The following is a 72089-nucleotide window of genomic DNA, read 5'->3' as shown; positions in this document are numbered from 1 at the left end:
ATAATGACATTTAAAAGTCATTTGGGCAGGAATGGTTAGAGAAATATGGGCTAAATGCAGGCAAATGGGACTAACTCAACTTGAGCAAGATGGGCTGAAATGACATATTTCCAGGAGCATTGTATCAGAGTAAGGAGCCATTCATTTAAAAGAGAGTTGAGGATTTTCTTTTTTTTCTGAATGATCTGTGATGCTTTAAAGTTTCAACTCCAGAGAGCTGTGGAGGTATATTTGTTCAATATATTCCAACCAGAGATTCGCAAGTACTTAAGCTACTTGATTGTAGGGGGATAGAGAAGGAAATTGGTGCTTAGGTCAAGATTAGATCAGCTACGATCTTATTGAATGGTGGAGCAGGCCTGAAGGGCAGTCCGATCTTCGCCAGCATCTAACTAGGGATGTGAAGTCTGTTGTCTTCTTGGAACATTTGGCAAGCTAGAAGGATAGGAAGGGTAAAGTCTGACCAGGATTTTAAGAAAAAGCATGAAAATTTTATATTAAATTGAAGTAAGTAGTTTTTATTTAAAGATATACAGGAAATTTGCCGAACTTGAGCAACCAAAAGTATCAAAAGATGATTAGATACGGCAGAATTTTTAGCCCTTTTGTTCCAACAGTAGCCCAGGATTCGACTACAGGAATAGACATATCCCTCTAAGCTGCTCCTATTCACAGACCTGTTCAAATGTCTTTCAAGTATTGCAATGGCACTCACCTCTACCACTTCCTCTGGCTGCTTGTGCATATGCCCACCACCATCTGTTTAATGACCTTGTCCTTTGACTCACTTGTACATTCTTCCCCACTCACCTTAAACCAATACTGTCAAGTTTTAGACTCCCCCACCCTGGGACCATCCACATTAATTATGTCCCTTATGATTTTGTAAACCTCTGTACGGTCATCCCTCAGACTCTTCTGTTCCAGGGAAAGAAGTCCCAGTCTATTGATATGAATGATTATCATTTAATGTTGATATTATTATGGTTATTATGATAAAATGGGTGACTGTCAAGAGAGTGAAGGGGAGATGGTGGAGAGCACCCCTGTGGCCATCCCTCTTCATTTTGAGTCCTAGAAAGAGAGCTGGAAAGGGCATGTAATAAGGTAATGTCTCAATTGCAATGGAGGACCAATATGCAAGGGGATTGGGAAAATCAAATTGGTGTCAGATTGCAAGAGAGGGAATTTGTTGAATGCCTACAAGATGGCTTTTTAAATAGCTTGTGCCTGCGCCTATTTGGGGAAAAACTATCTTAGATTGGGTGTTATGTAAGAATCCAGATTTTATTAGGGAGCTTAAGGTAAAAGAACCCTGAGGAGACAGTGATCACAATATGGTTGAGGTCGTACTGTAATTGGAGAGACAGTAGCACAAGTCAGATGTATCAGTATGACAATGGAATAAAGGGAATTGCAGAGGCATGAGGTAGGAGTTTGCCCTGGTGTACTGGAGGGGGATACTGACGGGGCTGACAGCAGAGTGAGGTGGCTGAAGTTTCTGGGAATAGTTCACAAGGGGGAGGACAGATATGTCTCAGAGAATAAGTTCTCAAATGGGAGGGGTGGGCAACGTGGCTGACAAGGGAAGTTATGGACTACATAAAAACCAAGGAAAGATGATATAAGGTGGCGAAAGTGAGCGGGAAGTATTAAGTTCAACTGCCATTTCTCTGTCCCCCATTTTAAAATCCAGCAAAAGGCAACTAAAAAAGCCAATAGAAGGGAAAAGACATAAGGCGATAAGACATAGGAGCAGAATTAGGCCATTTGGCCCATTGAGTTTGCTCCACCATTCAATCATGGCTGATCCTTTTTTCATCCTCATCCCTGCTCCCTGGCCTTATCCCCGTAACCTTTGATGCAGTGGACAATCAAGAACCTATCGAACTCTGCCTTAAATGCACCCAATGACCTGGCCCCCCCATCTGCCTGTAATAACAAATTCCACAAATTCACCACCCTCTGGCTAAAGAACTTTCTCCGCATCTCTGTTTTAAATGGACGCCCCTCTATCCTGAGGCCTCTACTTTCCTACCATGGGAAACATCCTTACCACATCTACTCTGTCTAGGCCTTTGAAAGGTTTCAATGAGATCCTCCCTCATCCTTCCAAAGTCCAACGAGTACAAACCCAGAGCTATCAAATGTTCCTCATATGATAACTCTTTCATTATTGGAATCATCCTTGTAAATCTCCTCTGAAACCTTTCCCATGCCAGCACATCTTTTCTTAGATGAGGAGCCCAAAACGGTTCACAGTACTCAAGGTGAGGCCTCACCACTGCCTTATAATTGCCACATCATTGCTCTTGTATTATAGACCTCTTGAAATGAATGCTAACATTGCATTTGCTTTTCTCACCACCAAATCTACCAGCAAGTTGACCTTCAGGGTGTTCTGCACAGGGACTCTCGTTCTTTTGCATCTCAGATTTTTAGATTTTCTCCCGTTTATAAATACTCTGCACATTTATTTCTACTGCCAAAGTGCATTTTCCAACACTCTATTTCATTTTCCACTTTCTTGCTCATTCTGCTAATCTAAGTCCTTTCTGCGGCCTTCCTTCTTCCTCAACACTATCTGCCCCTCCACTAATCTTTGTATCATCTGTAAACTTGTCAACAAAGTCATCTAAATCACTGATATACAGCATAAAAAGAATCAGTGCCAGCAATGACCCCTGCAGAACACCAGTAGGCACAGTGGATGTAAACATGCTACAGCAGATTAATAAAGGTCAATCCCGCTAATGTGGGACTGAAGTCACACACAGGTTAAAAACCTTAGGTTTCCTTTATCAGCACAGTGGCTATTTTACTGAGCTGGTAAGGCAGTAGTCGAGACTGATAATTTGGAGAAATTAATTAAACAGTTTCAAGACCTTTTGCATTGAAAACACCACATTGCTTGGATTGAATTCAAATTCCCAAATTGTTGGAATATTAATTAAATTACTCCAACTTGTTAGTCTAGACTTCTACATCAATGACTCTGTAAAATAGTCACTGCTGATGTGCTGTAACCTACTATTAAAAATAATGTTTTCTCTTTCACAAACAAGAGAAAATCTGTAGATGCTGGAAATCCAAGCTACACTCAAAAAATTCTGGAGGAACTCAGCAGGCTGGAAAAGAGCACAGTCAATGTTTCAGGCCAACCCTTCAGCAGGACTGGAGAAAAAAAAGATCAGGAGTAGTTTTTAAAGGTAGGGGATAGGAGAGAGAAACGCAGGGTGCTAGCTGAAACTGTGAGGGGAGGGATGAAGAAAAGAGCTGGGACGTTGATTGGTAAAATAGATACAGGGCTGGAGAAGGGGAGGTCTGATAGGAGGGAACAGAAGGCCATAGGAGAAAGACGTGGAGGAGCACCAGAGGGAGGTGATGGGTGGGCAAGGAGAGAGGGTAAGGGGGATGGGGAATGGTGAAGGAGTTACAGAGGAGGTGAATTACTGCAAGTTCAAGAAATCAATGTTCATGTTGGAGGCTACCCAGGTGTTTTTTCTCCAACCTGAGTGTGGCCTCATTGTGACCATAAAACCATAAGATGTATGAGCAGAACTAGGCCATCTGGCCCATCGAGTCTGCTTTACCATTCAATCATGGCTGATCCTTCTTTTCATCTCCTCCTCAACCCTAGTTCCCAGCCTTCTCTTCATAACTTTTGATGCCATGTCCAATCAAGAACCCATCAATCTCTGACTTAACTACAGCCAGTGACCTGGCCTCCACAGCAGCAAGTGGCAACAAATTCCACAAATTCACCACCCTTTGGCTAAAAAAATTTCCCCGCATCTCTGTTTTGAAAGGGCGCCCCTTTATCCTGAGGCTGTGCCCTCGTGTCTTAGACTCTTCCACCATGGGAAACATCCTTTCTACACCTACTCTGTCTAGACCTTTCAACATTTGAAAGATTTCGATGAGATTCCCCCTCATCCTTCTGAATTCCAGCGAGTATGGACCCAGAGCATTTTCCTTGTATTTCACTTGCCACTTTCTTGCCCATTCTCCTAATCTCTCTAAGTGCTTCTGCATCCTACCTGTTTCCTCAACACTACCTGCCCCTCTACCAATCCTTGTATTATCTTAAAACCTCGCAACAAAGCCATCTATTCCATCATCTAAATCATTTATATACAGTATAAAAAGAAATGATCACAACACTGACCCCTGCGGAACACCACTTGCCACTGGCAGCCAACCAGAAAAGGATCCTTTTATTCCCACTCGCTGCCTCCTACCAATCAGTCAATGTTCTAACCATGTTAGTAACTACCCTGTAATAGCAGGTTCACGATGATGATTCTGGAAATAACATTTGAAGAACATATGAAGAGCATTTTGTAGCTTTGGGCCTGTACTCACTGGAATTTAGAAGAATGCATGAGGATCTCATTGAAACCTACTGAAAGTTGAAAGGACTAGATAGGGTGGATGTTGTGAGGATGTTTCCTATGGTGGGGTAGTCTAGAACTAGAGGACATAGCCTCAAAATTGATGGGCGACCTTTTAGAACAGAGGTAGGGAGATATTTTTTAGCCAGAGAGTAGTGAATCTGTGGAATGCTCTGCCACAAATAGCTGTGGAGGCCAAGGCTGTGGGTATATTTAAAGCGAAAATTGATAGTTTCCTGAATGGTCAAGGCATCAAATGCTATGGCGAGAAGGCAGGTGTATGGGGTTGAGTGGGCTCCAGGATCAGCCCTGATGAAATGGACTGAATGGCCTGATTCTGCGTCTATGTCTACGGTCTTATGTATTGTTGTTATGAGTTCTCTCAGCTTATACTCACAGAATGAATAACAATATATTCTGGCCACAGCCTTATCAGAAGGAAACACATTGCTCGTTCAATTATGTTCAATTTCTATTACTTACGTTAAGCTGATATGACCAATTTAAAACTATTGGCATGGTCAATTACAGTACGATTTAAGTAATTATAAACTCATTTGATACTTTTAATCAATACTATCTTATATTTGTTTGCAGTTTCCTGACAGACATGAACAAAGTCTCATTAAGAAAATCACCTTCCTTTGATGCATTATATCTAACGTGTGGAGCATAAGTGCAGAGTTTATTTTAGAAAAATGCCAATTCCTGATTCATTTCTGGGAAAAACTACTTCTGTGAAGAGACTGATAAATAGAATATTATTTCCCAAATAGTGGCATTGACACTGAGGACAGGAGAGTTTTCCATGGTCAACAGCTGAGAAAAACAGCATTTGTAAGTTTATAGATCTGTTCTGTTTTATTAGTGTAATGCCTTGGTTAAAATTTTTACTGCTGTGCTGTAGGTATTTCATTTTAGCACTTCTGTAAGAGTGGTCTTTTCTGCTTGTTTGGGTTTGGGCTAAGATAAGAGGCTTGTTATTCAACTTTGGATTGTGCTGTCAGCCAATTGGGAAAGTGGAATTGGGAGAAGGTTCTAGAGAACACTGGGTCTTTGTCTGTGTTGGCGGGAGCTGGAAGAAGAGAGGAGGATGCTGTCCCTATTGTACAAAGTGCTGTGTACTGAATGGCTTCAAGAAGGAAGAACCAATACTCCTGTGGGAGACCTGTTTGTTGGAGATGGATTTCGAGCGACATTCAGAAGGTGGTGTGTGCTTTCACGTTGACTAAGGGTTCAGAGTGTGAATGACAGATGTTCCAGAGAGCTCCAACTTAAGTGCACATTTGACTGTTTAAGAGTTGTGCGTCCTTTTTGAGATTTCTTTCTTTCATTTAATAACTGTTTGTTTAAACTAACATTCTTAAATATACTACTTTATAAACTGTATGCTGTGTATGATCTGATTTTTCTTGCCGGGGGTGGTAAATCGCAACATAATTTTGTATATTTCTATCAAATCTCCCCTCAATTTTCCTTGTTCTAGGGCATGAAATCCTAACTTAGTCAAGCTTTCCCTATAACTGGTCCTCTAGACTTGCCAACACCCTTGGAAATTTTTTCCCTAACATCTTCCCTGTAGGTAAGTGACCAAAGCTGGATACGATTCTCCAAAACTAGGCCTCATCATGTCCAATACAATTTCAACATATCCCAACACTTGTACTTAATACATTGATTTATGAAGGCCAAATGTGCCGAATGCTTTCTTTACAACTCTATAACACCACTTTCAGGAATTATGGATATGTATTCTGAGATCTCTCTGTTCTACCGCACTCCTCAGTGCCCTATTGCTCTCTCTCTGTAAGACCTATCCTGGTTACTCCCCCGAAAGTGCAACACCTCACATTTGTCTGCATTAAGTTCGATCTGCTAAAGGCTTTGATAAGTCTTCCTTGCTACCCAATAAACCCCCATCCACAAACTCTGCAAGACCCTGCAGCGGATAATGAGGTCCGCTGAGAAGATCATTAGGGTCTCTCTTCCCGCCATTACAGACATTTACACCACATGCTGCACCCGCAAAGCTAACAGTATTGTGAAGGACCCCACGCACCCCTCATACAAACTCTTCTCCCTCCTGCCATCTGGCAAAAGGTACCAAAGCATTCCGGCTCATGACCAGACTGTGTAACAGTTTCTTCCCCCAAGACATCAGACTCCTTAATACCCAGAGTCTAGACTGATATTTACATCACTTATTATTATATTGAAATTTGTCTTTTATTGTGCCTATTGTCTTGTTTATTAATTAATTATAGTACTGCCCTGCACTGTTTTGTGAACTTTATGTAGTCCTGTGTAGGTCTGTAGTCTAGTGTAGTTTTTGTGTTGTTTTACGTAATCTAGTGTCTCACATAGTCTAGAGTAGCTTTGTGTTGTATCATGTAGCACCATGGTCCTGGAGGAACATTGTTTCATTTTTACTGTGTACTGTACCAGCAGTTTATGGTCGAAATGACAATAAAAAGCGACTTGACTTGTAATTTGTTGATTCAGTTTTTTTGTTGATCCAGATAATTGACATATATAATAAACAGCAGCAGACCCACATTGATCCCTTCCACACACCACTAGTCACAGGCCTCCAGTCAGAAAGGCAACCATCTACAATTAATCCCTGGCTTCTACCTCAAAGCCAATGTCTAATTCAATATACTACCTCATTTTGAAAACCAAGCAACTAAACTTTCTTGACCAATCTCCGCACGTAGAAACTGCTTGTCCAAACCCCCCACCCCCATTGAAGGCCTTGCAAAACTTCATGTAAACAACATCCATTGCCTTCCCTTCATCAACCTTCCTGGTAACTTCCTCAAAAAACTCTCGAAGATTGGTTAGACTCAACTTATCATGCACAAAGCCATGTTTACTGTCTCTAACAACTCTCTGTCTATACAAACACATATATATATATATATATATATATATATATAGGATCCCTTAGAATACCTTACAATAACGTTCGCACTACTGACATCAGGCTCACTGGCCTATAATTTCCTTGCTTCTGCCTGTCTCCATTCTTGAAGAGGGGAGTGACATTTGCAATTTTCTAGTCCTCCATAACCATTCCAGAATCTAGTGATTCTTGAAAGATCTTTACCAGTGCCTACCTAATCTTTTCAGCCACCTCTTTCAGAACCCCGGGATGTAGACCATCTAGTCCTGTCATGGAAACACTAACTAAGAACACCAGAGTGATTTCAAGTTTCTTTTTAAGAGTTTATTAACATGATGTCATGGAGAGTCTGCAGCAGTCTCTACTGCCACCAGAACTCTGATTTTAGGTTGTACAAAGCTCATGTTTATACAGCAAGACAAACAAATTCACATAATTTTTTTTGGCATCCCACAGTCAGTAAATGATCAATCATTTAAAAGACACATCAGTTATCTCTCAGCATGACTCTAACAGTTCTTCCTGCTTCATGTTATCAGGACTCATAATTTACCCGCAAAGGCACCCTCCCTTCTGATTCCAGGGGTCTATTATCTTATTTCTTGGAGTTCTGTGCTTATCATCCAAGGTTATTCTCAACACACATCAGCTGTCTTAAGCCCAGCTGTTCCAGAATGGTCAAGTAGCCCATCATACACTAGTTTTAACCATTTCTACCACAAGTTCAGGTGATTTATCTACCTTCAGACTTTCAATTTCCCTATAGTATTGGCAACTTCATTCACTTATGCCCCTGACACTTCTGAACCTCTGGCATATGCTTGTGTCTTCCACAGTGAAGACTGATGCAAAATACTTAATTAGCTCATCTACCATTTCCTTGTCCTCCATTACTACCTTTTCAGCAGTCCAATATCTACTCTCACCTCTCTTTAACCCTTTATATATCTGAAAAAACTTCTGGTATCCTCTTTAATATTACTGGCTAGCTTACCTTCATATTCCATCTTTTACCTCTTTATGAGCTTTTAGTAGCCTTCCATTGTTTTTTAAAAGCTTCCTAAACTTCTAATTTCCCACTAATTTTTGCTCTATTATATGCCCTCTCTGGGTTTTATGTTGGCTCTGACCTACTTTGTCAATCATGGTTGTATTATCCTGGCATTTGAATACTTCTTCTTTGGGATCTATCATTCCTGTGCCTTCCGAATTGCTCCTAGCAACTCTACCCATTGCTGCTCTGCCATCATCCCTGCTAGTATCCCCTTCCAATCAACTTTAGCCAGTTCCCCTCTCATACCTCTGTAATTCCTTTACTCCACTGTAATACTGATACTTCTGACTGTAGCTTTTCCCTTTCAAATTGCAGGCTGAATCCTATCATTATTATCACTGTTTTCTAAGGGTTCCTTTACCTTAAGCTCTCTAATCAATTCCAGTTCATTGCACAAAAACCAATCAAGAGTTGTTAATCCCCTACTGAGCTCAACTATGAGTGGCTCTAAAAGGCTATCATGTAGGCATTCTACAAATTTCTCCTTTTGGGACCCAGCAGCAACCGGATTTTTCCAATCTACCTACATATTGAAAACCCCCATGACTATGATAACATTGCTCTTTTGACATCCATTTACTATCTCCTATTGTAACTTGTAGCTCATATCTTTGCTACTTTGCTACTGTTCGAAGGTTAATATATAACTTCCATCAGGGTCTTTTCACCCTTGCAGTTTCTTAGCGCTACCCACAAGGATTCTACAACTTCTGATCCGATGTCACCTTTTTCTAAGCATCTGATTTCATTTTTTTACCAGCAGAGCCACCCAGTCCCCTCTACCTAACAACCTATCCTTTCAATATGATGTGTATCCTTGGAAGTTTAGCTCCCAGCTATAAACTTCTTTCAGCCACAATTCAGGAATGCCCACAATGTCATACATGCTAATCTCCAACTGTGCCACTGGTTTGTCTACCTTATTTCATATACTGTGTGATTCAAATATAACACCTTCAGTCCTGTATTCATTACCCTTTTCATTTTCATTTCCATTTTACACAGTAACTTATCCCATTGACTGCAGTTTTGCCCTAACATTAGCCTGTCCTTGCTAGCAGTCTCACTGTACACAGCTACAGTTTATAAACCAACAGCCCCACTCTCAGCCCTATCACTCCAGTTTTCATCCTCCTGCCAAATTAGTTTAAACCCTCTCAAACAGCTCTGGCAAACCTGCTCAAGAAAAATAAGGGAAGTGGAAGACAGATATATTACAAATAAGAAGAAATTTTTGAATGGAAGAAGGACACTACCATGGCTGACAGGTGAAGTCAGAGCCAAAATTAAAGCAAAAGAGAGGGCAGACAAGGAAGCCAAATCTAGTGGGAAGATAGAGGATTGTGAAGCTTTTAAAAACTTGCATTAGGTAGGAAAAGATGAATTATGAAAGAAAGCTGGCGACTAATATCAAAGAAGATAACTAAAGCTTTTTTAAGTATATAAAGGGTAAAACAGCATTGAGGGTAGATATAGGACCAAAAGAAAATGATGCTGGAGATATTGTAATGAGAGACGCAGAGATGGCAGAGGAAATGAATGCGTATTTTCCATCACTCTCCACAATGGAAGACATCTGTAGTATACCGGACATTCAAGAGTGATGTGCAGTGAAAATTACGACTGAGAAGGTGCTCAGGAAGCTTAATGGTCTGAGGGTGGATAAATCTCCTGGACCTGATGGAATGCACTCCCGGGTTCTGAAGGAGGTAGCTATAAAGGCATTAACAATGATCTTTTAAGAATCAATAGACTCTGGCATTGTACTGGATGACTGGAAAATTGCACAAGTTACTCCGCTATTTAAGAAAGGTGGGAGGCAGCAGAAAGGAAACTATAGACCTGTTAGCCTGACATCAGTGGTTGGGAAGTTGTTGAAATCCATTGTTAGGGATGAGATTATGGAACACATGGAGACACATGACAAGACATGACATGACATGACATGACAAAGCCAGCATGGTTTCCTGTAAGGAAAATCCTGCTTGACTAACATACTGTAATTTTTTGAGGAAAATACAAGCAGGGTAGACAAAGGAGATGCAGTGGATGTGGTGTACTTGGATTTTCAGAAAGCCCTTGTCAAGGTACTGCACATGAGGCTGCTTGGCAAGATAAGAGCCCATGGAATTACAAGGAAGTTACTGGTATGGGTGGAGCATTGGCCGATTGGCAGAAAACAGAGTGGGATTAAAGGGATCCTATTCTGGCTGGCTGTCGGTTACCAGTGGAGTTCCACAGGGGTCGGTGTTGGGACCACTGCTTTTTACAATGTATGTCGATGATTTGGACTATGGGAACTATGGATTTGTTGCTAAATTTGCTGATGATACAAAGATAGGTGGAGGAGCGGGTAGTTTTGAGGAAACAGAGAGACTGCAGAGAGACTTATGTAGTTCAGGGGAATGGGCGAAGAAGTGGCAAATAAAATACAATGTTGGAAAGTGTATGGTCATGCACTTTGGTGGAAGAAATAAAGAAGCAGACTACATTTTAGATGGGGAGAGAATTCAAAATGCAGAGATGCAAAGGTACTTGGGAGTCCTTGTGCAGGATACCCTAAAGGTTAACCTCCAGGTTGAGTCGATGGTGAAGAAGGCTAATGCAATGTTGGCAATCATTTCTAGAAGTATAGAATATAAGAGCAAGCATGTGATGTTGAGGCTCCATATGGCACTTGTGAGACTACACTTGTGGTATTGTGTGCAGTTTTGGGCTCCTTATTTTAGAAAGGATCATACTGATATTGGAAAGAGAAGATTCATGAGAATGATTCCAGGAATGAAAAGGTTACTGTATGAGAAACATCTGGCAGCTCTTGGGCTATATTCCCTGGAGTTCAGGAGATTGGAGGGAGGGAGGGATCTCATATTAAAAGGCCTGAACAGATTCAAAATGAGGGCATAACTTCAGGATTGAAGGATGTCCATTTAGAACAGAGATGTGGAGAAATTACTTTAGTCAGAGGGTGGTAAATCTGTGGAATTTTTTGCCACAAGTGGTCGTGGAGGCCAAGTCATTGGGTATATTTAAGGCAGAGTTAGATAGGTTCTTGATTAACCAGGGCATCAAATGGTATGGGGAGAAGGCAGGAGAGTGGGGATGACTGGAAGAATTGGATCAGCCTATGATTGAATGATGGAGTAGACTCGATGAACCAAATGACCTAATTCTGCCCTATATGTTATACTGTTAAGGTCTTGTGATATTATTTCCCCCCCCCCCCGCCCCCGGGTTCAGGTGAAACCCACCCCTTTTGTACCTTCTCCAGAAAAGATCTCAATGATCCAGAAATCTGAACACCTGCTCCTTGCACCAGTTTCTCAGCCTTGTAATCATCTGCCAAATGCTCTTAATCTTACCCTCTCTGGTGTGTGGCTCAGCCAGAAATCCAGAGATTACTACCCTGGCAGCACCCAGGGTAGTAATTACTACCCAGTATTACTACCCAGATTTTCAGCTTTCTACCTAGCTCCCTAAAATCTCTCTTCAGAACTTCACCTTTCCCACCTATGTCATTGGTGACAATACATACCAAGACCTCTGGCTGCTCACCATCCTTCTGTAGAATGCCATGGACCTGATCTGAGACATCTCTAACCCTGGCAACTGGGTTTCTCTTTCACATCCACAGAATCTCATCCCTATTGAATGTCCTATCACTACTGCAGTCCTCTTCACCTCTTCTCTCTCTGAGGCACAACGTCAAACTCAGTGTAGGAGACCCCGTCGCCATGGTTCCCCTATTGGGAACATTTGATTGCAGCAGTGAGAGATTGAAGTTGTCCTTGAACACTCCCACCAGTTGTTTGGCACAGGTTTTCAGTGCCCTACCTGGTACATCATCAGAGCCTGATACCTTGTGAGGGTTCATGCTCTTGAAAGATGTTTTGATGTTGGTCTCTGTGACGGAAATCACAGGTTCACCAGATGCTACAGGGATTCGCACTGGTATAGGTTATTCTCCCTTTCAAAGCAGGTCTAAAAGGTGTTTTGCTCATCTGTGAGTGAGAGATCACAGCCATTCATGATGTTAGGTTTCATCTTGTAGGAAGTAATGGCCTGCAATCCCTGTCAGAGCTGACATGCATCCGATTCCATCTCTAAATTCAATTGACTTTGTTTTCTTGCTTGTAAAATAGTCTTCCCTTGGTTGTACATGGACTTCTTGTATTGCTCTGCATTACTGGCCTTGACTGAACAGAACTAGGCCTCAGCAGACTATGAATCTCCTGGTTCATCTATGGCTTTTGGTTTGGGTATGTCCGGTATGTCTCAATGGCACACACTCATCCACACAGGTCTTGATGACGACGGTGACAACTGTGGTGTCTTCATTCAGATTCAAAGATTCCACCAGCTCAAAGCAGTCCTCTGCCTCCCTTGGTCCTCACTACTGGTGCTGAGGTCTTTCGTCTCTGCTTGTACACTGGCAGTAGAAGTGCAGCCAGGGGATCAGACTTTCCAACGTGCAGGCATGGGATTGCACAGTAAGCATTTTTCATGGTGGTATAACAGTGGTCAAGTGTGTTGGCTCCTCTGGTTCCACAGGTGATGGATGTTCAGAGACTTCTTCATGCCGGCCTGTCTGAAATCCCCGGCAGTTATGGAGAGGGCAACAGGGTGTGTCATGGTGCTCAGCTCCTCCGGTGCCTGCCTGATGTTGGCTTGGGATAGAATGTACTCCGCTACCGGGATGGTGGCGAAACAATGGATGACACTTGACTAATAGATGTTCCATGTCAGGGAGTGGGATTGAGACAGAACCATCATGTCTGTACACCATGATGAGGTAAACGTGCAGCATACTCCACCTCTTCTTTCTTTAAAAGTCTCAGTTATCCTGACTTTGCAGTGTTTGGCTACAGTGCTGCAACCAGAATGGTAGGGGTAAGCCATCTTTTTGTGAAGCAAAGTACACAGCAGTCCCTAATGTCCCTCTGGTACTGCAATCCTGCTCTGAGTCTTCAATTTTATTTTCCAGAGACTTCTAAACTTCTGGCCCATATCCTTCTAAACCTTTCTTGTTCATATACTGTACCTTGCCAAGTGCTTTTAAAATATTTTTAATGCACCTGCCTCAACTACTCCCCCTGGCAGATCATTCCATATATTGCATTTATTTCAGATTTCCAGCATCCATTATCTTTTGTTTTTCAGTTTGACATAATTACGATCTTATCAGTGTGAACTTATAAATCTTGTAAGCTTAACATGTAAATCTTTACATTCTATTTATAAGGTAACTTTTTTAATTCTTTCTTACTTCTCTTCTAATATTATATCTTTGCATATTCTAATATGCATGTTTGACTGTGAGCTTCTCCGTCTCTATCCAGCTGTTTGCATTTTTGTTTTCTTGTGTAGGGGTGGTATTTCACAGCATTTGCTGGCCACAAACCCCTTGTGCATGTAAAGCCCAAAATTTTAGACCTTTGGTCTGCATGGCAGCAACGCTATCTGGTCTACATATCTGAGTTCACAGTCAATATACAGCATATCTAGGGGAAAAATAATGCTGGGGCTGATTGCCTCTCATGGCCAGCCATTGAAGACGTACGCATAGGGGTTGGCTATGCCAGCATGACAGCCAACCCAGAGGTCTAGGCTTACTGAACAGCAGTAATGGGTTGGCTGACATTAAGTTTGGGAAAGCTGGGGGTTTCACCCCGTGCGATTTTTGAACTGGTTGCCCATGCCCCATTGTGCTCACAAACTGGAGATGGGCTGTTTTCGCCTCTCGCATCTGAGCTGGAATGCCTCACAGAAATTGGTTGCACCAAAGTTTGTTTGGCATGTCCTTAGAAAGGATAAGCGTGATTGGACTGGAGCCTATGTGGAGTGCCAGCGGGCAAAAATTAACCATCATGTTCAGGAGCCATTGGTGCCTTTTGAGGTCCCTGAGTGACAGTTTGACCACCTCAATGTGGACTTTGTTAGTCCTTTCTCCTCTCTGGGGTTTCACACACCTTCTTACCATGGTGGACCAACCCACCAGGTGGCCAGAGGTCGTCCCTCCAGCATCAACAATGGCCACAGTCGTGGCTCGTGCGTTCATCAGCAACCTGGGATGCTCGGTTTGGCACCCCATCTGATATTTCCTCTGACTGTGGTCCCCATTTCATTTCTGAACTCTGGGCTGCGATGGCCCAGAACCTTGGTATTAGGCTACATCACACCACACCATATCATCGATCATCCAGTGGCATATACAAGCGGTTTCACCATTCCTTAAAAAACTGCTCTGCAGGCTTCCCTGATGGATGAATGTTAGCACGATTGGCGCCCGTGGGTCCTGCTGGAGCTCAGAACTGCTCTAAAAGAGTACCTGCAGTTGTCTGCGGCTGTTGGTATATGGACAGCCTTACAAATGCCAGGTGATTTCATTCCTGATGCCACACCCACCTGGTCAGCTTCTCAACAGTATTTCACCATTCTCACTAAATTCAATTCCTTTTCACCTACTCCTACCTCACATCATGGTGTACAGCACTTGGGGTTCCTGTTGACCTACATTCTGCCTTGTTTGTTCCGTCCACCGTGGTGTACACCAACATCCCCTTCGGCCCTCTTACAATGACCTGTTCCATGTTTTGGAATGGGGAGAAAAGACTTTTATCACAGATAAGAGGAGTAAACCTGAATGTATTTTGGTAGATTGTCTTAAACTGGCCCATCAAGATTTGGGCATCACAATGTGACAATGAGCATATCAACACCCCTCTGGATGGGCCTGATGCAGCTGTGATTCGTTCACTCCTGGAACACAGGACCCAAGCCTGGCAGATCACCTCAGGTCCAGACAGGCTCACAATGCCAGCTTTAATGAATTCTGAGGGGGTCTGTGTAGGGTAACATAATTGGGAGAAATGTACAAAATTTACAATCATTGACATTGAGTTGGGATTTCGCCAGTCTGATGTGATGACATTGTTACATAAGGGTTTTTAGTGCACTTTTGTGTTTAGGCTTTGGAGTTCAGTAAGGTGTATTATGGGTTTCATTTAACATAAAATGCCCCATTTCATTTATATTTGTGAAAACCTACATATACAGTGTGTTTGATTCTTTCATCATTGCTGAGTCGAAGCAAGAGTACTTTTATCAGAAGGACTGCAGCAGATCAAGAAAATGGTTATCATCACCTTTGCAGGATAATTGGGGAAGAGTAATTTGCTGATCTTGCTGGCAATGTTCATTTCTGAAAAATAAATGAAAAGAAGAATTAGACTAAAGGATTTAAGAGAAATAAGTACGTGGGAGAAAGGATAAATATGATGTACTCATTTAGTGAGATTAAATTAGATGGGGAGGAGGCTTATGTAAAGCACAAATATCCATTTAATTCAATGAACTGTATGTTTTTGTTCTGTAAGTGGGATAATTTATGAAACTAGACCTTTGACAGCAATGTTACCCACCCTTTTATACAATTTTGGATTATATTGCCAATAAATCTTGCAGATTCTCAATTCTATGTAAATGTTTTCATAATTGTAATGCTTCTGATATGAATGTTTTTCAAAACATCCTTTGATTTAAAGGAATCATACTTCCTGCAGCTTTCCATGTTTTCTTTATTAGGATGCACATTTTCCAGTTGCTAATTCCCAAAGCCCCCGAAGACATTGTTGCCATTGTTCGTCATCCGTGGAGAGAATTGGTGGGAGGAGCTACCATCCTGCTTGCATGTTGTTGCTCCCCTGACAGTTATGATTTATATTTTCTTCATCATTAAAAAACCCTGAGTTCACAAAATTTGAAATCACTGAATGCAGTTTAAAAGAAATGATGCGTAAGTATCAATATGTTTTGAGTAGGTGGAGTGAGCCTTGATCTTAAATCATGCACTGGAATTGGTCACAGTATCTTTCCAGGCATTCAGTGGCATTGATCCAGTAACAATGAAGGAACAGTGAATGTATGGTACAGACGCAGGAACAAGCGATTCACTGTTTAATAAAATTGTGGTTGATCTTTTACTTCAGTGCTCTTCAGAACATTCAGGAATGAGGTCCACCAGTTAGTTGCATGGTGATACAGCAACAACATTGCCTTCAATGTCAGTAAGACCAAAGAAATGATTTTGGATATTAGCAAGGGTAAGATGAGGGAAGACACATCAGATCTTATAGAGGGATGAGGAGTGGAAACAGTGAGCAATTTCAAGTTCCTGGGTGTCAACATGTCTGAGGATCTAAGCTGGATCCAACATATCAATACAACTATAAAGGAGACATGACAGTGGCTATATTTTATTAGAAGTTTGAGGAGATTTGGTGCGCCACCAAAAGCACTCAACAATTTCTACAGATGTACTGTGCAAAGCCTTCTAACTGGCTACATCACCATCTGTGATAAGGGTGGGGGCCACGGCACAGGATCGAAGTAAGCTACAGAGAGTTATAAAATTAGTCAGCTCCTACATGGGCACTAGCCTCTATAGTATCCAATACATCTTCAAGGAGCATTGTTACCGAAAGGCAGCATCCTTTGTTAAGGGCCCCCATCACCCAGGACACGCCCTCTCCTTATTGTTATCATCAGGTAGGAGGTTGAGAAGCCTGAAGGCACACACTCAACAATTCACGAACAGCTTCTTCCCCTTTACCATCCAATTTCTAAATGGATATTGAACCTATGAATATTACCTCACTTTTTAAAAATATATATATATATTATGTCTGTTTTTGCACAATGGGATCCATTGAATCACTGTGGCTTTAATTTGTCTTTTCTTGATACTGATCATCAGAAAAAGACTACTTTGTGTCAAAGTGAAAACAGATCTCTACAAAGTGATCTAAATTAATTATGAATATAAAACTCAAAATATTGCAAAAGTATTCACCCCCTTTAATATGACACACCAAATCATCACTGGTGCAGCTAATTGGTTTTAGAAGTCACATAATTAGTTAAATGGAGATCACCTGTGTGTACTTAAGGTGTTTCAATTGATTGAAATAAAAATACATCTGTGTTTGGAATGTCCAACTGCTGGTGAATAAGTATCCTAGCAAAAATTACAGTATGAAGACAAAAGAACACTCCAATCAACTCCACAAAAGAGTTATTGAAAAGCATGAGATGGATACAAGAACATTTCTAAGACACTGAAAATCCCTTGGAGTACAATTAAGTCAATCTGTAAATCTGTCAAGAGCAGGCTGTCCTCAAAAACTGAGTGACTGTGCAAGAAGGTGACTAGTGAGGGAGGCCACCATGAGACCTGACAATTCTGGAAGAGTTACAAGCCTCAATAGCTGAGATGGGAGAGACTGGACATACAACAACCATTGTCTGGATATTTCACCAGTCACAGCTTTATGGGAGAGTGGCAAAGAGAAAGCCACTTTTGAAAAAATGTCATATGAAATCACAGCTAGAGTTTGGTAGAAGGTGTGTGGAGACTCTGAAGTCAGCTGGAAGAAGGTTCTATGGTCTGATGAAATGAAAACTGAGCTTTTTGGCCACACCAAACGCTATCTTTGGCATTAGCCAAGCATCACACATCATCAAAAACACACCATCCCTACCATGAAGCATGGTGGTGGCTGCATTATGCTGTGGGGATGCTTCACTGTAGCAGACCCTGGAAGGTTTGTGAAGGTAGAGGGTAAAATGAATGCAGCAAAATACAGGGAAATCCTGGAGGAAAACTTGATGCAGTCTGGAAAAGAACCTCAACTTGGAACAAGATTTATCTTCCAGTAAGATGAGGAATGGCTTGAAATCAACAAAGTTGATGTCCTGGAGTGACCAAGTCAGAATCCAGACCTCAATCCAATTGAGAATTTGTGGTATGGCTGGACTTGAAAAGGGCTGTTCACTTATAATCCCCATAGAATCTGACAGGGCTTGAGCAGATTTGTAAAGAAGAAGGGGAAGAATTGCAGTGTCCAGATGTGCATAGCTCATAGAGACCTCTCCACACAGACTCCAGGCTGTAATTGCTGCCAAAGGTGTGTCTAATAAATTATTTTGTGTTTTATATTTTTGTAATTAACTTAAATCATTTTGAAGAGATCTGTCTTCGCTTTGACATAAAAGAATATTTTTCTGCTGATCATTATCATAAAAAGCCAAATTAAATCCACTGATTCAGTGTTGTAAAAGAATAAAACATGAGAACATCCTGGGGGTGAATACTCAATTTGGCTCAAGGCACTTCTCTGAAGTTTGTGCATCTTAGGAAATCTCAGCAGAGGGCAGAGATGGGTCATTAATTTCCCATTTTTTGGTTGTATATTGTTCAAATTACTTATCTTTTGCACTCACATGCTGTTGCTATTGAAAATGGGAATGTTCATGGAACTTTTCCTCCTGTTAGTATTTGGCACTGTTCAAAACTGAATGCAGAAGGACTGCTGAACTTTGTTTGATCTTATTGGTTGGTGATCAGTTCATTTGCTGTTTCGTGTTACTTCCTCATGTCTGTTGCCTATTGTTGTAGATTCATTGGGGTGGCATGTTCTTTTGATGTGTACTTAGAGACCCTTCTGCATACCTTAAGTTCCTTATTGAAACACAACCCTTCATGTGTCATCACGTTACGGGTAAAGACTGTAAGACCATTAGGCATAGAAGCAGAATTGGGCCATTCAGCCCATTGAGTCTGCTCCACCATTCCATTATGGCTGATCCTGATCCCACTCAACCCCATAAACCTGCCTTCTCACTATAACCTTTGATGCCCTGACTAATTAGGAAACTAGCAATTTTCCCTTTAAATATACCCACAGTCTTGGCCTCCACAGCTGTCTGTGGCAGAGCATTCCACAGATTTACTACTCTCTGGCTAAAAAAATTCTCCTTACTTATGTTTTAAAGGGTCGCCCCTCAGTTTTGAGGCTGTGCCCTCTAGTTCTGGACACACCCACCATAGGAAACATCCTTACAAAATCAACCTTATCTAGTCCTTTCAACATTCTGTAGGTTTCAATGGGATCCACCCACATCCTTCTAAATTCAAGTTGGTACAGCCAAAAGCTGCCAAATGCTCTTCATATGTTAACCCCTTTATTCTCAGAATCATCCTCATGAACCTCCTCTGGACTCTCTCCGATAACAACACATCCTTTCTGAGATAAGAGGCCCAAAACAGTTGACAAAACTGCAAGTACAGCCTGACTATTGTCTCAGCACCGGAAATGAATGCCAACATTGTATTTGCCTTCCAGACTCAAACTGTAAATTAACTTATTGGGAGTCTTGCTTGAGGACTCCTAAATCCCATTGCACCTCCAATGTTTGAATTTTCAGATAATGGTCTGCAATTTTGTTCCTTTTATCTAAATGCATTATCATACATTTCCCAACCCTGTATTCCATCTGCCAGTTTTTAGCCCATACTTCCAAATTGTCTCAGTACTCCTTCAATCGTATTGCTTCCTCGGCACCACCTTTCCCTCCACACATCTTCGTGTCATCCACAAATTTTGTCACAAAGCCATCAATTCCATTATCTAAATCATTGACAAACAATGTCAAAAGTAGCAGTACCACTAGTCACCAGCAGCCAACCAGAAAGGCCCCCTTTATTCCCACTCACTGCCTCCTGCCTGCCAGCTATTCCTCTATCCATGCCAGTATCTTCTCTGCAATTCCATGGGATTTTATCTTGTTCAGAAGCCTCATGTGTCGCACCTTATCAAACACCTTCTGAAAATCCAAGTAAATGACATCTGTTGCCTCTCCTTTGTCCACCCTGCTCGTTATTTCCTCGAAGAACTCTAACAGATTTGTTCGGCAAGATTTCCCTTCACAGAAACCATGCTGACTTTGACCTTATTTTGTCTTTAGTCTCCAAGTACCCTGAACCCTCATCCTTGATAATGGACTCCACCCAGTGAGTTTAGACTAACTAGCCTATAATTCCCTTTCTTTTGCCTTCCTCCCTTCTTAAAGAGTGGAGTGACATTTGCAATTTTCCAGTTCTCCAAAACCATGCCAGAATCAAGTGATTCGAAAATGATCATAACCAATGCACCTGCTTTCTCTTCAGCAATCTCTTTCAAAACTCTGGGATGTAGTCCATCTGGTCCAAGTGACTTATCCACCTTAAGGCCTAACACTTTTTCCTTTGTAATAACAATGGCACTCACTCCTGCTCCCAGACATTCATGGACCTCTGATACTCTACTAGTGTCTTTCACAGTGAAGACTGATGCAAAGTACTCATTAAGTTCATCTGCTATTTCTTATCCCCCCACCCCATTAGTACCTCACTAGCATAATTTCAGTGGTCCAATATCAGCGCCCTTTTACTCTTTATATAATTGAAAAAATTATTTGGTGTCCTGCTTTATATTATTGGCTAGTTTGCCCTTGTATTTCATCTTTTCCCATTCTATGGCTTTTTTAGTTGCCCTTTGTTTGATTTTAAAAACTTCTCAATCATCCACTCACTTTCACTACATTATATGCCATTTCCTTGGCTTTTATGCATCCCTTAACTTCCCTTGCTAGCCACAGTTGCCATTTGAGAATATCTTCTGTGAAACATATCTATCCTGCGCCTTGTGAATTATTCCCAGAAATGTCAGCCACCCCTGCTCTGGCATCAACCTGCCAATATCCCTCTCCAATCCACTAAGACAAGTTCCTTTCTCATGCCTCTGTAATTCCCTTTATTCCAGTGCAATACTAAAACATCTGACTTGTGCATCTCTCTCAAGTCGTAGTATGAATTCAAGCATATTATAATCACTGCCTCCTCAGGATTCCTTTACCTTAAGTTCCCCTAATAGAATCTGGATTATTACACAACACCCAATCTAGGATAGCCTTTCCCCGAATAGGCTCAAGCACAAGCTGGTCTAAAAAGCCACCACTTAGGCATTCAACAAATTCTCTCTCTTGTGATCTGACACCAGCCTGATTTCCCCCTTGCACATTGAAGTCCCCAATTGCAATTGTTACATTACCTTATTGCATTCCCTTTCCAGCTCTCTTTGCAATCACAACCCCACATCTTGGATACTATTTGGATGCCTAAATTGATTCCTATAATGGTTTTTCTTACGCTTGCAGTTTTTTTAACTCCACCCACGAAGATTTAACATTCTTTGATTCTATGTCACCTCCTTCTAATGATGTAATTTCACCACTTACCAACAGAGCCACACCACTACCTATGGCTTCCTGCCTGTCCTTTCAATACAAAGTATATCCTTTGATTTTAAGCTCCCGACTATGGCCATCTTTCAGCCACGTCTCAGTCATGCCATGACATCATATCAATCAATCTATAATTGTGCCACGTCTTCATCCACTTTATTCCAAATACCATGTGCATTTATATACAGCACCTTCAGTCTTGCATTCTTTGTGCTTTCGAATTTTGCCTCTGTGGTGCAATTTAACTTTTTGCATTGCTTGCATTTGTACCCAATCATTGGCTTGTTCTTCCTTACATTCATATTAAACCCATCATCCTCAGCTCTATCATACTGGTTTCCATTCCCCTGCCATATTAGTTTAAACCATTCCCAAAAGTTCTAGTAAACCTTCCCACAAGGATATTGGTTCCCCTCAGATTCAAGGGCAACTCATCCTTTTGTTTGGGTCACATCTGCCCCAGAAGAGGTCCCAATGATCCAGAAATCTGAATCTCTCCCTTGCTCCATTCCTCAGCCACAAATTTGCCTGCCACCTCATTCTATTCCTATCCTTATTGTCACATGGCACAGGCAGCAATCCTGAGATTACTATCTGCTTCTCAGCTTCCTTCCTAACTTTCTGTATTCTGTTTTCAGGAGTTTCTTCCTTTTTCTACCTATGTCATTGGTACCAATATGTACCACAACTTCTGGCTGCTCACAATCCCTTTTCAGGATATTGTGGATGCTTTCAGAAACATTAAAGTCCCTGGCACCTGGGAGGCAAACTACCATTCATTCTCTTGTTTGCATCCACAGAATCGCCTCTTTGTACCCCTAACTATAGCGTCTCCAGTTACTGCTGCCACCCTCTTCTCTTTCCTACCCTTCTGAGCCACAGGGCCAGACTCAGTTCCAGAGCCATGGCTGCTATTGCTTCCCCCAGCAGTACTCAAAATGGAGTATTTATTGTTAAGGAGGAAGGCCACAGGGGGTGCTCTCCACTATCTGATGTTTTCCCTTCCCCCTCTCGACAGTCACCCATTTATCTATGTCCTGTAGCCTTGTGGTGACTATCTCCCTGTAGTTCCTGTCTATCATCTCCTTACTTTCCCTAACAAGCCGAAGGTCATTGAGCTGCAGCTCTAGTTCCCTAACATGGTCTCTAAGGAGCTGCATGTCAATGTAACTCGTGCAGATGTAGCCCTCAAGGAAGCTGGAAGTCTCCTGGAAATCCCAGATCTGATACTCAGATCAGAACACTAGCCCTGCAGATATACCATCTATTCTTTCAAGAGTTAGATTAGAAAAAGAAATAAGAAATAAACTTACCTACTTACCTCGCTGAAGTGTGTTAAGCCAAAGCCTTACCACTCTGACTCAGACCACTCAGATGACGACCACTCCACTAGATGGTACCTCTTTTTTATGGAGTCTGGACCAGCACAGGGTACGCTTTTATTGTGTCGGCGCTGCTGTCCAATCAAAGGCTCCTGCTGCAAACTGTTTGCTTTTTCAAGCTCTGCTCCAGACCTGAGTTACTATTTAGGGTGAATACATTTCTGTTACTGCTGATGGTTTAATAAAGTCTTGGATACCTTGATCTGAGGCTTTAGAAGTACGTCTGTCCCATTTAACCCAAAGATGGTGTCACAAGTTGTTTTAAAGGGCATTCACAATATTTCATCTTCATTTCAGTTCCACCAGCATTGTTGAGTTTCACTCCTGCCAATATCATCATAAACCTGTGTGCTTATAAAGGTAGATCATTGAGTTCAGGGGCAGGTCCTTGTTTTATCAGTTCACTTATTATCTGCCAAAACCCCATTTTGGTGGTTGTACTTTAGGTTCAGTCTTTGGCGGTGCCACCAAGTTATTCTTGGTCACTGAAGAATACAACTCAATGCATTTTCGGTGCCTGTCCTCTTCTCTAATCGATGTTTACATGCAGGGCTACTGATTCACCAGAAGTGTTAAATGTAATCAGGTGATGGTTTCCTTGAATTTGCTTGATCTGTTGCCATATCAATTTTGATTATTCCCAGGGGCATTTCTGTCTGGCTGCCTATAAGACTCCCACACCCTGTGGTCTAGGCTAGGCACACTCAGCAGGAATGTAATAAAGTTCAAATTTCTATTTTTAGTGACATATTCCACAAATAGTTATTTATAGAATATAATATAATTGGGCTTAATGTGTCTAAAATTTATATGAGAGTTTCCATTCTAAATATTAATGGCTAGTTATAGTGATCTTGTAAGGTTAAATGGTATTAATAGAAAAACACATTAATTAAATGAATGTCTTACATGATTGTGCTTTTCCTAAACTACTCTAGTTGCTCTGTTACTTTACTGTAAGTGATGCTGAGGTATTGCTGTGTCATAGTTGTTTTCTTTCTTGTAAGTTAGAGGCATTGGCCACCCTCTGATTACAACTGAGGGAAGTGTTAAGAGAGGCAGGATGTTACACCCCAGCGTATTGCTATTTCTCTGTGATCTGTACCTCAAGGAGAGCTCAAGGGTAACTGGCGATATCCAGAAAGTCTGCTTTTACTTGTTCGGAACTTCTAATTTCTTTTGAAATTCATGAAAACTTAACTTACATTTGCACAGCTTGTTTGATAATTTATCTTCGTTCTGACAATGGCCAAACAAGGAACTGGCAAGAAAGCCCCAAACATTGAACTCTTCATTAAGGTAAATAGCCGATGATTCTATTTTCCACAAAGTTATTCAAGATCTTTGACTGTTGGTTGAATCAAAAGTGGATTCATTTTTCTTAGTTTATGCATTTAGTTTTTGTTTCATTTTAATGTTATTTATTCAGATTACGTTTGTATTAATATATTGTTTTTTTACTTTTATTGCCCCTAAATTTTAATGAATTTAGACTGATATATAACAATATATTTAAAAGGTTCTGCCTAATAATCAATAAAGAGAAATGCCATATTTACATTTTGGATCTGTACAGTGCCAAGCTTTAGATTTCTTTCACGTTCTGTATGGACTGGGAAGCTGATACGGAGAGTGAAGTTTTGCATGATTAATGCAGTGATATTACATGAATATATGATTGCAGTGCAATATGATCGCTCGTCCCTATTTTCTTGTTGAATCAGAAGTCTTAAAGGCAGTGCAGACTGGCAGAAATTGTTGAAAAACTGAAGTAAGTGATCGGGCAGGGTGAAAGCTGGGTTGACTCTGTGAACCAGCCCATAACTAACAGAAAGTCTCATTGTGATTCATTACCACCATCGTGAATAAATTAGCTAAGCCAGGATTTTCCCATTTCCTGTTTTAATTTCGGCAGTCATTGACCACACCCTGTTTTTTCCGTACATTCCATACCAGTTTCCTGAAGTTTTGAGTGCATAGCTTTTTATACGCAGGTTCCAACAGAACTAATCAGGTTCCTGATATTATTATTGATCTTTCCTGACTGTAAATAATAGGAGATTTAAAAAGCATCACCGCTGAGGCCAGCGCTTCAAATGATTCAATTACTCATGTCATCACAAAGATGTTAACTGAATGCTGAATGTTGTAGCTCCTGGATGTAGTATTAAACAATATTGCAAAGTTGTAGTGGATTTTAAAGCAGATTCCAGAAAACGCTCTTCCTGTAGGAATCTGAACAAATAAACTCCGAGAAGGTTTCTTGTCATTTTCTTCTGGTAAAGTCTGCAAGTGCCCATGCTTATGCTAAGTTACTTATGAATAACTCAACTATTCTATTTTATATTTACTTAATGTGGACCTCCATTTAATGGTGATCATATCCTGATCAAGCTCAATGTAATGTTTTAAAGCAGTAAGTGTCAACATGCTGTGAACACTTTAGATACAACTAAGGCTGAGATTGTGAAAATCTGCTCATGAATTAAGTAGCAATGAGACCCTGAGAGGAGTTCAATAAAAAAAGACTTACAATTACATAGTACACCTTCAAAGGGCATGAGCTTTACTTGCCAAATCAACTGCCTTGGTCAGAGAAGGGGATAAAAGACAACATAAAAAGAAATTTCAAAAAGACAAAACTATTGCGCTTCTTTATGAATGAGGGATAGAGAACAAAAAAGCAGCAGAGTAAGTTACCAAGAGGGATATTCAAACAAAGCTCACAACTTAGTGTTTTAAATTACTTTAGAAGGACAATATTAGTCAGCAACATGGACTTCTAAATATGGGCAATGGCGACATTGGAAATGAAGGGACGAACATACGAACAGTAACAATCATAGAATACATTGCATCGATATTCACAATTGAGAAGACAGGATAACATTCCTGACATTAAAACTAATGCTTCAAAACAGACTTCCATACCAATTAATGTAATTAAATTAAGGGTGATCTTGAAAAAATTACACCACCTCCTCAGGATTCTATAGTTTAAGGAAGTAGATAAAAGCAATGAAATTGTTCAAGTAATAATTTTCTAGTGTTCTCAATTCTCTCTTAGTTTAGAAAATAGTGAAAACTAAGAGGGGGTAAAAGGGGTGTGCTTACTTAACACTTGCCTTCAGTATTATTGGAAGCCATACATAAGTTTAGATTGAATAAATGCTTTGAAAGTTTTCAGTATAAAATTGTTTAGTGTAAAATGTTGCATTTATAAATTTGATGTCATGTTCAACAAGTCTTTTTTGAAAACAAAGTGGTAGAATTTTGGGCAACAAAACATAAATACATGTCTTCTATATGCACTTCCAGAATGGATCTTTTGAGGAGCCCTCTGAAAGACTGAGCGAAAGTTGAAACTTAAGCAAATGAAGGCAAATATTTTAATGAGTTAAAGAGTTGGCTGAGGTTGATGAGACAGAAAACAGAGTATCTTTAATACTAATCCAGTGTCTTTAATAATAATTTATGTGCTCTAAAATCCTTGTTTTACCAGGATGATATTTGTACTCTGGAGGAGAGATTACACAAAAATAATAATAATAGGTTCTACTCACTGGCACTGAAAAAAGTGCAAGGATGACTTAACTGAAATTCCCAATGCAAACCGATTTGATAGGGTAGATTGGAATAAATTAGTTCTGATGGAGGAGGGACATAGTCGAGCATACATGATCCGAACTTGGAGCCAAGCCTTTCAGTGCAGTGGGGTAATACTTTTGCATAAAAAAGGAGCAGGGACTTTGGAATCCTATTTCAGAATGGAAACCAATAGTAGATCAATTGTTCCATTTTAACCTCAGACACAAAGTTAAGGTGTTGAAGAGTATAGCAAAACAATGAATGCAGAGAACTTGCTTACATATCAGCCACAATCCCATTGAGTAAAGGACTGATGTGACAGGCTAAGTAATCTATTTTTCAAATATATTTCTGTATTCTTAGATTTTTTTGCCCATTCTCTTAAAATTCCTGTTCTGTTTTCCAATGATCCATCGGAGAAAAATGGTTTTTACTCTTCACTGAGTGCAAAGTTAGACAACTTGATGTGTACATTATGAGGGTGAGTACCACTTTGGCCTAAATGACAGTCAAGCAGCAGGATGCTCTATCCGACATGGAATTAATCAATAAATGTACTATCATTGTTCTTTGGAGTGCTGGCAACAAAATAGCTTAACCTTGCCCCCACTGGATACGTGGCTTCCCATACTTTGAAAAGTCATTAGTGAATTTTATCAACCTCTTCCTGATGGTCATTTGGCAGTTCCTCTATGACATATATAGCATCTTATCTTGAAAGACAGAGTGTCAGAATGTAGAACTCCAAGACCTTGTTATTTCAGATATACGTTCTCATGCCAAATGATAAAAAAATTAATTCCAGCTGTAAATTCTAGAATATGGATAATTATTTTTACTGTGTTAAGAAAAAGACTTAAAATAACTGGTCTGTTGCGAGCCTTGACATCATTAATACAGTTGGATCACCAGAAATAATTTCTACCTCTTTTGATTGGAATATTACTAGATGATTTTTATGTTAATTAATTAGAAATTCATATTAGGCCAAGCATTGTAAAAGAATGAAGTTTTTACATATCTTTGCAATTTGGTGAAGTTTCATGTATGTCATCTTCGGGCCTGGTCCTTTGAATGAAGGCAATTTGGAACCATTTTTATACCTTCCGCAGTCTGGCCAATTGACTCATTTAAGTAACTAATTTCTTTTAAGAAACAATAAGATTTCATGCTCTTGCAAATTTACCTTATATAGAGAACATTTCACTGTCACAAACACTGAAATGCTATTTGTGTTTCATTGTGAAACACTTTAAGATATCTGAATGTAATGGAAATTGCCAGTTCATCATCCTTTCCTGTTAGACTTGTTGGTAACTACAAAGGAAGTTTGGCTGTTCCTGATGTTGAGTGATCAGCACAGTTTTCACTCCAGTGAATGGAGTACTACTGAGCATATTGTATTAACTGCTGAATTATAATACAGTGTATACTTTACTGAGAACTTGGGCTTCATGTTTTCTTTTTCTCTTTCCGCTAGGCTAGTTTTGATGGAGAGAACATTGGAAACTGTCCATTTTGCCAACGCTTATTCATGGTTTTGTGGCTGAAAGGGGTTAAATTCAATGTAACAACAGTGGATATGAAAAAGTAAGTGCAGGATAGGAGTGATTCAGAAATTTACTATACAGAAGAAGACTATGCAACGTGACCGTTGATGGCATTCTGTTACATCCTGGTTAAGACAGCACAATTTAAACTCACTTCCTTGGTCTTGGCCTTTTGGTTTTTAGACTATGACTCTTTAAGTGGTCATATGAATGCATTTAATGCATTAGGGCTTTCTGCTTCCATTAGAATTTCAGATGGTGAGTTTCAGTCTGCCATTCATTGCTTTGGATGGTGTTTCTTCTATTCCCTTCTTATTCTTTCATTAATTAAGATAGATTTATTACTCCTAATTATTTATCTGTCTGTGAAAGAAATAGGACTGTCCCTCTTTTTCATCCAGTCTAGGCTTCTTAAGATTTTAAATGATTTCATCAAACCTCCCGCAAGCTTCCTCATTTCAAAGAAAACACCCTCAGCTTCCAGTCTCTCCTCAGAACCAGGATTCTCCAACATCCTCACAAATCTCATTTCCTCTCCGCATTCTTGCATGGAATAACTGTGTGCAGAAATGTAGTCATGGCCTCAAATTCCAGCATCAAAGAGACACTGAAATCTGGAGCCTAAAAGGAAACTGCTGGAGGAATTCAACAGGTCAGGAAGCATCAGTGATAGTAGACAGGGTTATAACACTGCATCAGGACCACGAGTGCGGAGGCAAGATCGTCAGTATAAAGAGGTGAAAGGGTGAGGTCAGGCATGAGATGGTAGCTGATAGGAGGAGCCTGGTAAGGAGGCAGTTGATAAGAAGATGGAGTCTGTGGAAGGAGGAGGAATGTGAAAGTTAAAACAGAGGCCTTTAGCGAATAACTAGAAACATATAATAATAAAAACATAGGTCAGATGAAGCCAGGTGGAGAGAGGGAAGGGAAAGACAGACGTAGGCTGGAAGGTAATGTCAAAGTAGACAAGGGAAGGATGGTGGGCAGATGGAATCATGTGGCTGAGGGGATAGACGGTGTAAGTAAGGGAAAGAAATTCAGATGGATACATGTGCCAGTGATGGAAAGATGGAAAATAAAAAGGCAAATAAAGAGAGAGAGAATTGAGATGGAATTGTAAGGAACACAGGAGGTCGGTGTTACTTGAGAATGGAAAATTAAATGTTCGTATCACTTGGCATGGGTTACTCAAGCAGAATAATGAGGTATTGTTCTTCTAGTTTGTGTTTGGCCTCACCGTGACAATGGAGAAAGTCAAGAACATACAGGATGGTGTAAGAATGGAAACGAGTTCAAGCTCAAGATGGCTCTTGTGGACGGAGCGGTTGCTGTGTCTGTGCTTGGTCCTGTTGATGGAGAGAAAACTGCCCTGAGAAGAGTTGTTTTGACCCCTGAAGGGTGTTGAGGGATGTGGTGTAGGAGTAAGTGCCAGGGGATGGGTAGGGATGTATTAGAGGTTGAGAGGACCAACGAATTATGGGAAGAGTGGTCACCATGGAAAGCAGAGGTGGAGTTGCCGAGGAGAAGACATAACGGGTGATGGGATCACATTGTGCTAACATCATCACCTGCCTTTTAATGTTTCAGTCAGTACAGACAAATTACCTTGTATCGGTTCTTAGTCACATTATCTACCTGTTCTAGTGATCTATGGATCTGCATTCTAAGATTCTCTGCTTCTCTGTAGTTGTGAATCACCCACCTTTTTTGTGTACTCCTTTGTCTTATTTCGTCTCCTTAAGTGTATTTCACACGTCTTCAAATAAAGTGTACTAGCTACTTTTATGCCACCATGCATAGTTTCAATGACCAGTAATAACAATTGATTATGCTTTAAGTCAAATACATTTTACTTTCATGTCTTCAAAGACATCTATTGACCCCTGGAGATTGTGGGCAAATAACAGCAGATTAACATTGACAGGTTGTGCTGTTCCACTCTGTAAATGATTAGCAGATGTCACGTTCTTTGTAAAGTTGCTCAGCGCTGATAAAAGGCTGAGCAACTTTTCAAAGAACTCAGGCACTAAAACGCATTTACTTTTGGCAGCCCGGCAAACTACAGTTAAAATAAATGTCTTTGAATTCCCACCAAATTCCTGCTTGTTTACCTCCAGAGCTGATGTGTACTGAGTATACTGAGATATGCAGCTCCTTAGTATATGTACTGTATGTGTGACTGAGTGAGGCATTAGCCGATGACTCCCTGTTGAGTAGAAGTAGTCAGAGCAAAGCATAAGCTTCAAAACATAATTATAAAATGCCCTTGTGTTTCCAACTGGAAATCTGAAACAGAAACATCTGGAAACGCTCAACAAATTAGGCTGCACTTGAGTAAGAGTCAAAAAATTTTAGTTCAGTGTTTACAGTTTATTATTTTGATAAATAAAACTCATTGTTACTTAACAAATACTTAAATCTGAATACAAACTTGCAAACTGTCCCATTGGAATCAAAACTCACCGGTGGATAATTTGTACATTACATAGTATTGTTGATTGAATAGCAAACATCAATTGATTCATAATTTTCAAATTTTGTGAGTTCTCTATCCAGTTTCTCATGTTTATCGTATATCCAGTGCTGGATGAGCAGCAACTTCCTCTAACTGGGTATTGGAAAGATCAAGGCCACCACCTATGCTCCCTGTCAGAAATAGTGTTGCCAAGCCATTGACTCCATCTCTTTCCCTGTCAATCTCTGAAAGTGATCCGAACTTGACAGCTTTGGTACCATATCTGAGATGAGCTTTGAAATTCATTTTCTTGCCATGACTAAGTCTGCCAGTTTCCACTCCGACATAATAGTCTGGTGCTGTCTCATTATGAGACAGGGACCTACTTGTTTATAGGAGCAGAAATCAGAAACAGTAGACTGACCTTTCAGTGGGAAAACTGTTAAGGATCTGAGATCATAACTCCTTAAGTTTTAGATAAGGATGAGTTTGCTGGAGAATATTAAGTTGGAGCAGGGCAATTATGAGAATTATTAGAGAAGAATTAGGGATTGTTAATAGGAAACAGCTATTTTTGAGGAAGTCCACATCTGATATGTGTGGAGCGTTTAAATGTACACAGTGCAGGACAGGCATGTTTCAGATCCATGTACACAGTGCAGGACAAGCATGATTCAGACCCATATACACAGTGCAGGACAAGCATGTTTCAGATCCATGTACACAGTGCAGGACAGGCATGTTTCAGATCCATGTACACAGTGCAGGACAAGCATGATTCAGACCCATGTACACAGTACAGGACAAGCATGATTCAGACCCATGTACACAGTGCAGGACAAGCATGTTTCAGACCCATGTACACAGTGCAGGACAAGCATGTTTCAGTGAGAAGGAAGGACAAAGGTGGCAGCTGAAGGAAACCTGGATGTTGAGAGGTGATGAATTTAATCAAGAAGAGAAAGGATTTTAGAGACCTAAAATCAAACAGAGCTCTTGAGGATTATAAAGAAGCCAATAAAGAGAATTAGGAAAAACAGGAGGGGCCATGAAAAGTCCTTGCAAGTAGGATTAAAGAGAATCCCAAGGCATTCAACAAGTACATCTAGAGCAACAGGTAACACAGGAGTGAGTGAAACCACTCAAGATAAAGGAGGGAACAAGTGCTTGGTGGTGGAGGATGTGGGTGAAGTTCTAAATGAATACTTTGCATCTACATTCACCAAGGAGAAAGATGTGTAAATAGGGAGATTAGTGTGGACCGTGCTAATTTTGAGTTAAAGAAAAAGGTAGTGTTGGATCACTTAAAGAACATTAAGGTGGATAAGACCTCAGGGCTGATCAGATATATGCCAGGTTATTTAGAGTGGCAAGAAATGAGATCGCTTGTGCCATAACAATTATCTCCATGTCCTGTGAAGCCACAGATGAGGTCCTTCAGGACTGGTGAGTAGTCAGTGTTGTTGTGTTGTCTAGCTGCCCTGTTATCAGAAGGATGTCAAGACTTTAGAGGGGGCATAGAAAAGGTTTACCAGAGGCTGCTTGGATTACAGGGCATGTACTATGTGTATGTAGGCCTACATTAGTCTCAATAGACCATGGATTTGCACCTTGAAAAGTTTCCAGGGTACAAGCCTGGGCAATGCTTTTTTTTTAATGGAAGACCAGCAGTTGCCCATGCTGCAAGCCTCCCCTCTCCACGCCACCGATGTTGTCCAAGGGAAGCCTCACATGCAGCCTCAGCCAAGGCTTGAACTAGCGACCTTCAGATCACTAGATGAACACCTTAACCACTTGGCCACGCGCCAAAACGTATGTACTATAAGGGGAGACTGGACATTTTTTGGTTGTTTTCTCTAGACTGGTGGAGGAAGAGCAGAGATCTGATAGAGGTTTAAAACTTCAAAATAAATTTTTAACAAAATTCAGAAACAGTATGTCACCATATACAACCCTGAGATTCAATAAATACTGAATAAATCCAATAACCATAACAGAATCAATGAAAGACTGCACCAGCAGGATGGACAATCAGTGTGCAAAAGACAACCAATTACGTTATATGCTGCAGGTTGTTCTGAGACTAATTCAAAAGAGGTACATTTAGAAATGCAGAACATTGCTTTGGTTCACTGGTGCCATCTTGGAAGCAACTGATACAATGACAAGAGTCACAGATAAGGTAGACAGCCAGTATCTTTTTCCCATGGTTGAATTGTCTAATACCAGAGGACATGTATTTAAAGTCAGATGGGGTAGGCTCAAAAGAGATCTGTGGGGCAAGTTTTTTTACACAGAGTTGTGGGTGTCTGGAATGTGCTGCCTTGATGATGGTGGATGCAAATAGAGACATTCAAGAGGCTCTGGGAGAGGCACATGTGCTGTACATGCAGCAAATAGAGAGATATGAACATTGTGCAGGCAGGATGGCTTAGTTTAATTGGGCATTGACTACTTATGTTATTAGTTTGGCATAACATTGTGGGCTGATGGGTCTATCCCTGTGCTGTATTTTTCTACCTTAACATCGTCTGAGGAGGGCTGCTGTCAATCTTACTTTGAAACATAGAAAACCTACAGCCCACAAAGTTCTGCTGAACATGTCCCTACCTTAGAGATAACTTGATTACTAGACTTACCCATAGCCCTCTATTTTTCTAAGCTTCACGTACCTATCCAAAAGTCTCTTAAAAGACCCTATCGTATCTGCCTCCACCACCATTGCCGGCATCCACACACTCACAACTCTCTGAGTAAAAACACTTACCCCTGCCATCTCCTCTGTACCTATTCCCCAGCATCTGAAACCTGTGTCCTCTTGTGGCAACCATTTCTACCCTGGGAAAAAGCCTCTGACTATCCACACGATCAATGCCTCTCATCATCTTGTTCATCTCTATCAGGTCACCTCTCATCCTCTGCCACCCCAAAGAGAAAAGGCTGAGTTCTCTCAACCTATTCTCATAAGGCATGCTCCCCAATCCAGGCACCATTCTTGTAAATCTCCTCTGCACCATTTCTATGGCTTCCACATCCTTCCTGTAGTGAGGCGACCAGAACTAGGCACAGTACTCCAAGTGGGGTTTAACCAAGGTCCTATATAGCTGCAACATTACCTCTTGGCTCCTAAATTCAGTTCCACGAGTGATAAAGTGATAAGCCTTCTTAACCACCTGGTCAACCTGCACAGCTGTTTTGAGCGTCCTATGGACTCAGACCCCTAGATCCCTCTGATCCTTCACGTTGCCAAGAGTTTTGCCATTAATACAATATCCTGCCATCATATTTGACCTACCAAAATGAACTACTTCACACTTATTGGGTTTGAACTCCATATGCCACTTCTCAGGCTATTTTTACATCCTTTCAATGTCCCGCTGTAACCTTTGACAGCCTCCCACACTATCCACAACACCTCCAACCTTTGTGTCATCAGCAAACTTACTAACCCATCCCTCCTACTCCCCAGCCCTCATACAGGTCATTTATAAAAATCATAAAGAGTAGAGGTTCCAGAACAGATCCCTGAGGCACTCCACTGGTGACGACCTCCATGCAGAATATGACCTGTCCACAACCACTCTTGGCCTTCTGTGGGCAAGCCAATTCTGGACCCACAAAGCAATGTCCCCTTGGATCCTATGCCTCCTTACTTTCTCAAAAGCCTTGCATGGAGTACCTTATCAAATGCCTTGCTGAAATCCATATACACTACGTCTACTGCTCTTTCTTCATCAATGTGTTTAGTGACATCCTCAAAAAATTCTATCAGGCTCGTAAGGCACGACCTGCCTTTGACAAAGCCACATTGACTATTCCTAGTCATATTATACTTCTCCAAATGTTCATAAATCCTGCCTCTCAGGATCTTCTCCATCAACTTACCAACCACTGAGGTAAGACTCACTGGAATATCATTTCCTGGGCTATCTCTACTCCCTTTCTTGAATAAAGGAATAACATCTACAACCCTTCAATCCTCCGGAACCTCTCCTGTCCCCATTGATGATGCAAATACCATCGTCAATCTCCTCCCTTGCTTCCCACAGTAGCCTGGGGTACATCTCATCCAGTTCCGGCGACTTATCCAACTTGATGTTTTCCAAAAGCTCCAGCACATCCTTTTTCTTAATATCTACGCGCTCAAGCTTTTCAGTCTGCTGCAAGTCATCACTACAATCACCAAGATTCTTTTCCATAGTGAATACTGAAGTAAAGTATTCATTAAGTACCTCTGCTATTTCCTCCCGATCCATACACTCTTTCCTACTGTCATACTTGATAGGCCCTATTCTTAATGGTTAAGATTAACCAGCTAGAAAAGTTTTATTCCCCCCACCCCCCACCAAATAATACTTCATTAACCTGTATAAATCAACAATCATCTGATGAGCTGCTGTGCTCAGATACAGACACACACAGCAGAATGTGTATATTCTTTACTGGCTGTGAAGAAGTCAGTCAGAACTGTTTTGTTAAAAAATACAGAATTCCATAAACTAGTTAAATGTTAAAGTAATTAGAATGGGGTCTCAGTGCATTGACATCCATTGGTTACCATTTCCCCTCTACCCCCAGCCCATTCACTAACACTCACTGCTGACGAATGATTTAAGTTATAGAGCTGGTTACAATCACACAATGTTATAAGACCCATTTTAAAGAGTAAGACTCTTAAACCTCACATGTATCATGATAAGCTAAGTCTGCCATTGATTTCAAGGAATAAAACCAGGAAACACTGGAGGTAAAACAGGCAGAACTTTAAAATGTTTAATAAAAACCCAAAGATAGGTCATTGACCTGAACAATTTTTTTCTTGTCTATAATGTCTGCAATACTGAGCATTCCTAGGATTTTCTATTTTCCTTTAGATTTTCAGTGAAAAAACTGTTTTTCTTCTGTATGGGTCTCCCAGTTCTGCACTCAAGAGAAACCATGCGTTTTATATTTTAGGCTGCATTGAGGCTTGCAACCAGAAAGGTTAGCAACAATTGTCAGAACATGACACTTAGCATCCACTTGTCAGTTGCTCTTGAGTCAAGTGAAACTCAGGTGATCACTTCATTAAGTTGTTGGCAATGAAGGATAATCTCAGAGAGCGGTCCTGAAACCATCCTTCTACGTAGTCTTTAACTAATTTTACATCAAAAAATACTGGCCTTCATAATATTCCTGGTGGGAATCAGCAAGAAATGCTGGGTCAATTAATGACGGGGAGAGGATGAGCTGATTAGATTGTGGCATGATCAGCCAGGTTGTGATAAGCAAGAACACATTTCCATTGTCTCCTCTGGGTTCATCGCTTGGTGTGTTGAATCCTATTATATACATAAACATAGTTTCATTAAATATATAATTGAACACAGCCTTACTATTGGTTTTAAAAAAAACTTGATCTCATTTATTTCTGTGTCCAGCTCTTCAGTTATCATCTCTTTCATCTCAATTACTAGAACAGCAGCATAGAGTTCAAGAATTGATATTTTGAGATCTAGTTTGGGAACAAGCTTTGCCTTGCCCAGGATGAATCCAACTTCACTTTCTCCAGCAGTATAATTTTCTGTGTGATCTTCAGGTATCCAACCGCAACAACTTTAGTTGATGCATCCAAGAAGTTGCAGACCTCTTTCTTTCGGGCTGCAGGTAACAGAATTGTTGTATAGGTTCTTGGAATCTTCAAGTCTTTAAGATCCTGAAGGGAAGAACATCACTGCTGGCACTTTTCATGTTTCTCTGTAGGGAATGAAACATCCCATCCACAAGTGGCTGAGGTCAACTCTCTTAACACGAAGTGTCTTTGAATACTGACTGGAGCAGCAAATCCAAGAAAGTGAAATAGGGTGTGGGTAGCTGATACCACACCATGGCACCTAAAGGGTCTTTCGGCATCAGCAGCTTGGAAATTAAGGGTGTCGGTAACAAGTTCCACCCAAGGCCCAGACTGTGCTGCATAGGAGGGAGGTCCTGTCCAAGGTTCTGTAGACTGAGGGATGAGTTGATTCAGGGCCTACTCTCTGTTATTTGGTAGCAGTTGTCATGGAGAGCAGAAAGGAAAGAGAGCTACCCAACAGTTTGACTCATCTTTGCTTAATGCTTTCTTCATGATTTAAAGGAAGATCTGAGCTTCGCTGGAAGGTACTAGCTTATAATCATCTTCTGAGTGACAGAAGTCCAGGTTGCCTTAATCTGGTTGAGAAGAAGTATGTATGTCTGGACACTTGGTTTGCTTGTCTACAATCTTTTCTTTCCTACATATTCTGCTCTCACAGGGTCTGAAATGGTTTGGGCATCATTCTCCAGGATATTAGTCTTAAATGTGCTGATAGTGGGCCGATGAGCACCATTGAGTCAGACTTCATCCACTATGACCCAACCCAGGTCCAATCATCGGGCATAAGATGCATTGTGCCAACCATTGTCCATCCTGATCTGGACTGACCACAATGTCCATTCAGCAGACCCATGTCAGGCTTGCTAGGCCCTCTGCTTCTGGCAAATCATCTTCAGCATCTCTTACCAACCCAGCTCCTGGAACACTAAGATGGACACCTTGTTATGACAGTTCAACCCAGCTGAAGTGGTGATGGACCCTAGGCGCATCATTCCATCCTTGCAGATTCTCGTTCTGATCGTCTGGGATCTTGAGAAACAGATCCGCCAGTCCTTACAGCATGAGCCTGTTCCAACTGCCACAGCTGAGAACTGCACATACATACTACCAGCCATGTATTCCAGGGCACTGCAGTGGGGTTGACTCTTCACCCTTCTCTGGACATTTAGAAACATCACTCTAGATGTTCTGCGATGCTAGTTTTAGCAGCCCAATATGATTGCTGATGTTCGTCACTTTGTTGCTATGTGCCCTCAATGTGCCCAGTCCAGTTCCTCCAACCATCTGTCTTGGGTTTCTGTGGCCTCTACTGGTCCCTCAATGCCTATAGTCCCATATTGTCATGGATATCATCATTAGTTTCCCTCCTTCCGATAGGGTCATTATTATCATGACAGTAGTGGACCAGTTCTGCAAGGCAACCTATTTCATTGCCCTCCCCAAATGTCTGTCAGCTGCTGAGACAGCAGAACAGTTCTCCAATATGTAGTTCACCTCCACGGTTTTCCTCAAGACATTGTGCCAAACTGCAGCCCACAATTCGGCACTCGCTTTTTCTCCCTTCTCCATGTCTCAGTGAGTTTGTTCTCTATGATATGCAAACCTATGGTCTGTCAGAAAAAAGACACGTTGAGAAGTTTCTGCAATGCTTTGTTACCAATAACCTTTTGATATGGAAGAAGTATTTTCTCTGGGCCAAACTGCCTCACAATTTATACACTTCCTCTGCCATGATATGTAACCCTTTGAAGTGCTTCATGGCTACCAATCCCTATTGTTCTCCATGGAGGAAACAGCGATGGAGGTCCCATCACCAGGGCTTGGTTTGCCACTGCTGCAATGCCTAGAAGAAGGCACTGAGGGCCATCCTAGTTACCAACTGCACATACTGCCACCAGGCCAACTGCTGGTAGTGCCCAGCCAGATTACTTCCACCTGGGGACTGAGATCTGCAACTGCACATCGACCCTGGCAAGCTCTTGCCCTGGTTCATTGATCACATCAAGATCACCGATCGCATCAGTCCTGTCAGTTACCATCTCCATATGTCACCATCCCTCAGGATCACACCTCCCTTCCATGTAACCCATCTCAAGCCTGTTATTCACAGAGCTGCTAACCCACCTGAGCCTGCACCTTTGGTACCTTGGATGGCAGAAGGTGGTCCGGTGTGCAAGATTCGCTGGGTGATGGATTTCTGTTGTCCTGGATGGGGCGTGCAGTATCTGGTTGACTGGGAAGGATGTGGCCTGAAGAGAGATCTTGCGTGCCATCCAGTTTGGATCCATCACTCATCAAGAGTTCCATCAGACCCACCTAGATCGTCCTGGGCCATCAAGTGTCAGTCATAGGAGGGGGTTTCCTGTCAGACCTGTACATGTGTCACCTGTAGCTTATTTAAACTCAGCTCTCATCCACATCACCCATCAAACCAGCCAGCCTCAACCAGTTGCTCCTAGCCTTCTGATATCTTGTTGTCTTGTCATGTTAAGTATCCATTCTCTCCTGTTTTGTGACTCTTCATGGCTTGTTGTTTTGCAGTTTGTTATTAAAGTTATTGCTCGCCACTAAATCATCTCCACTGCTCTGCATCTGGGTCAAGCCACCTCAGCAGTTCCTGACAGGATAGGGGACATAATGCTTTATTTAATATTTAAAACCTTCAGTTATCCACTGTTTGTGCATATTGGTCAGTAGTTTCTCCACTACGGGGTTTATTCCTCTTGCTGTGTCCAAGGAACTCTGTCCTTGTAGGTAACCTATGCTTTTGTGGCTTGTTCTTCTGCAACAGATCTGTGAGCTTTTCTAACTTCTACGGTTTCTTGTGTGAGAGCTTTGGAAAATTATCGAGTCTACTGAAGAGAGACTCTTTTATTGCCTGTGAAGAGCTGCAGCATTTGTCCAGTCTCTGCCACAGCATTTGTAAACCTGCAGCTGGATTATTAATGTGAACTGCCCTAACCCTTCCAGCATGTTGCAGTGACTCCCCATCAAGCCACCTACAGAGAAGATCTCGCTCTGCACTAGGTTTGATACTTGGTCCTTGGGCAGCATTGCAAAAACTTGACTTCCAGGACAGATTACTGGCAGACTGATTGATGAACACTTTCACTTCTCCTGTGACTAGGTCTCAACGAGCCAGATACCAAGCCAAATCTAATGCACCTGCAGCTCCTGCATGAGAGCATTGTGGAGACTGGCTTGCCAAATGTGTGTCCTCGGATGGATAAAAGTTCAGTCTGTCCCTGTCTGTTTGGCTGAGGTTGGCATCAGTAGTAACTCTTGTCTGAGGTCTTTGTTGTGGTGGAACTCCAGATGGGGATGTTGTGGCCTTTGGCGCTGTAGGCCTTGTTTGTCAATACCTGGCCTATGTGAAAGGCATATTGGCCTCCTACTGTAGACAGCTACTCCATGCAAAAGCTAGAGCACTTTTTTCTAGCCAAAAAGCATTTGAACATATTCTTTAGTAAGATGATTTGGCTGCTGTGATGGCAAAGCATAAATGATTCCAGTTACAGTTTCACAGTGGTCTAAATCAGCAGCTGCTCTTAATACACTTTTGCTTTTGCTGAGGTGGCCACAACTTATGCTCTTCCTTCAGCACAGTTAACATAACCTCTCCACTTGCCCTGTCTCCATGTCTATACATGCTTTCTCCATGTCTAATTGAACTTGCTCCATTTCTATATGAGCTTTCTCTGTTTGCATCTCAACTCTGCGCTGAGCACACGCTGCTTTCATTCTAGCTGCTTCAGCTTTGGTGTGAGCTTCTGTTGCAATTATACAAATTGTGGTTCAAAGGTCAAGTTTAATGTCAGAGCAGTGTATACAACATACATCCTGAAATGCTTTTTCTTCGCAAAACATCCACAAAAACAGAAGTGCTCCAAAGATTGAATGACAGTTAAATGTGAGAACACCAAAGCTCCCCCAGCTCCCCTCTTTCATGTGTATGCGGCAGCAAGCAATGATCCCTCTCCCCCCCACCAGCAAAAATAAACGTGCATCAGTACAGTCACCAAGCCCAAGCATGTGCTAAGCAATAGCAAAGACACAGACCAAAGTTACCCCAAAAGCTTCGCATTTCATCCAAAATTTGACAACCCACATGTTCTCTCTCTCCCTGGCAATGGCGAGGGAGGTGTCCCCCATTTTCACAGCGAGTGGGAAACATAACAACAACCTAACACACACAAAATGCTGGTGGAACACTGCAGGCCAGGCAGCATCTATAAGGAGAAGCACTGTCGACGTTTCGGGCCGAGACCCTTCGTCAGGACTGAAACAGGGCTTCTTGGCCCGAAACGTCGACAGTGCTTCTCCTTATAGATGCTGCCTGGCCTGCTGTGTTCCACCAGCATTTTGTATGTGTTTGTTTGAATTTCCAGTATCTGCAGATTTCCTCGTGTTTGCTCTTTAAATAAAAACAACCTGCTGGTTTACAATCTTAAAAGTCCGTTTCGTTGCTTTTTTCGAACACTGTGTCCGAAGATCGCAAAGACCTCAGGTCTTTGGGCCCTCAGTGAAAGATTTTCTGGCCTCCCTGATGACACACGAGTTTCCAGCCACGACACTAACCCTCGATCCGCCCGTCTGCAGACCCCCGAAATCTTAGGCTTCCAAACACGATCAAGACTCTCAGGCCAAACCCTTAGCATGTCAAATAACGGCCAGTCATGGAACCTCAAGATCGGGTCCCATTCCCGCAAAGAACCAAAGCCTGTGTGTAACTCCAGGTCAGGGTCTTCAAAAGAACCCTGAAAAACAAAAATAAAGATATTGAAGGTAGAAATAGAGCTGTTTTGGAAGATACAAGCAAAGGAGCTGCCATTAGGCGCCATCATCCCTCCTAAGATCAAGCTTTGTTCAAGCTTTCCAAATGAGCCACATTGTCACCTGATTTCCGGATCTTGGTGATCAATATTGATTGGGAAGATAGCTGACATTATCACCTGTGACATTCAGACGCATCTCCAGTCCATGGGTGACATCTTTGAAGATGAGTTATCTTTTCAGTCTACCGCCCTTACATGTATGTACAGAACGATGCCGAGAGAGAAGTTTTCTTCAGGGTTTTCAATGAGACTTTTTACTTGTGAAAAGATCTTGCTGTTCCAAGGGCATATAAAGTGGATGGAGATGAATGTCTTCCCAATGTGTGGCTTCAAGTCAAATCAACAGGAAATTATATCAAAAACTGTTTATAAACAGGAAGTGATGCTCATATATAATGAGCTGTCCAACTGAAGGCTAGAACAACCTATGATTAACAGTGTTAATTTAAAGCTGACCTGACATATGGACTTCTCTCTCTATTGTTGCCACTTCTCTGTTTCAAGTTACCATATTAGTTTAAGGGTGTCTATAGCTAAGCACTTCTCGCTCCTCAGGAGAGAAATTAACATTGAATATTAACTCTAGTGTTGGCTCTCGTGCTTATATGACATTTGGAACCACATGGATTGAGTATAAGTTGTATAATGTATTGCAGCATTTTGAAACACGGCATTTCAGAATATTCAGCAGAATTTGTCACTGGCGATTAGCAATGAGTAGGGTCTTTTATTTGTATCTGAGATATTTTGCATTCTTACCTCCACTCCTTACTGGAGTCACATATTTCAATCAACTTACACCTCTTCCAATTCTCACAGGAGACCTGCAGAATTGCTCCATCTAGCTCCAGGCACCAATCCACCATTTCTTATTTTCAATGGGGAATTAAAAACTGATTTCATCAAGATTGAAGAGTTTCTTGAAGAGACATTGGCTCCACCCAGGTATAAAATATAGAATATAATATAAATGAAGCTGTAATATTAATATTAAATACTTTAACCCTGTTAGATGCTCTTGAAGTTTGCTCGCTGTAGTGGTTTAGGGAATCACTAGAATATGTGACAAGAAATGGTTTAATTTAGAATTCATTTTAAATGGTTATTTGGAGCTGACTGGCTGAAGGGCTTGTTTCTATTTTGTATTACTCTGTGACTTCCACAAGGCTTCATCAGATCAAGCATAAATATGTAAATAGAGTACAGCTATTATGATAGTATGATATTCTGACAATATGCTATCTGATTATTTAGAAATTATTGCAGTGTTAAGCTAGCTATTTTCTTATTTCTTTTCTGAAATTACAAGTTTACTTTTCCTACTTTCCATGTTTTTGACTTTGGATTAACTTGGATTACATTGAACTTTGGCCAAAACTATTATCCAAAATGGCCTGATTGATATGAGAAAGGTACAGATGAACAATACCATCCATTTTCCTTTAATCTTTGTATCTGTTGAGTTCCCTACCATAACCTCAAATCCAAACTACATGGCTCTTTCATTCTTACATGGGTCTAGCTGAGTTGTAATAGATAGTTAGAAAATGTATCAGTTTTATGTAATTTCCTAGTTTTCTATTGTACAAACGTACTGAACCAGTCAGGGTGTTACATGAGATTCCTCAATAATGTAGAGTGAGATATCAACTATCTACCACCAACAAAGTTAACAGCAAGGAATCCAGTTATCTTCTTGACACAATTGCTCATTCAACCTCAACCAAACTGGTCCAGTTTTGAAGGAAGTTCTTGCAAATCCCCTTTTGCTAATGACAGGTTGGTTTGAGCTACCAATTTACTACTACAGGGAGATGGCAAATATCTCTTCATTCATGATCAATTGCCATGTGAGCTAAATTCTAAAGAGCAACCAGAAAAAAAGTGTTTTCAAGTTTTCTAAATCACCTGTCAAAAAGATTTGTTTACTGGATGAATGGGTGAGAAAGTATTTGGCTACTTATGTTGTCAATTGAATGACATCATTTTGGTAATTCGGAGCAAGAGGGCTGTGGGTGAATGGCTGATTTCCAGAGCGAAGGTGGTTTTTTACTATTTGAGGTAAAAGAGGCAAGACTATGCAGGTGCGTGACGTCAGCCAGTAGAGTGCAAAAGATTTAAAAAGAAGACTGCCATATCTAGTGGGCAGCGTTGGGAGCGGGCAGTGAAGTAAGAGGCAGCAGAGTGATAGGGCTTTGGATCAACGGGCTTAGACAGTAACAGGATGAGGCAAGGCCTATGTTATTTGTGGAAAGGAGGAAGTACGTATGTGAGGCCAGTTTTCTGTTCTCTGTGTCAGATGTGGGAGGTCCTGGAGTCTCCCAGCCCCCTAGATAACCATATCTGCATCTCCTAAGGGACCGTTAGGGAACTGGAGATGCAGCTCAATGACCTTCGTCTAGTCAGGGAGAGCGAGGAGGTGATAGAGAGGAGTTATAGGCAGGTGGTCACACCTGGGCCATGGGAGACAGACAAGTGCGTAACAGTCATGAGAAGGAAGGGGAAGAGGCAGGTACTAGAGAGTACCCCTGTGGCTGTACCTCTTGACAAAAAGTACTCCTGTTTTACTGTTGGGGGGGACAGCCTACATCGAGGAAGCAACAGTGGCTGTGCCTCTGGCACAGAATCTGGCCCTGTGGCTCAGAAGGGTAGGGAGAGGAAGAGGAAGGTAGTAGTGATAGGGGACTCTATAGTCAGGGGGTCAGACAGGCGATTCTCTGAACGCAGGAAAGAAACTCGGATGGTAGTTTGCCTCCCAGGTGCCAGGGTGTTCCAGATCGTGTCCAAGATATTCTGTAGTGGCAGGGAGAACAGTCAGAGGTTGTGGTACATATTGGTACCAATGACATAGGTAGGAAAAGGGAAGAGGTCCTGAAAGAAGACTACAGGGAGTTAGGAAGGAAGTTGAGAAGCAGGACTGCAAAGGTAGTAATCTCGGGATTACTGCCTGTGCCACGCAACAGTGAGAATAGGAATAGGATGAGGTGGAGTATAAATGCGTGGCTGAGGGATTGGAGTAGGAGGCAGGGATTCAGATTTCTGGATCATTGGGACCTCTTTTGGGGCAGGTGTGACCTGTACAAAAAGGATGGGTTGCACTTGAATCCCAGGGGGACCAATATCCTGTTGGGGAGGTTTGCCAAGACTACTGGGGAGAGTTTAAACTGGAATTGTTGGGGGGTGGGAACCAAACTGAAGAGACTGGGGAAGAGGAGGTTGGCTCACAAATAGAGAAATCTTGTAGACAGTGCGAGAGGGAGGATAGGCAGGTGATTGAGAAGGGATGCACTCAGACCGAAGGTTTGAGATGTGTCTATATTAACGCAAGGAGTGTTGTGAACAAAGCAGATGAGCTTAGAGCGTGGATCAGAACTTGGAGATATGATGTGGTGGCCATTACAGGTACTTGGATAGCTCAGGGACAGGAATGGTTACTTCAAGTGCTGGGTTTTAGATGTTTCAGAAAGGACAGGGATGGAGGTGAGGGCATGGCACTGTTGATCAGAGATGGTGTCACGGCTGCAGAAAAGGTGGACGTCATGGAGGGATTGTCTATGGGGTCTCTGTGGGTGGAGGTTAGGAACAGGAAGGAGTCAATAACTTTACTGGGTGTTTTTTATAGGCCACCCAATAGTGACAGGGATACTGAGGAGCAGATATGGAAACACTTCCTGGAAAGGTGTAACAATAACAGAGTTGTCATGATTGGAGATTTTAATTTCCAAAATATAGATTGGCATCTCCCTAGAGCAAGGGGTTTATATGGGGTGGAGTTTGTTAGGAGAGTTCAGAAAGGTTTCTTGAAACAATATATAGATAAGCCTACAAGAGGAGAGGCTGTACTTGATCTGGTATTGGGAAATGAACCTGGTCAGGTGTCAGATCTCTCAGTGCAAGAGCATTTTGGAGATAGTGATCACAATTCTATCTCCTTTACAATAGCATTTGAGAGGGATAGGAACAGACAAGTTAGAAAAGCATTTAATTGGAGTAAGGGGAATTAAGAGGTTATCAGGCAGGAAATTGGAAGCTTAAATTGGAAACAGATGTTCTCAGGGAAAAGTAAGGAAGGAATGTGACAAATGTTCAGGGGATATTTGAGTGGAGTTCTGTATAGATATGTTCCAATGAGACAGAGAAGTTATGGTAGGGTACAGGAATCGTGCTGTACAAAGGCTGTAATAAATCTAGTCAAGAAGAAAAGAAAAGCTTACGAAAGGTTCAGAGTGCTAGGTAATGTTAGAGATCTAGCAGATTATAAGGCTAATAGGAGGGAGTTTAAGAAAGAAATTAAGAGAGCCAGAAGGGGCCATGAGAAGGCCTTGGTGGACAGGATTAAGGAAAACCCTAAAGCATTCTTCAAGTATGTGATGAGGAAGAGGATAAGACATGAAAGAATAGGACCTATCAAGTGTGGCAGTGGGAAAGTGTGTGTGGAACCAGAGGAAATTTCAGAGGTACTTAATGAATACTTCAGTATTCACCATGGAAAAGGATCTTGGTGATTGTAGTGATGTCTTGCAGCAGACTGAAAAGCTTGAGCATGTAGATATTAAGAAAGAGCATGTGCTGGAGCTTTTGGAAAACATCAAGTTGGGTAAGTCGCTGGAACTGGATGAGATGTACCCCAGGCTATTGTGAGAGGCAAGGGAGGAGATTGCTGAGCCTCTGGCAATTGTCTTTGCATCATCAATGGTAACAGGTTCCAGAGTATTGGAGGGTTGCGGATATTGTTCCTTTATTCAAGAAAGGGAGTAGAGATAGTCCTGGAAATGATAGATCAGTGAGCCTTACCTCAGTGGTTGTTAAGTTGATGGAGAAGATCCTGAGAGGCAGGATTTATGAACATTTGGAGAGGTATAATATGATTAGGAATAGTCAGTATGGCTTTGGCAAGGGCAGGTCATGCCATACGAGGCTGGTTGAATTTTTTGAGGATGTGACTAAACACATTGATGAAGGAAGAGCAGTAGATGGAATGTATTTGACAAGGTACCCCATGCAAGGCTTATTGAGAAAGTAAGGAGGCATGTGATACAAGGGGACATTGCTTTGTGGATCCAGAACTGGCTTGCCCACAGAAGGCAAAGAGTGGTTGTAGACAGGTCATATTCTGCATGGAGGTCGGTCACCAATGGGGTCCCTCAGGGATCTGTTCTGGGACCCTTACTCTTCGTGATTTTTATAAATGACCTGAATGAGGAAGTGGAGGGATGTGTTAGTAAATTTGCTAATGACAGAAAGGTTAGAGGTGTTGTGGATAGTGTGGAGGGCTGTCAGAGGTTACAGCGGGGCATTGATAGGATGTAATACTGGTCTGAGAAGTGGCAGATGGAGTTCAACCCAGATAAGTGTGAAGTGGTTCATTTTGGTAGGTCAAATATGATGGCAGAACATAGTACTAATAGTAAGACTCTTGGCAATGTGGAGGATCAGAGAGATCTTGGGGTCTGAGTCCATAGGACACTCAAAGCTGCTGTGCAGGTTGATTCTGTGGTTAAGAAGTCATATAGTGCATTGGCCTTCATCAATCATGGGACTGAGTTTAGGAGCCGAGAGGTAATGTTGCAGCTATATAGGACCCTGGTCAGACCCCACTTGGAGTCCCGTGCTCAGTTCTGGTTACCTCACTACAGGAAGAATGTGGAAACGATAGAAAGGGTGTAGAGGAGATTTACAAGGATGTTGTCTGGATTGGGGAGCATGCCTTATGAGAATAGGTTAAGTGAACTCAGCCTTTTCTCCTTGGAGCGATGGAGGATGAAAGGTGACCTTATACAGGAGTATAAGATAATGAGAGGCATTGATCATGTGGATAGTCAGAAACTTTTTCCCAGGGCTGAAGTGGTTGCCACAAGAGGACACAGGTTTAAGGTGCTGGGGAGCAGGTAGAGAGGAGATGTCAGGGGTAAGTTTTTTACTCAGAGAGCAGTGAGCGTGTGGTATAGGCTGTCGGCAACAGTGGTGGAGGTGGATACGATGGGGTCTTTTAAGAGACTTTTGGATAGGTACATGGAGCTAGAAAAATAGTGAGTGATGGGTAACCCTAGAAATTTCTAAGGTACATGTTCAGCACAGCTTTGTGGGCTGAAGGGCCTGAGAATAAGAGGTCAGTTATTTAAAACAGAGTTGAGGAAGAGCTTCTTCTCCCAGAGAGTTGTGCAGGTGTGGAATGCACTACCTCAGAAGACGGTGGAGGCCAATTCTCTGGATGCTTTCAAGAAGGAGCTAGATAGATATCTGATGGATAGGGGAATCAAGGGATATGGGGACAAGGCAGGGACTGGGTATTGATAGTGAATGATCAGCCATGATCTCAGAATGGCGGTGCAGACTCGAGGGGCCGAATGGTCTACTTCTGCACCTATTGTCTATTGTCTATTGTGCAGTAGGTTTTCTACGTTTCTGTTTTGGAACTTTGTCACATTTGAGCAATAATAACAAAGATTTTGCAAATAGGTACAGAATCTTTGAAATGTATGATCTCAATTTTGATGTAAGATGAATTGTTACTGACAATGAACTGTCATTTTCCATCAGTTACCCACATCTCACACCACGTCAACCAGAATCGTATCATGCTGGCAGTGATGTCTTTGCCAAGTTTTCAGCATACATCAAGAACACAAGTAAAGTTGCCAATGAAAGTAAGATTTACTGTTGCAATTAATTAATATGAAACTCAGTTTGTACCACCAGGAATAGTTTCAGATGATGTGCAAAATGCTGTATATTAACTCTTGAGGGTTTAAGTTAATGAAAACAAAAAGTTAACATTTTTGTGTTAATCACATTATTTTTAAGGCAAAGTGCTGAAGGAACACATTATCAAAGTAGAAATAGGTGTAGGCCGCAGCTCCTTGAAGTTGTTCTGCTGTTCAATAAGATTTTGTTTGATTTGACTGTAGCATCCATTCCAGATGCCTGCTTATTCTCAATGCACTAGAACCTTTCAGCCTCCTCTTCATCTACCTTGGCCTGAAAAGTATCCAAAAGTTCCATTTCATCTATTCTTTAAGGAAGCAAACTCCAATGACTCACAACCAGTTGAGGGAGAAAAGAAATATCCTACTCTGCTCTAAGTGGGCCATTGCTACAGGGACAGCTAATTCAGTTCTGTCTTGAGAGATTGCTTATGAGGGAGAAATCAGCAGGGGGAAAGTGTCTTTAGTGTGCATACAAAAATTCTAATCAAAATCAAGCTCTCCAAAGATTAGCAGCAGAACTGAATAAAGAAGACACTTAAAGCAGCCATTGGGGTAATGAAAGCCAGTGCCTTTGGTGAAGACTGTAACCAGCTTGGTTCTATCTGTTGCAAGCTCACAATATTGCACCCATTTGTAAGTATTGGAAAAGTCCATCGACTAGGCCCCTGTGCTGGTACCATAACTACATTCGCTTGCTGCACTACTCACAGGATGGGTTGCTATAGAGCCATAGAGCAATACGGCACACATACCCACGCTGACTACAGTGGCCACCTGGCCCGTTGCAATTTCTTACCCTCATCCCCATGAGCTTTTTTAATTATACTACTGTATCCGCCTCAACCATTTCTTCTGGCAGCATATTCCATACACTTACCACCCTCTGCATGAAAAGTTGTCCCTCAGAGTCCTTTTAAATCTTTCCCCTCTCACACTAAATCATTGTCCCCAAGTTTCAGTCGTATATCTTGGCGAAATGACTATTACCATCACCCCTATTTATGTCTCTCATCCTTTTAAACACTTCTATAAGGTCACCCCTCACTCTCCTACATTCCAGGGAATAAAGACCTAACACGACCAATTTCTCCCTGTAACTCAGACCTTCTAGTCCTTTTAAAATACTCAGAACTCTTCTTAACACTCTTTCAGTGTAACCGTGTCTTTTCTATAAAAGGAGATTAGTACTGTACATAGTACACCAAGTGCAGTTGACATAATGTTCCAGCTTCTATACTCGGTGTCTGAACGTGGCCAGTCTCTCCCCACAGCTCAGGCAGATGAAGGCCAGTATGCTAAGCACCCTTTTCACTCCCTTCTCTACTATAATGCCACTTTCTATGAGCTGGAGATCTGTTTTTATGAGTCCCTCTGTTCCATTATACTGCCTAGTACCCTACTATTCCGGTATAAGTCCTACATTGGTTTTACTTTTCAAAGTGTATCACTATCTGCATTGAAATCCACCTGCACTCCCTGGCCCACTTCCCCAGTTGATCAAGGTCCCACTGTAATGTACGCTAATCTTCTTCATTATAAACACCATCTCCTAATTCCACATCATCTGCATACTTTTTGACCAAGCTTTGCACATTTGCATCCACATTATTTATATAAACAATGAATAGTGACATTCCCTACAATGATCTGTGCCAAGGTCGTTGTCCCGCGCCCTCTCACAAGGCGAGGCAGAATGTGAGTGGCTACCAGGCCACACCCTGAAGCCCCAGAAACAGCAACACCCTGTGAGATTTTGACAACTCACTGGGATCAAAATTTCCTTCACTGACCTCAATTCATCAGGTATTTTGAAACATTTGAAAAGAATCAAAGTGGAATAAGTTTGAAAATTATTTTTAAAAATAAATGATTTTAGTTAAAATCATATTACAACATTTAATTAAAAGAATAAATATATTGGAAAATTTTAAAAAAGAAGCAGCTAAAATGACTTTTTAAAGAAAGTCCACAACCATGTTCAACTGATTGGGGTTGTCAATGATTCATCAGCCAGCTATGTCTATGACTTCTTTCCAATCTCTCAACTCTATTCATTTCCAAACTACCATGGGGCACAGGAGGTCTAATGTGTCAGCAGCAAACATCAAGCACATTCCTCATAACTCTATTGTAGTGCCCTGACACAGAAGTGGAAGTTACATTGAACAGCAATGACTATTCTCTGCAGAACCAATGCCCACCCACTGCTGCCCAATCCATTATTAACATGCCCTGACTCAGATAAATACAGCAGTTTTTACAGCATACCCTCGCATGGCTAACCCTCATCCTTGGCTCACTGTAGAATTTGAAACTGCTTTGCTGAAGGAGCTGAAAAGATTGGACAACTACCTGAAAGAACCTCTTCCTGATGAAATTGATGCCAACAGCACAGAGACTGTTCTTGTCTCCAAAAGAAAATACCTGGATGGAAATGAGCTCACACTGGCCGACTGCAACCTGTTACCTAAGCTTCATATCATCAAGGTAACATTTCAAACATCATTCTTGAATGAAGTAATGCAGGCTTTTTTTTTTCTCTTTAATGTACGACTGGAATTACAGAATAGTATAGACTCAATTTATTGTGTAATCCACTTGTATAGTTTAAGAATCAATTTTATCAAGGAGCCAGTCAAAGGTATTTAATTTAGTAAATTTCTTCAAAAGCTAAAAGCTATTATTCTATCTGTTAACAAAATTTTCAATCCTGTAAATATCCGAGGTTGTTCAATAAAGCATTTGTGGGCTGAACTGTATTTGGCCTCACTGTGCTGAAGAAAGAAAAAATGTGGAACCAGCTTCACATTACAGATATCCAACTACTTGTCCCACAGGCCCTAACTGGGTCAGCTGTCTGCCTGGATTAGCCAAATAAGTAACCTTTCTTGAGCAGAGTTACTTTGGAAAAGTCACACAGGAACCTACGATGGTCAAAAAATGTATACTTTTGGGGCTTTTGTGTCTATTGGGGCCATTGCACTTGGAAGATTTTTACCATCTCTAACCGATTGTCTCATTAGGCCTAATAAAAATTGTTTTAAAAGTAGCAGACCTTATCCATCTCTGTAAAGAAAGAGTCAGTGAATAAAAAGCCATTTAAAAAGATGCCCCATCATTTCCTTCATAGCTGTAACTGAAGGTATATTAACAGCTTTCAGACAACAAGCCCCTCTCAACAACATCAATTAGTGTTTAATAATTGCAAGTGTTCAGTCAGATTTTGGACAAAATGTAAACATATTTCCAAATTAAGAACAAAAGATGATCATTCTAAACACTGCACAATGCAATTACCTGCCATTTGCAACAAATGCTGAGGATTGAGTGCTCAGTGTGGACAGCAAACATGGTCGTAAGGTCTTCTTGAAGAGACCAGAATTCCCTACTGACGGAATCTACCGGAAAACCAGTGTGGATTGAAAGCAGGTTGCTCCATGACCCTCTTTCACTCGCCGCCTGGTAAAAAAAAAGTCGTGAACAGGCTCCTGTTTCTGTATCTGTTGTTGGTTTCACTGAAAAGTTATGACACAGGCAGATATTCGGCCTATCATACTGGTGCCAGCTAAAAGCAGAGCTACCCAATTTGATCAGTAGTCCGGACACCAGAGATTTTCAAGTTTATATCCAGGTAATTGTTTTAAAATGTAGGGATTTAAATTTTGCTTCTACTGCCCTGTTGGAAGTGAGGTCCAGACCCCTATTTAGTCCAAATGAAGAAAACTTCTTTCACCTAATCCTTCCAAATATTTGTGATCCTACAATTCACAATTCAACCTATATCCCCCAATTTTTGATCTCTCAGCTAAAGTTAATAAATCACTCTTTTTCACTTTATCCAGTGTGGATAATTTTATACACCTCAGCTTCCTCTGTTGCAAAACAAAGTTAACTATTCCAATCTTAAACAGAAGAGATTATGCAGATGCTGGAAACCCAGAGTAACACATAAAAATTGCTGGAGGAACTCAATAGATCAGGCAGTCTTTAAGGAAAGGAATAAAGAGTCAATGTTTTGGGCTGAGACTCCTCATCAGGACTGTATGTGTTAGCTATTCCAATCACTATATTTAGCCATAGTTCCAGTTAACTAGCAAAAATTCCCTTGACACGGATGGCTGGCATTGCGTCTACAGGATCTTTCTGAAAATCTGTTTCCCAGAAGAAGTACTCTGCTCATTCCAGGAGGTCCAAGAGGAAGTGAAGGCCACAATCCAGGATCCAAACCATGACCTGAGAGTTACTGGGAGGAAGCAAAGCTACAACTGATGATGGTTATCATCATCTGACTCATTATGTTCCAGATCATATGACACAGGCATTCATGGTCTTCTATCTGTCTTTAATCTGAGAAGTTCTAAGCAGCTCTTCAAAATTTTAGCCTGTCCTTCCCTTGATGTATCTCATGAATGTCATGCACTGTCAACTGCGACCTTTTTCCCCATCAATTTTCCCCGTTGCTATTTAGAAAGCTAAGTTAGCATTGATAACTTTGTCATCTTCTGCATAGGTATTCTTTCCAAAATAAAAAGGCAGTAGCCTCTTCAACTGCAGACAATTTCAGAGCTAAGGACATATCAGTATTCTGGGTCTGTCCTTCACAAAATGCACTGCAAGCTGTCTCGGAATTACCCGATGAATTCAGATCTTGATGAACAGGTTCCCTGATAGACATAGAGATATAGAAAACCTACAGCACAATACAGACCCTTTGGCCCACAAAGCTGTGTCGAACATGTCTTTACCTTAGAAATTACCTAGGGTTACCCATAGCCCTCTATTTTTCTAATATACAAATTACCATGATGCTCAGAAACAAAACACCAGGATACCAAGAACTCTAACAAAATCTGTCCATTATAAAATTATGGTCAACACGAATTTCTTATTGCTAATTTGGCTCAAACCTTTCTTACCATTTCATTCAGTCTAGATAAGGCATGATGTGAAAATTGGTAAAAACATGTCAGTTTCTGCAATTTCCTATAGTGTCATTGAGCACAGAAACAGGCCTTTCAGCCCACCAAGACTATACTGACTTTTTGCCCACCTGCACTAATCCCATTTGCCAGTATTATGTCCATATGCCTATATGCCTTGCCTATTTAGGTGTATGTCTACAGGCCTTTTGCAACATGATCTTGATATCAACCACTGTCTGCATGAAAAACATTACCTCTTAAATCATCTTTAAAACTCCTTAAAACTGTACTCATTTGTTTTTGATACCACCATCATGCGAAAAAGATTCTGACTGTTTACCCTATCTATATACTTCTATCAGATCACATCTCAGCTTCCTTTGTTCCAGTGAAAAGAAATCTAGCTTATCCAATCTCCTCCCATAACTCTACTCCTCATTTCTGAAACAACAAGCTGGTAATGTGGTACAGGAAGATGACCACACAGTAGGCTTGTTGCATTCCATTTCTTTATAGCTACTTTCCACCTTCGCCGTTGCAGAAAACAAGTTTTCAGACTCCGTGAAGTCTCATGGAATTAATGAATTGCCATCAGTGAGACCCTTGAGTTATCTAGCCTGCAATCTATGCGATAATGTGAGAGGTTTCCTCCTGGGACATGTCCAGAGCTTATGTCAAGTTTATGTGTGGAAGGCTGTTTGCCACAATCAGCTCAACTGCCCAGGGCACAGAGGAAGTGGAAGCATTCATGTTGTGACTTTGCCAGCAAAGTTTTTAAGAAATTCATGATCCAGAGGTCTGGGAAAGCTGGGTGACCATGAAGCTGACCTGAGAGGCTTCCATCAGGAAGGCTCCTTACTCACAGATTACACTGTTCTCCCACTTCATAGAGTTTCAGAATGTTATTGTGTCATCTTCTAGTTTTCAAGATACCTGTTGCCTTCATTATATGGTATGGCAATTCTGTTAGCTTAAAACAAGATATTTTGCTTACAATGCAAATGATCCGAGAGCGAATATCTTAAAGTACTGAATGGATTCTGACATTAGCACACATTTGATTTTTTTTTAAAAAACATGAATGTTTATTCTTTTTCCCTCTTTAATTCCACCGGACAAAAGTTAGTTTGCAAAACTTACTTGTCTGACCCAAAATCAAGCGTACTGTTCCTTACTTAACATACATTCAGTGGTCACTTTATTAAGAACCTCCTGTGCCTAATAAAGTGGCCATTTGGAGTGTGTTTGTGGTCTTCTGCACATGTAGCCCATCCAGTCCAAGTCTGGACATGTTGCATGTTCAGAGATGCTCTTCTGCATGCCGCTATTGTAACGCATAGTTACTTGAGTTATTGTTGCCTTCCCGTCAGCTTGAACCAGTCTGGGCATTTTCCTCTGACCTCCCTCATTAACAAGGCATTCTCTCCCACAGAACTGCCATTCACTGGCTGTTTCCTTTTTTAAACCATTCTCTGTAAACTCCTAAGACTGCTGTGCATGAAAATCCAAGGAGATCAGTATTTTCTGATATACTCAGACCACCCAGTCTGGCACCAATAAACATTCTATGGTCAAAGTCACCAAGATCACAATTCTTCCCCATTCTGATGTTTGGACTGAACAACAACTGAGCTTCTTGAGCACGTCTGCATGCTATTTATGTATTGAGTTGCTGCTACATACTTGGCTGATCAGATATTAGCATTAACGGGCAGCTGCACATAATAAAGTGGCGACTGAGTGTATGTCCAGGTCTCGTTACATGCATATGTGGGTTAACTCTTTGAATGTTTATGCAGAAACTTTGAAGTTAATAACTCATCTCCTTCTACCTTAGGCCATGAACTTATCAATTACCCCTTGTACTTCCTTCAGTGCTAAAGTAACATTGGATTTGTCTGGGCTCTTCTGCAGGTGGCTGCCAAGAAATACCGGAATTTTGAGATTCCTAAAGAAATGTCTTCTCTCTGGCGTTATCTGAAAAATGCATATGAGCGAAGTGAATTCAAGTGTACCTGTCCATCCACTGAAGAGATTGAAAGGGCCTACGCCGATATTGCCAAAGAAATGCAATGATGATAACTGACTCACATTGTACAGCAGAATCCCAGTGTACGGAAGTACCCAATTGTATTCTTTGAATACAGAAGTATGATAGAAATCTGTTTTGCTTTTGAGCATTGATAGCCCACTGCCTGTTAAATGTAGCTTGGTCGCTTTATGTTAAAAGCACTTATCCTATACTCTGGATCGTCTACTTATAAAATTATATTTTGGAGGAACATATTAAATTTATTTTGTTAGAAATGCAGAACATTCAAAAAAACAAAAACATAGAAAGAGGAACATCTATTGACCTGAGTCTGATACCAGCCTGAAATGTCCCTCACCAAACATATTTAACCGTGAGGTTCATCTGTTTTTCTGCAGTTACATCTTTTGGTCTTAAGACCACATAGTTCTCCTTTAACATTAGTACAGTCGGCCTTCCTTATCCGTGGGTTCTGAGAGTACGAATTCAACCAACCGCGGATCAGGAAAACCCAGAAGTTCTCTCTCCAGCACTTATTGCTTGAGTATGTACAGACTTCTTTTTCTTGTCATTATTCCCTAAACAATACAGTATAACTACTTACATAGCATTTACATTGTATTGGGTATTATAAGTAATCTAGAGATAATTTAAAGTATACAGGAGGATGTGCATAGTTTACTGCAGATCGGGAATCAAAAAAAAAACTGGAAGTTTCTAAGCCGGAACAGGTACATCCGGTATTATTTAGCATCAGTTAGTCAAACGTTTATCTTAGTATATAGTATATATTTTACCTTTCTATGCATATAAAACACTTAAGAAACATATGTATTTCAATATTTGAACCACTGCGTTGTTTAGTAATAATAGTAGTTTTCATCAAGGCAGCACCTTTCACATGCTCCATTATTCTCACTTTATCCTTTAAAATTGTTCTGATCATTGAACAACTGTAGCCTAATGCTTTTCCAATGACCGATGGCGTTTCACCTCTTTCCGATCGCTTTATTATTTTCACTTTTTTTGCAATTGTGATCGTTTTCCATCAACGGAACAGAAACACTGCGGGCAGCAGGTCCCAAGCTCTGCAGGGTCCTAAAGTCCACCACACTGAGACAGGTTAAATAAGCTCGGGTGCTCCGCTGGGTCCTAAAGTCCAGCGATATGAGCATCTGCATTGTTTGGTATCCGCAGAGGGTCCTGGAACCAATCCCCCATGGATGAGGAGGACTGACGGTAATACAATTTTACTACACAATATGTGCCTATGAGCATACTGTACCTATCTATTTAACTATAAACAACCTATAGGGGGTTAATAGTTTGGTTTGGACAAAGTAAAATATGTAAAATCTTATCGTTTACAGCTAACTTCAGACAAAGTTGCACATTATTAATTCACCGGAATCAATTTGTGGGAGGCTGACCTATGCCCCTCTAACTCTCAAGGATACCTTGTTGTGCATTGGAGAAATCTGATCCCCATTCCTTTTTTTTATTTTCATTGGATGGGGGTTTAACTGTCAATGTCAGCATTTATTGTTCACCCTTAAAAGTAATGGCTTATTGAATTTAAATTCCTTACATGCTGTATCAGAATTTAAATTCATGACAATAGATTAATGTTCCAAAATTAGTTTCCTGTCCGTTAACTTAACTGCTACACCCTTTAGCCAATACACACAATGCTATTATTATATTTTTGCTTATCAGTAGCTTCAAAATACTTCAACAACAGGCATGAACAGAATATCCTTACACAACACAGTAATGAAAATGTCTATACTAAGATTTAATTGTATTTTTTTCACTGTGATAGTCCCTAAAACTGACTGTTTAATTCACGCATTTAAAAATAATTACCATCTTGGAAAGAGGATCAGTCATGAGAAACTGAAATAGAAAATGTTAAAAATGTCTCTTTGTTAATGTAAACTGGCTAAACATCTTTGTCTGCTCTTTGTTTCCTCGGTGTCTATTCTAAAGTCTGATCAAGGCATAGTTGTTAATGAACCATGCACTTCAAAATACCAGGACTATCAGTGGGCAACCCTGGAATATTCTCCCCTGAAGGCTACAGTTTTCCTATCCTTGTATCTCCAAATCAGTGTTCTAAAATGTGGGATGATGAGATCATTGTTGAATACTAACTGGTCTTTACTGACTATGCCAGCCTTTTTGTCCCTCCTACTTAACCAATCTTTCTGCAAAGCAATAAATTTCACAACTGATGTAAGTGACAATAAACCCCATTCTGATTCTGAAATCCCCACTCGACACTCATGATGTCCAAACAGACAAGATCAAGAGGGCACAAAATAGGAAGGGAAGTTGAAGACTTCAATTTGTAATATTTTTGAATTTTCATTCTGTGTTTTTGACATTCAAGGTTATTTTAGAATGCGATTGTTTGATCTTAAATGCAGGTAAGAGTTTATTGAAGGATTATGAATACTGCAATAATTATTTTTTGGGTTTCTATGTTGCCAGATAATAGCTTTATTAGTAATGCTATTTTCATAAATATTAAGAAATAATGAACAAAGACAATCTTAATAACATGAATATGAAACTCCCCCATTTTTCTGTGCATGTCTGTTAATACTGTACATCCCAAAAAATTATTTCTTTCACTGTTGTTATTTGCTTTTGTTATGCCTCTCTGGTGTGATATTTATCTTGTATCCAATTATTGTCTCATTTACTTCTGAAGTAAATATTTCCCAATTCCATTTTTAGTAAACAATCAAGCATTGATGTCAAAACCCTGAGGATTTGAATACATGATAATTCCTCAGTTCCTGTTGTTAATTAGCTTCTCGCTGAGTGACAGTGAGTAACAGAGAGCGTGAGAGAAAGTGGAACGTGACAGTGTGAAGGTGGGTGTGCGAATCAGAATGATTGTGTATGTATATGCAGAGTGTTGCTCACCAGATTCAGCAACATTGATACAGTTTTTTTTCACAACAGTAACAGCTTCCCACTAATACTATAGATTGATTTTAGTACAAGGTTAGCACAGGTTAAGCCACAAATTCTTGAGAAATATTTTCCTGTCTTGTACAGTTTACTGCAAAGCAAATTAGTGGGGGTGTAATACGAGCCCTAAGACTAGTAATCCATTCTTTGCTCCATCATACAGTTGAGGAGCTATATCAAGCAGTAACTGTATTATATTTCACTTATAAATAAATTTAAATCTTCATCTTTTAAACACAAGCAGGTCTACAGATGCTGGAACTCCAGAGCAACACACACAAAATGCTGGAGGAACTCAACAGGTCAGGCAGCATCTATGGAAATGAATAAACAGTCGATATTTGAGCTGAGACCCTTTTCGGGACTGAAAAGGAAGGAGCAAGGCGCCAGAATAAAAAGGTGGGGGGACAGGAAGGAGGCTAGCTGAAAGGTGATAGGAGAAGCCAGGTGTGTGGGAAAGGCCAAGGGCTGGAGAAGAAAAAATCTGGTAGGAGAGAAGAGTGGACCATAGGAGAAAGGGAAGGGGGAGAGGACCCAGGGGTAGTGATAGGCAGGTGAGAAGAGGTAACAATTCAGAGTGGGGAGAAGGGGAGGGGAACTATTTTTACCGGAAGGAGAAATTGATATTTATGTCATCAGGTTGGAAGCTACCCAGTCAGAATATAAGGTGTTGCTCCTCCATCCTGAGGGTGTCCTCACCTTGACACAAGAGGAGGCCATAGACTGACATGTTGGAACAGGAGTGGAAATTGTGAGTAAAATCTGGGAAGTTCCACTTGTGGCGGATCGAGCAGAGCTGCTCAACAAGGTGGTCTCCCAATTTAGGTTGTCATCTTTTAACTCTGTGTTGTACAGCCATACTCCAATGGAAGAGCATCGTATTCAAGTTGACACTCTCAAACTAGAGTACACGGTAATTTTCAGAAACTAAATGTAGTCCTTTATTGTCACTTAGATTTTATTATATGAACATTTTGTTTATCCTGCAAGGTCCTATACTTAAGATGAACAAACTAGACATAGCAATACAACTCCGTTCTATTTCACAAGGAACAATAGAACTGATTTCTGTACAAAATTATTATTTATTGACATTTTGTTTGCAATACTTGATTACAAAAGTATTTACACATCCTCCAGCCGCAGCCTCTCATTGGATAAGGTCAGGTTTGATTAAACAGAAATCTTACTGAATGATTAACTCTGACACTGTGTTTAACTGTTGATCGTGCTGTTGGATGTTTAGGTGAACATGTTGTCAGTCGGTAACACAGTACTTCCAGAAACAGGCTGGTTGGGGGGAGAAAAAAACAGAAGAAACCACAATCATTACTGCTCACAATTGTGAATTTACATAGAAACAGGAATATTCTATCCAGATACTTAAACTGTTAAATTATGCATAATAATGAGTTGTTGAAATCATACCAATTAATATTTATATACAAACCTAGATACAATTAAAGAATGATTAAAATATCAATTTGAATTTAAAAAATGATGATAATACTCAACAGGTCACAATTTATGAAGGTGGGAAAAAATAGAGATAAATATTTTAGACTAACGGCTTTTCAGCGGAAAAGCTTGAGATAAAGTGTAAGGATGCAGAGAGAGAATAAAGCAGTGGAGAAATCACAGAGGAATGTTCACAATAGAATGAATGGCAGGGGAGATGAAATGGCAAATATTTTCACTAGGAAACTATTACAAGCAAAATAATTTTTAAATGATACTTTTTAAAGATAAATAAAAGAATATTTTTTCTAATAATCAAACAGATTGAAGGAAACACAACTATTCTTATGAAAAAGTAACTTTACATTTTCTTTTAAACATCCACAGCCCTGCAATTCACATTCATATAAACAGGCTGACAGACGAAGTCTCTGAGAGCAAATGCCCAAGTACTCATAAGTCCATTGGTGGGGCACAGCTGGGATTGGTCAGCAGAACTTGGTTAGTGACCTCTTTCTGGGACACGATAAACCATTTCCAATAAATGTTGGCAGGTTTCTCAGAAACCACTAGCAAAACCCCAGGAATTATCTGTACCTTGAATGCTTAAAAGGTCTGTCCATACACTTGAACATTAATTTTGTTGAAAATATCAAAAACAAAACTTGTCTTTCATGAAGTGCCTTGAGAGTGCTATCAAATAAAATAAGGCACCAAGTCGCATTATAGACTATTTGGATAGGTAATTAAAAACTTGATCAGAGAACAAAGTTTTAAGGAAGATCTTAAAAGGGTGATAGACATACGGAGGCAATAAGTTTTATCGAAAGAATTCTGGAGCTAAGAAATAACAGCAGGAGAGAACCATATATTCCTTCAAGCATGCATTAACCCTCATCAAATTAATATCTGAACATCTATCTCTTCCATTTCTGGTTATTCAACATATATATGATCTACCATGTGCAAAAATCATTTCATCTCATTTTTGACTATATTTAATAACATTATCCATTATCTCCTGATAACTAGTTAAACTGATTGAGATTCCCTTTATTAGCAGCGTTAAATTTATTGCAAACACATCTTCACTTTATTTCCTCTTTCACTTTTGCTGGCTTCTAAAACCCACAGATGATTACAAATCTCCTTGGCAACGCATTAAGTTTTTCCTTCACTCAAATACTATCTTTAACATCTTTAGACAGCTACAAATAGATTACTTTTATCATACACTGCAAATTATGAAATACCTACTGACACAACCAATCAACAGATGATGCAATAGCCACTGCTCTACATACCATCCTTACACATCTGGAGAAGAAGGATGCTTATGTGAGAATGCTGTTCTTAGACTACAGTTCAGCATTCAACACCTTAACTCTCTCCTGGCACACCAAGAAGCTCAGAGACGTTGGCTTTAACCCTGCCTTGTGCAGCTGGATCCTGGACTTCATGTCAGATCGCCAGTAGGTTGTAAGAGTGGTCTCCCTCACCTCCAACTCCCTGACTCTCAATATAGGAGCCCCTCAGGGCTGTGTACTGAGTCCCTTCCTTTACTCCCTGTATCACCAATCACAGCTCCAATCTGCTAATTAAATTTGCCGATGACACTACCTTGATTGGCCGTATCTCAAACAATAATGAGATGGCCTACAGGGAAGAAGTCATCTCTCTGACACAGTGGTGTCAAGAAAACAACCTCTCCCTCAATGTCGCAAAAACAAAGGAGCTGGTTGTGTTCTACAGGAGGAATAGAGATGGGATAACCCCTATTGACATCAGTGGATCTGGGGTTGAGAGGGTAAACAGCTTCAAGTGCCTCGGCATCCATATCACCAAGGATCTCACGTGGTCAGTACACACCAACTGTGTGATGAAAAAGTCACTTCACCGCCTCTTTCACCTCAGACAGATGAGGAAGTTTGGTATGGGCCCCCAAATCCTAAGAACTTTCTGCAGGGGCACAATTGAGAGCATCCTGACTGGCTGCATCACTGCCTGGTATGGGAACTTTACCTCCCTTAATTGCAAGACTCTGCAGAGAGTGGTGTGGACAGCACAGCACATCTGTATTTAAGAACTTCCTATGATTCAGGACATTTACAAGGACAGGTGTGTAAAAAGGGCCTGTAGGATCATTGGGGACTCAAGCCATTCCAACTACAAACTGTTCCAGCTGCTATCATCCGGGAATCGGTACCGTAGCATAAAAGCCAGGACCAACAGGCTCCAGGACAGCTTCTTCCACCAGGCCATCAGACTGATAAACTCACACTGACTTGAGTGTACTCTATATTACATTGACTGTTCTATTTATTATAAATTATTATAAATTACTATGATTGCACATTACACATTTAGATGGAGACATAACAAAGGTTTTTTCTCCTCCTGTATGTGAAGAATGTAAGAAATAAAGTCAATTCAATTCAATACCATTGCTCACCTAGCATTTGAAATTAATCAAATTTCCCAATCGATTAACCAAATCCTCATGCCTTATTCAAGGCTATTTTTTATCATACGTTTGCGCACTTTCTCAAAATATACAATACATTATGTAAAATATTATATCAGTTCACGATTAGAAAATTTTACACCTTAACATTATAAATTAGTACAGAAGTCAATATTTAAGAATGAGCTTGGCTCTGCTGGTTGTTTAAAAAGTTCTTGTGGAAATTCTAAGAACTCACCCACATTTTATGTTAAAAATTTGCCTTGACCAATTTATTGATAATTGCCCATGATTGTTATATTTATTGAAACTTCCCAATTTCTTGAGCACCTCTAAATCAAATATGTGTTCCTTATTAATAGATATAAACTCTCATGCCAATGGATTCCTGTCCCTTGTTAATGCACACACTAATTTCACAAATTGCTGATAGGACTGTAGCCTTCACAACACAATAATGGCTATTTTTCCTACGCTTGGAATGTTCCTAGCCATAATCATTATGCACTCATAAATCTGTAAGGGTATATGATAAAATCAATCATGTAATTATTTTGTCAGTTTGTTACAAATGCTCTAGCTATCTGGATGAAACATTTTGCTCTTCAAGTGACAAATGGTTGCATTTAATGTGCTTTGAGATCAAATGGAAATGTGAAATCCTCCGTGAAAAAAATGGGGATCTTTAATGGAGCATAGTACAGGACATGAAATTGGATGGCATCTTCCACACAGAAGCCATTGGATGCTGTGACAGTAAGGGACAATATAAAAGGAAGTAGTGTGGATGTCAATGTGGAAAGCAGCCTTATAGATCAGGGGCCTGCCTTTGCCTGAGCTGAGCTCAACTTGGAAGAGATCAAATTTCCACGGCACGTTTTTCAGATTAGGGTACTGCTTCCTTTGTGACAGACACGTTTGACTGGTCTGATTTTATTGTTGAGTTTACATCACAATGACTGATTCCGCATCAGGGAAAAAAAAGTGCTCAAGTATGTGATTTTCATGCCACTCTTTGAGCACAGTCAGCCATTTCATATCCAGAACAAGTACTAGTGATTCTCTTTGAAATGGCACTTGAAGAAATCCCACCATAATGGCAGAACAAAGAGATGAATGGTACTTCTTTTGTAAGAGTTGAAATTAGGTTCAGTTAGAGTCTAACCATGGTTTGTGTTTAACTCGTTCAACACTGTTATGTAATGAACCAGATTTGATTATTGAGCTTAAGGTGAAGGAATCCTTGAGGTGCATGATCATAATACGACAGAATTCACCCTGCGGTTTAAAATGGAACTGCTGAGGCAAAGTTGATTGGAATGGTCCCTAGCAGGGCTAACAATTGAAAAGGCATTTCTGGGAGCAACTTGGAATGTGCAGGATAGTTACATCCCAAAGAAGAAGTATTCTAAAGGGAGAACGAGGCTGACAAAGGAAGTCAAAGACAGCATAAAACCAAAAGTGATATAATATTGCAAGAATTAGTGGGAAGTCAGAGAATTGGGAAGCTTTTAAAAACTAACTGAAGGTAACTGAAATGCAATAAGGAGAGAAAAAATGAACTATGAAGTTAAGTTAGCTAATAATATAAAAGAGGATAACAAAATTTATTCAGATCTGTAAAGAGTAAAAGAGAGGCAAGAGTGGATTTCAGATTGCTGGAAAATGATGGTCGAGAGGTAGGAATGGGGGCAAGGGAATAGTGGATGAATATACTGTAGTAAGCATTTTACAACACTCTTCACTGTGGAAGACACCAGCAGCATGCCAGAAATTCGAGAGTGTCAAGGTGCAGGAGTGAGTGTAGTTGCTATTACTAAGGAGAAGGTGCTTGGGAAGCTGAATGATCTGAAGATATGAATTTATTACCACAGACAGCTGTGGAGACCAGGTCATTTGGTGTACTTAAGGCAGAGCTTGGTAGGTTCCTGATTGGACACAGCATCAAATTTTATGGGGAGAAGGCCAAGGAGTGGGGCTGAAGACGGGAAAAAAGGATCCGCCATGATTGAATGGCAGAACAGACTCGTTGTACCAAATGGACTAATTCTGCTCCTAGATTTTATGGTTTTATGGTCTAAGATAGATGAATCACCTGGACCAGATAGACTCCATCCCAGTGTTCTGAAAGAGGTAGCTGAAGAGATTGTGGAGGCATTAGTAGTAATCATTAGATACTCAAATGGCTCCGCTTTTTAAGAAGAGAGGAAGGTAAAAGATGGGAAATTATAGGCCAGTTAGCCTGACTTCAGTTGTTGGGGAGATATTGGAATCCATTATTAAGGACGAGGATTCGGGGTACTTGGAGGCACATGATAAAATCAGCCAGAGTCACCATGGCTTCCTTAAAGGGAAATCTTGCCTGACAAATCTGTTGGAATTCTTTGAGGAAATATCAGGCAGGATAGACAAGGGAGAGTCAGTAGGTGCTGTTTACTTGGATTTTCAGAAGGCCTTTGACAAAGTGCTGCACATGAGACTATGAAACAAGATAAGAGCCCATGGTATTACGGGAAAGATATCAGCATGAATAACAGACAGGCTGACAGGCAATAGGCAATGAGTGGGAATAAAGGGCCTTCTCTCGTTTACTGCTGCTGACTAATGGCATTCCACAGGGTTTGATAATGGAATTGATGATTTTGTGGCTAAGTTTGCAAACAATACCCTTACGCAGGACTGTCTTACGCAGAGAGGTTAGAGAGACTGGGCTTGTACACTCTGGAATTAAGGAGATTGAGAGGGGATCTGATTGCAATATATAAGATTATTAAGGGTTTGGACAAGATAGAGGCAGGAAATATGTTCCAGATGCTGGGAGAGTCCAGTACCAGAGGGCACGGTTTGAGAATAAGGGGTAGGTCATTTAGGACAGAGTTAAGGAAAAACTTCTTCTCCCAGAGAGTTGTGGGGGTCTGGAATGCACTGCCTCGGAAGGCAGTGGAGGCCAATTCTCTGGATGCTTTCAAGAAGGAGCTAGATAGGTATCTTATGGATGGGGGAATCAAGGGATATGGGGACAAGGCAGGAACTGGGTATTGATAGTAGATGATCAGCCATGATCTCAAAATGGCGGTGCAGGCTCAAAGGGCTGAATGGTCTACTTCTGCACCTATTGTCTATTGTCAATACAAAGACAAGTGGAAGTTGGAAGGGCAGTGACAAGATATGAGAATGGGGTTGAGAGGGGATAATATATCAGCCATTATGGAAAGGCCTAGAGACTTGATGGGCCAAATAGCCTAATTCTGCTCCAATGACTTATGGTGTTATGGTGTTATGGTGTTATGGAGTTATAGTATGGATTATCAAATCCCTCAAATTTGACAGCCTTGGAAGATGCAGGTAAGTTTCTCCCACAGAGTGCCACATTAGTATATTTCCAGCCCCTTAATTATCATTTATTTTCCAACATGGTTCAATATTCACAAGTGGACTATACCAATCTCCCCCCTTCTGATGAAATCTCATCATAAACTAAATCACCACAGACTTGATATTTCTCTTTTAGATAATGAACTATCCCCTCTACGTTTTAGTTGCAGACTAGACTTCTACCAGTATTGTGCTGATAAACTGAGAAGCTCGAGATACAGGTGAGAACTCAGAGTTAAATGAAGTTTCAAGAGAAAGGCAATTCATCATTGGTTTATAATTAAAAATGTTTTTAGAAGAGGTAAGGGAGGTTTCCTTGAAGATTTGATGAGTTGTGAGGTTGGATCAGAAGAATGATAAGCAACACACACAAGATGCTGGAGGAACTCAGCGGGCCAAGCAGCATCTATGGAAAAAATTGCAGTCAACATTTCAGCCCGAAACCCTTTGTCAGTCCTACCAAGGGATTTCAGCCCAAAATGTCGACTGTATTTTTTTCTGTAGATGCTGCCTGGCCTGCGGAGCTCCTCCAGCATTTTGAGTAGGTTACTTGGACTTCCAGCATCTGCAGATTTTCTCTTGTTTGCGATCAGAAGAACGACACTTCCCTTTGCTCAGACACTGACCTCTCTTGCTGAACTTCGGAGCAGGTTGGTCTAACTTTGAGAACCTGGGCTGCTGGAGACGTTGAGTGGCAGTCAGCTTCCACAACAGCAGCTTCATATCATCAACCTGCATGAGTGATTTACACCAGAGAAAACAAGACAATCGTTGAAAAACACAACCCTGTGGCAATATTAACAGTGTCCTGGGTGAACTGACAAAATGTTTCATCGCATGTATCTTCATCTCTCACTCTGCCTTCAGCATTGAAGGATGGAAGTGCCAAATACAGAGCAAAAGAATTCACGTTTGAATTGTGTCTTATCAAATTCTCAAGCCATTGCAAGGCATTCTTCATCTTTTATTCTATTGACATTGTCACTGGCCATTAGTATTTGAAATTTCCCTCAGTCAAATGTTGCACATGAAGGCTGAATGTGCAGGGATATGATAAATATTGCAGATTAACCCAGCTCTTCCAGCTGGACAGCGTGAATGCTATCAAGTGAACAAAATAGACACAGAAATGGAAAATGTTAGCAAGACTCAGCTAGTGTTATAGCCTTATAAGCCACCTAGTCTCAGGTGGCATATTTGGAGGGGAAAACAGCTACCATTCCAAGCTCTTCCCAAAGACCGGCTGAATACTTCCACCATTTTCTGCTAAATTTTTGCTTACCAGCTTCCACACTGTGGCAAAAGGTGAGATATCGGCTTTTATTGACTGGAAGAAGGGACAAGCAGTGAGTGACCACCATACTACATCCTGGAGACTGAGAGGCCAGGCTCAGGCCTTGATCGCCTTTATACAGGGGTCTGTGGGAGGAGCCACAGGAGCAGGCAGCAGGGGGCGTGTCCAGACAGGTATATGTAGTTCACCACACCAACATTGGTAATCCAGCCCACCTGGCTTCACCTATTGCCTTCCAGCTAGATTCCTTCCCTTCCTCGCACATTTTCACTCTGGCATCTTCCCCCTTCCTTTTCAGTCCTGTTGAAAGGACCCAGTCCGAAATGTCTGCCTGAGCTGCTGAGTTCCTCCAACATTTTGTGTCTGTTTCTTTGGTAGTATTTTGTTTTTGGAACTAAACGGAAACTGTGGAGGCACAGAGGGCCTTGTGATCTTCAGGGACTGGGACACAGATGTTACACAGAACATTCAAGTATTTGGTCACAGTTTAGTTACATGCTGATCTGACATGCAGGTATTTCCCTTACAAGAGGCAGCGCTAGGTCTTTTTGGACAATAAAATGATCGGTTCCGTGCAGTGTTAATTATGATTAAACACATTCCCATGGTGAAGAAATATGTCAGGTAAGAAAGGTGTGCCATATCACCATCTACTGGTCATCCTGGGAAAGACTGTGATAATCTAAAACAAGCCATGTTTCATTGGATCCATAACTGAAAGAGAAATTTCAACACCCAGTTTCCTTGAGCCTTTCAATGAACATTTCTACAAATGTTTGATCCAAGCCACATCAGGATATCCTAAGGGTTGATCAATGATGTTGCTTAGGAAGAAATTTTGGAAATTAGTCCAAGGTAGCTGAATCTATCCCTATAACAAAAGACAAAAGCCTTAATGAAAAAGGTAACACAGTAAAGGGAAAAAGAAGCGATCTGAATTTAGTGAACACGTCCTGACACTTACCAGATTGGTATTGTCTCCAGGTTTTTTCATTATACCTGTGAAAAATTAAAAGTTATTGAGCAAAATTTCACTCTAGCAATCATGAAATCACATTCCTGGATTGTAGTTCACAACAGTTTTCAAAACTGTACTTGTGAACCTAATCTAATTATATATTAAGTAGTTTTCAACAGATTTGCTATTTTGCTAAATTAACAAATGGAAACTGCACAAACTTGGAGTCAGAGATAGATCTGGTTCAGGTATTCCCATATAACCAATCATTTTCTACCGATATACTTCCTTGCTAGTTTCAACCCATTTGTGCAACAAGACCTAATTGTACAAGAACTGTATGCAACAAAATAACAGGATGGATTCCTTTAAAACAGGCAATGCAAAGTGACTCGGAAAGTGGTTCTCTTACCTTCTTGCAGATCGGTCAATACCTTGTCTTGCTTTGGAAGCACTGAATAGAATTCAGCCGCCTTCCTTTCTCCAATGGATGGAATATCGTTGGACAGAAAGCTCATTGCATCCACATCCATTCTAGAGTTAAATTCTGTTAAATATTAATCAAATATGAATCAACTGATCTGTGACAATAATCACCCAATAACAAAACTGGTTTGGGTAAGAGATTTGTTAAAGAGACACTCTCTAACTTGTAACTGTGGTGAAGATGTTGTGTGCCATTCCATTAACTTGTGATGTATCTCCGAAATAATTAATATGCCATTGATGAGTGTGTGACCAAGTCAGACATGCAGAATCATCTGAACCACCAAGGCTTTGTTCTGGAGCCAGGATCATATTGCTGATCTTTGCCCAGATTTGCAAAAATAAGTCTTCAGTATCATTTAGCAAGGAAGCTGTAAATGTTCTTGCACTCCTGAGCCCTCTTGCTGTAAAACAAAGCCTTTCTACATCACAGTAGGGAGTATACTTCATAATACTCCAGTGGATATACAGCCCCTTGGGGTATTATGAGGTTGCAAAAGTTACCACAGAGGTGCAAGACTTTATTTTCATTTCCACCATGAAGCAGCCCCTGACTAGTCTCTGAATCTACAGGTGAATAATGTTACTTGGAAAAGTACAAGAGCTACCTGCAAACGTAATGCCGCACCACAAAATGAGATGGTCCTTTTGAAGGAAGGAAAGAAATGAAGAAGGAAAATGCTTGGGCTTGAAAATTGATTAATTAATTTCAAGCAGTTATTTTATTATTTATGTAGCGATACAGTGTGGATCAGGGCCTCCTGCCCAGCACCCACCTATTTAACCCAGCTGTTGAATTTGGTGGCACTGGAGCATAGCATTCAGTGAAACCCTGTCACAACTCAGGGCTGTCTGGAGTTTGCAGTTCGATTCCAGTGCTGCTTTTTTACGAGTTTGTATGTTCTCTTAGGTGAACCACTTAGGTTTCCTCCCACAGATCAAAGGTTGATTGGACAATTGTTAAATAAGTAGGCTGCTGGATGGTGTACCATGCTCTATCTTTAAATAAATAAAATGAAATAACCCTAACCTAATCCCAGGACAATTTATAATGACCAATTAACCTACTAACCAATCTGGCTGGGTGCAGGGAATCCCAAGCACAGGCTGAATGCAGCCCTCCGCTCCTGGTGGGTCCTAGCTCCAGGACACGGGTTGTACTGGTTAACGCTTCACTGAGTCCAAAGGGGCAGTGGATAAAGTCAGGTAGCACAAACTCAGGCTGTTTAGCCCACCACACCCATCCCAAGCGTTAAGTACTAATCTCACTTACCAGTACATAGACCATAACTTACTTTGGTGATTCAAGTGCACATCCAAATGGTTGTGTGAGAACCCTTTAAACTTCCTATTCCTAACAAACCAATCCTCTCTGGTACTAGGTGCCTCTGCAAAGGGAAAGGTTTTTTTTTTGTTATCTAACATATTTATGCCCTCTGCAGTTTTATTTACCTTTATCAGGTCTCCCTCAGTGTTGGCCAGTCTCAGGAAAACAAACCTTACCAGCCATTTCCCTCATAATTGAGATCTTCAATCCCAGGTGACATTTTGACGAATCTTTGCTGCACCCTCTTTGGTGCAATCTCATCCTGCCTAACGTGTGGTAGTCAGAACTTCACATAATATTCCAGCTGTGGCTTAACCAATATTTCCAAAGTTGTACTGAAACCTACCTGCTCCTTCTGACAAATGGAAACAACCTACTGACCATCAGATGATGTATCTGTGCTTCTGCTTTCAGGGATCTTTGGACTTGTAGACGCAACTCCCTTAAATCCTCGATATTCCTTGGGGCCTGACTATTCATGGTGCAGATTTTACTCTGATTTGACACCCACCCCACATAAAAAAAAAGTCACCTTATTCTGAATTTCATTTATCCCTCCCAACTTATCAGCTGATCTGTCTTATCATCTTCCCAATTAATCAGCTGATCAAGATTATTCTACAGCCCAGGACTAACCTCTCCATTGTCAACATCAATTTTCATGTCATCTGCATATTTATTAATCACACACCTGCTACAGTCATATCTGTCACTAATATGTACATAACAAATAGCAGTTAATCATTCAGATACACAAGCTGGTTATAAATTTCCAATCATAAAAACAATCATCTACCATTATCATTTGTCTCCTGTCACCGAGTATCCAACTTTGCACCTAATTTGCCAGTTTGCATTGGATTCCATGGCCAATTAGTTTATTTTTTTCACATATACTAAGCTAACAGTGAAAAGATTTTGTCTCCTATCTGGACAGATCATTCCAAATGCAAGTACATTGAAGAGTTAAAAAAAATGAATGCGAAGTATAGTATTACAGCAACAGTTACAGAGAAAATACGATACAGTTAAATAAGTACCAGGTGCATGACAAATAAAGACACCATCACTGTAAATCACAAATATTCTCCTGTGTATCAGCTGCGTTCTGTTGTACTTTACTGATGTTTGGTTTCTCTTAGGCAGCAGCTTGCAGAGCGAGCTTGTGATTTCAGCCTAATAAAAATTGGAAAAGTGCAATATCTCCATTGCAGAAAGTGAGTTGACATAGGTATTACCCATTGGGATTTTGCCTATAGCGTAATGCCGCAAAAATACATTTGTTTAATCAGACAGAAATCTGAGATGGAAGAAATTATGAATGCCTCTAAGTTTTGAGAATAATTCTTTTACAATAACAGCCAAACTTTTGCAAATGAGTCAGCTCTGGGATAGTTCTGTCAGAAAGCTGGCAAGACATGATTGGCTTTGCCTATGCTACAGTATCTCTGAATCTCTGAAGATCGGTTACACTGAGGTACCTCAGAGATCTTTCAGGAAAAAAAACAATGCCTTTGACAACTTTACCCTTTTTTAGAGAAAGAATTTGAGCTTGATCCCATGACTTTCTCTATTCACTATTGAACTCCAACTACAAGTGATTACAAGTATTAGTTCTTTTCCATCAGGAGATAACCTAACAACATTAGTCAAAAGAAGTGAGTAAAATTTGTTACCTCGGTAAAGATATCATGAGCTGTAAATAAAATTAGACATTGCTGGACACAGTCAGTAGGTCAGGAAGCATCTGGTTAAAGAAACGGAGCTAACATTTCAAGTCAAAACTTCAGCGGAAATGAAAAGAGAGAAGACAAATTTAGTGTTCATTTGAATCCTCCATGGGCAGAAGTTCCATTTAAATACTGAAAGAAGGTAAATCTCTCTTCTCTGTCAGATACCAATGCCTGAATTTGGGCAGGCTTTGCCCACTCTCCCATGAATCCATAAAAGAAGTACAGAAATATAAAATTTGGCATACAGGAGTTTCCTCACTTACCGTCTCGTATCCTGGAGCTCTCAGGAAAGATTGGAAGAGATTTCAATGGACTAGCTGCTGACAAGATAGCCACTGCACAGGTGAACACCCAAGCATACATGATGACTCTTGAGGTGTGTTTGCTCTCAGATCCTCTAAGCCCAGTTTTAAATTCTCCAAGGCCGAATTGATCTCCTTCCAGTGGCTCTTTTTTCATGTCACCCTTTGCCATTTGCCTTAGCACCATTCCGTTCTATAATTAATGTTGGTGACAGGATCAGACATCAGAACCTTCATGAGAAGTGATGTAGACTCTAAATCACTTGCTGTCATAGTTAAACACGAAGAGATCACAATGTTCACTGATATTTAGAATTCTTGTCTTATCGATTTGCCAAATACCGTAAGGAATATTCTGAAATTTCTTTGTTATAATGTAGTTGCTAGCAAAAACCCAAAAATGATTTACAGAAAGGAGAAAGAAGTCAGAAAAGCAAATCTTTCCCAAAGTGATTAAGCATTATAGTTTTAAATGTGTTTCTAGAATCTCAGAAAATCATTTTCATAAAGATTTTTACGTAATAGCAAATTTAAAAACAGCAATTTAATAAGTAAACACAAGTAATGTAAGCCAAGTTATTATCTATTAAAGCCAAATTGAAACATGGCAGTGATTTTACAAGACTGTCCAAATAACATCCTGGTTTTTGTTACACGGCGTTTATGATTAGAGCCCAGTAATGACTTGTTAGATCTAGAGAGCAAGTCCCTCAAAGTAGGACTAATGATGCAGACAAAATGCTGGAGGAACTCAGCAGGCCAGGCAGCATCTATGGAAGAAAAGTCCAGTTGATGTTTTGGGCCAAGTCCCTTTGAAGGGTCTCAGCCCAAATTGTTGACTATACTCCTTTCCATAGATGCTGCCTGGCCTGCAGAGTTCCTCCAGCAGTTTGTGTGTGTTGTTTGGATTTCCAGCAGCTGCAGCCCTTCTCCTGTTTGTGATACAGATTCTGACATTTAAAGCTTTGTTGTGAGCGTGGTCTAAGGGATATGGAATAGTGATGTATGCCTAAATATTGCCAGCACAAGGCTAAGCTCATGAAGGTGAATCAAAAAATGTGTATCCTCTTTTTCAGGTTCTGGGCACTGTCAAGCAAGATCAGCACTTATTGCCCATTGTCTTGTTGAACCACTGCAGATTTTCTGGTGA

General features: G+C 40.8%; 2 protein-coding genes across 3 annotated transcripts; one reads left to right on the top strand and one right to left on the bottom strand.

Moving 5' to 3' along the window:
- Positions 1-23910: 23910 nt before the first annotated feature.
- Positions 23911-54623, top strand: clic2 (chloride intracellular channel 2). The gene is made up of 6 exons (XM_059977327.1): positions 23911-24156; positions 27926-28035; positions 41719-41844; positions 47440-47546; positions 49912-50093; positions 54443-54623. The coding sequence occupies exons 1-6, from the start codon at positions 24103-24105 to the stop codon at positions 54602-54604; spliced, it is 741 nt and encodes a 246-aa protein (XP_059833310.1). The 5' UTR covers positions 23911-24102; the 3' UTR covers positions 54605-54623.
- Positions 54624-58720: 4097 nt separating this feature from the next.
- On the bottom strand, positions 58721-67623 carry urp1 (urotensin-related peptide 1). Of its 2 annotated transcripts, XM_059977328.1 has the most exons (4): positions 67504-67623; positions 67098-67132; positions 65466-65571; positions 58721-58832 (listed from the first exon to the last, which is right to left on the bottom strand). In XM_059977328.1, exons 1-4 carry the CDS (start codon positions 67607-67609, stop codon positions 58801-58803), a joined length of 279 nt encoding a protein of 92 aa, XP_059833311.1. In that variant the 5' UTR covers positions 67610-67623; the 3' UTR covers positions 58721-58800. The 2 variants fall into 2 exon arrangements, 1 of the variants encoding a protein (XP_059833311.1); XR_009513590.1 differs by lacking the exons at positions 67098-67132; positions 67504-67623 and adding an exon at positions 66122-66227.
- Positions 67624-72089: the final 4466 nt, after the last annotated feature.

Source organism: Hypanus sabinus, chromosome 8 (genome assembly GCF_030144855.1).
Source record: "Hypanus sabinus isolate sHypSab1 chromosome 8, sHypSab1.hap1, whole genome shotgun sequence".
NCBI classification, from domain to species: domain Eukaryota; kingdom Metazoa; phylum Chordata; class Chondrichthyes; order Myliobatiformes; family Dasyatidae; genus Hypanus; species Hypanus sabinus.
Note: the sequence above shows the minus strand (reverse complement) of the source record. Positions and strands in the feature narration are given on the sequence as shown.

Bases quoted from the DNA above. Each gene is read 5' to 3' on its own strand.
- clic2 (XM_059977327.1), top strand. From the start codon at position 24,103: ATGGCCAAACAAGGAACTGGCAAGAAAGCCCCAAACATTGAACTCTTC. The intron at 24,157-27,925 runs GTAAATAGCCGA...TCTTTCCGCTAG, and splicing joins ACATTGAACTCTTCATTAAG to GCTAGTTTTGATGGAGAGAA. The intron at 28,036-41,718 runs GTAAGTGCAGGA...CAATTCTCACAG, and splicing joins ACAACAGTGGATATGAAAAA to GAGACCTGCAGAATTGCTCC.
- urp1 (XM_059977328.1), bottom strand. From the start codon at position 67,609: ATGAGCTTTCTGTCCAACGATATTCCATCCATTGGAGAAAGGAAGGCG. The intron at 65,572-67,097 runs GTAAGTGTCAGG...TCACTCATGCAG, and splicing joins CTGGAGACAATACCAATCTG to GTTGATGATATGAAGCTGCT. The intron at 58,833-65,465 runs GTCAGTGTCTGA...CCCCCCAACCAG, and splicing joins TCCGAAGTTCAGCAAGAGAG to CCTGTTTCTGGAAGTACTGT.